Genomic DNA, 71362 nt, shown 5'->3' on the forward strand with positions numbered 1-71362 from the left:
GTTATTACAGCATATCCTGCTTGATACCTCCCTTCTGCATTCTTAGCATAGGACCCATTGACGAAGTATCAAATCTGGGCTTTCTGATGAATTGTCCTATAAGTCATGTGAAGGGTCAGTAACCATGACACCACATGTACACATTTATGGGGTTCTGTACCATCGTCAGGCCGGGGCAGCAGGGTTGAGTGAGTCAAAGCACATAAGACGGAGGTTAGAAGGTAGAAGGTGAAGCCTCTCACAAGATGCTCATCTTCTTGCTGGAAGTGTTGAGTCTAATCAGGGGGTAACAGATTCTGAGCAGCATGAGGTACTTGTAGTATTAAGTCATCTCCAAATACCAGTTCAGCTGAGGCTTAGTCACTGTGGCTCCCACTTTCCAACAGTCTGGACATGCTCCGCCTGCCAGGTCTGACTGTAAGCTGTGCTCAGTAGGTCTGTGTTTTCCTCCATGCTCTTGGGTTAGAACTCCTAAAGCCTGGTTATCACTCCCGTGGACAGATAAGGTGAAAGGCTTAGTATAATTTGGGAGCCCTGGGCTAGAGTTTGTTGGCAGGGTTAATTTTAGTTGGCTAAAGGCTTATTTCATGTTTCTCTTCCTAGGAGAAGGGCTTGAGAATCGAGTTTGTTGTAAGCTCATACAGAGGAGATGCAATCAGAAAAATGTGGAACCTAAGATCTACAATATCCTGCAAGTCCAAGAAATTGTCATTAGTTGTATTTCTGGGAAAGTTTGGCGTGGTCTTTACTCTTTCAGGTGAGAGGGAAATACCTTCTGCATTCAAATCATGTCCTAGATAGCGGACCTTCTTTTTTGTGAATTGGAGTTTTTCCTTAGAAGCCTATGTGCTTTACAAACTAATTGCTATAATAAAGTGAACCTGTTTCTGAGTCTTCCCTTGTAAGGGAACACAGCAGTAAGGCATCTACATACTGATGAGTGTAGCATTCTTAGGGATGTAAGGTCTTGATGTAAAACCTATGAAAAATAGGATGGGGCTTCAGCGAACCCTATGGCATTATAGTCCAGGTATATTGTTGATTTTTCCAAATGAAGATAAGTAATATTGCTTCTCACTGTCAACTGGGATACTAAAGAAAGCAGAGCAAAGATCTACCACTGTGAACCACTTTGACTTTGTAGTTACATTAGATAACAAGGTGTTGAGATTTGGAACACAGGGAACGTTAGTATCACAGTTTTATTGATTGCACGCAGATCCTGAACACATCTCCAACCTTGTCCATTTGGTCTTTTAATGGATAAGATCGGAGCATTACAGGGACTAGTGCATGGGGTTCTGAGTCTTTGCTTAATTAAGTCTTCTACAGTTAGTGAGAGCCCTTCAATAGATTCTGGTCTTAGTAGATATTGAGACAATTTAGGCAGGGGTTCAGAATGATCTATTAGGATTTTTATGGGTTCAACACTCTTTTTTTCTTTTTTTTAATTTACATCCAAGTTAGCATATAGTGCAACAATGATTTCAGGGGTAGATACCTTAATGCTTCTTACCCATTTAGCCCATCTCCCCTCCAGTAACCCTCTGTTTGTTCTCCATATTTAAGACTCTCTTATGTTTTATCCCCCTCCCTGTTTTTATATTATTTTTGCTTCTGTTCCCTTATGTTCATTTGTTTTGTATCTTAAAGTCCTTATATGAGTGAAGTCATAGGGTATTTGTCTTTCTCTGACTAATTTCGCTTAGCATAGTACCTTCTAGTTCCATCCACATAGTTGCAAATGGCAAGATTTCATTCTTTTTGATTGCCGAGTAATACTCCATTGTATACACATACCACATCTTGTTTATCCATTCATCCATCGATGGACATTTGGGCCCTTTCCATACTTTGGCTATTGTTGATAGTGCTGCTATTCACATTGGGGTGCATGTGTCCCTTCAAAACAGCATACCTATATCCCTTGGATAAATACCTAGTAGTGCAATTACTGAGTCGTAGGGTAGTTCTATTTTTAGTTTTTTGAGGAACCTCCATACTGTTTTCCAGAGTGGCTGCACCAGTTTGCATTCCCACCAGCAATGCAGAAGAGATCCTTTCTCCACATTCTCGCCAACATCTGTTGTTGCCTGAGTTGTTAATGTTAGACATTCTGACAGGTGTGAGGTGATATCTCATTGTGGTTTTGATTTGTATTTCCCTGATGATGAGTATCGTTGAGCATCTTTTCATGTGTCGGTTTGCCATCTGGATGTCTTCTTTGGAGAAGTGTCTGTTCATGTCTTTTGCCCATTTCTTCACTGGATTATTTCTTTTTTGGGTGTTGAGTTTGAGAAGTTCTTTATAGATCTTGGATACTAGCCCTTTATCTGATAGGTCGTTTGCAAATATCTTCTCCCATTCCGTTGGTTGTCTCTTAGTTTTGCTGATTGTTTCCTTTGCTGTGCAGAAGCTTTTAATTTTGATGAGGTCCCAGTAGTTCATTTTTGCTTTTGTTTCCCTTGCCTCCAGGGATGTGTTGAGTTAGAAGTTGCTATGGCCAAGGTCAAAGAGGTTTTTGCCTGCTTTCTCCTCGAGGATTTTGATAGCTTCCTGTCTTACATTTAGGTCTTTTATCCATTTTGAGTTTGTTTTTGTGTATGGTGTAAGAAAATGGTCCAGGTTAATTTTTCTGCATGTGGCTGTCCAGTTTTCCCAGCACCGTTTGCTGAAGAGACTGTCTTTATTCCATTGGATATTCTTTCCTGCTTTGTCAAAGATTAGTTGCCCATACATTTGTGGGTCCATTTCTGGATTCTCTATTCTGTTCCATTGATTTGAGTGTCTGTTTTTGTGCCAGTACCCTACTGTCTTGATGATTACAGCTTTGTAGTACAGCTTGAAATCAGGTTGTGATGCCTCCTGCTTTGGTTTTCTTTTTCAAGATTGCTTTAGCTATTCGGGGTCTTTTCTGGTTCCATACAAATTTTAGGATTATTTGTTCTAGCTCTGTGAAGAATGCTGGTGTTATTTGGGTAGGTATTGCATGGGTTCAGCACTCTTAATTCTGCCTGTGTTGGCTGAGGAAGAAGCTCCTAGGCAGGCAGGCACTTCTGAGAGATCGGGGCTTTCACACTTTCAAGTCTCAATTTCATCAAGTCCTGCTTGCAGAGAGCAGAGCAACTCAGGTCGTTTCTCCTTCTGAATTAAATTTTATATGAGCCCTCAATTTAGAAAACTTATCTCCTCCTAACAGGTTTGCTGGGGCAGTGCCATGGAGAAGGAATGTATTGTTTCCTGGAAATGGCCCTAATATCATTTGGACTGGTCTAGATATAGGTACCCTTTGAATTTGGTTGGAAACTCCCTCTATGGAAATATTTTCTTTATTCTGAGGGATTTGCTGTTTTATGAAAGTGTGATTTATTGTTGGTGAAGTTTACTGTAGACCCACCAATACTGTACAGGATTCTCCACTGATTTTTTTTAATGTTTATCTATTCCTTTTGAGAGAGAGTGCACATGTGAGAGCTGAGGAGGAGCAGAGAGAGAGAGGGAGATAGAGAATCCCAAGCAGTCTCTTCACTGTCAGCAGAACTCAATGTGGGGCTCGATCTCACGAACTGTGAGATCATGACTTGAGCCGAAATCAAGAGTTGGACACTTAACCAACAGAGCCACCCTAGGAACCCCTTCAAAATTGTTATCTTCATTTCCCCTTGCTAATTTAGAGGTATCATGGGGAGCAATTTACTGGAGAATCCCTTGGAAATCCATCAATGCTGATCATAATTTTGACAATCAAATTTTTAAAGACTTCCCCTGATGGAAAAACAGTGTGAATTAATAGGTGGAAGTCTGCAAAACGATGGGTTCAGCAGAAGGCATTCCTTTTTCCAGTGCCCTGATTGTTTACAGTGAAGGAGGACGTTTGGGGACAGAGTATTCCTGAGTTCTAGGTTCTGGCTTGAAATGCATACATGGAGGTCCTCAGCCCTTGGAGTGGTTGTAACTATACGGCCACAAGTTTATTGGCTTTTCAAATATCATGTTGGCCCTATGGTTTTTTCAAAATGTTCAGCTAGGGATCTGGGGCATCTGGGTGGCTCAGTTGGTGGAGCATCCCAGCTTCAGCTCCGGTCGTGATCTCATAGTTTATGGATTTGTGCTCTGCCTCGGGCTCTGTGCTGACAGCTCGGAGCCTGGAGCCTGCTTTGGATTCTGTGTCTTCCTCTCTCTCTGCCTCTTCCCTGCCCATGCTCTCTCTGTCTGTCTCTCTCCTCCCCCACTCCTGCTCACTTTCTCTCTCTCAATCTCTCAAAAATAAATAAACATTAAAAAAATATTTTTAGATGTTCAGCTAGGACTGTTAGTTCAGCAAGAAGGGCCACTGCCCAACCCAGTTTGTGCCTCTTTATTAGGCCACTTTTAGGCCGGAGCCCCGTAATAAATAAGGAATTCAGGGCATTTTCTGTGCCTGCATTTAATGAAGAAGGAACAGAATGTTTCACAAAAAAAGGTTTCCAATTTTGTCTGTAGTCTGAGACTGGTTTGTCCTTTTTTGTTTGCAAGATTGAGTGATAGAGACCAGTCTTTTGAAGAAGTGCCTTATTAATACTTTCAAGTAGGTCTTGGGCTATTTTTCTAGTGCATTTTGGTCCATCCCTGGCAGAGCAAATGTATGTGGGTCTTTACCTATTGCTCCTAGCAAATTCTCATTTGACTTCACCCACCCATTTCCTAATGCCACACAAATAAATTGGTAGAGCTTCTACAGCCCCAGATCATAAGCTCCAGTCAGAATTCCAAGTTTTTCTCTCTTTCCCCCCCTTATTCCGTAAGACCTTGGTCTGGACCCAGTCCAGCTTAAGCTGGACCTAGTCTGACCCTTGACCTGGTGTGGTTTCTTCTTTTTTAAGTCAGTCAGTCCCAGACCCAGTCCAGAAAAAGAATGCTCAAATAAAGTCAGGGAGCTCTTTAAAAAAAATTTTTTTTAATATTTATTTATTTTTAAGAGAGACAAAGCATGAGCAGGGGAGGGGCTGAGAGAGAGGGAGACACAGAACCCGAGGCATGGCAGTGTTTCACCTTCGGATCGTACTTCTGACACCAGACCTGTTAAAAGGTAAACTGAGGCATGTTAAAATTTTAGAGGCGTGTATTTGAGCAAAAATGGATTCCAACCGGGCAGTGCCAAACCAGCAGTGGTTAGGAGAGCCCTGCCGACAGGAGCTGGGGGGAAACATTTACAGGGGAAAAAGCAGAAGCAATGTGAGGAGATATTGACTGCCTATGGCATAAGGCTAGCTTGCTGTTTGTGAGTGGTTGTCCTTAGGTTCGCTTTTGTAACCTTGAGGCATTTACAGGCTTAAGAGTTTGATTTGCTTATGTAGGTGCCCTGGCATTGAAGCCACCTCAGTCTGCTGGCCTCCTTGTTTCATTAGCCTAATGCATGTTAGTATTTGAAATCCAAGACATGGGACTGACTGAAGAAAAATGAATAGCTCAAAAACAAATCTCCAAAATTACTTTGTGTGATCCATCTATTTAATGAGGAATTGTATTTTCTGGGCCTCATTTTTCCCTCTGTAGGAGATAGAATTACGTAAAGAATATTCACTGACCAGCTAGCCAGGTATCTTTTCTGAAATTTAAGAATTGAGATAGTCAGTCTTTAGGTGGAGAAGGCTGTAAGCTGCCCTTAACTTTTCCTCTCATGTTCCTAATTTACCATCATCGTCAACAAATAGAGAGTATTTGAAAGCGTCCATGACATCTGCTGTACTCTGGCTCCTAAAATTCAGAGGTTGGCCTATACAGTAACCCCATCATTTTCACCAGACTGTACCCCTGGGGAGTCCTCAGCAAGTCCTGGGCTGGCCCCCAAGGTCTCTCCTCTCTGGACGCTGGTGGACCTTCACTGCTAGCTCCTGCCTGCCACCCGCCTCTCACAGGCCAACCTGCGTGCAGGCTGCAACTAGCAGAGCCCCCAGTGGACTTCCCCAGAGGATTATTCCCTTTGGGAGTAGATTACCGAGATGCCTTCCCACCACTTCCACTTGGCTTACTACTTGGCAAATTAAAACTATCAAAAAGGAGTTTCCTTTTCTGATCTGAATGGGGTGACCAGGCACACCCCCAAAAGGTACACGGTTGAGGGGCTTGGATGTGTGAGGATGGGGGTCTCCTTTGGGGCCAACGAGTCTAATGTGCATGGGGGCTCTCACTTTTGATACCTGCAGGAAGTTAGCACATGGCATGCAGAGCCATAGAACTTCAGGGTCAAGGGCCTTAGCGACTACTTGAAGCTTCTCCACCCCCTGGGAGTCTCGAGTCTCCTGCACGCCCTGCTGACCAGTGTCCAGCCTCTTGCTGACTCCCAGGAGAGGCACGCCATTCCTCCAGAGAGCACACCCACACCAAGATCTTTCAGATCATTACGATGTCCTTTCTGTGTTCAAGTTCATTTCGGGCAGCTGAAATATGTAAGCACTTAGCCAAGATTTTCTGAATGAGATTCATTTTAACACATTTTGAAGATTAGTGGCATAAATGGAGACAAGCTTCTCCAGCTAAGGGGAGCAGGCCATGTAGATCCTGATGGGGGGACGGGCAGGTGGGGCTCCTGGAGATTTCAGGGCTCAGATTGATAGAATAACTGACCAGAAGAGAGCTTTCCCATTCCTACTAAAAATGGTTATGTAAGCAAAGGAGGCACTTTGTCAATTTAATTTCTAAGTTCTATAGTTTCGGAACTTAATTTACTAAGTTTTCCAGAGGAGATGACAGTCACTTTTTAAAATTGCTTTAGCGAGTCCCCTCCCTAAAATGTACCTCACGCCATGAACCACCCCTGCTATGGTGGGTGACAGGTTTCTCTCCTCAGGTGCTAGACCTAGTTAAGCAGACACTTAATAACTTGGATGTGAAATACCAAGGATGCAATCTTTTGGGCTGTCAAAGGGTGGGAGTGTTTTTCCATTGCCTTAGGAGGAGCCCGGAGTAAGGTTTATACTTCAGGTTTAGGCTTCAGATATGTATGTGAGATCATTGCTTTATACAAAAGCGCCAGGGGCAAAAGTAAATGATATTATTATGTTAGGGGCATGCTCTAAGGATAGCTGCCCCACCATCCTTGCAGTGATCATGTCCATACTAAATATACGTGAAGGCCGTGGTTAATAAAAGCAAGTACTGCATACCTACCCTCTTGGTTCTCCAAGCTTCCTGGAAACTGCTGTACACTGGGAACAGTTCTGGTGCTCACGTTGCTATTTTATCACCTGGGTTCAACATATGTGGTGTTGGAAGGGATTGTCTGGTACCCGGACAATGATCATTTAAAAAAAGTGTTTTCCCTAAGTATCAGTCTCCTAATCTGTATGTTATATTTGCATGTGCACATAGGCAACCTTTAGCCATTATTATACTGTCTCAAGGGAACCTACTTGTGATATGAAGATACCCTTAAAATGAACCGTAAGGGGACGCCTGGGTGGTTCAGTCAGTTGAGCATCCAACCCCTGGTTTCAGCTCAGGTCATGATTTCACGGTTCATAGGCTCGAGCCCCATGTTGGGCTCTGTGCTGACAGTGTAGAGCCTGCTTGGGATTCTCTACCTCTCCCTGTTTCTGCCCCTCCCCAACCAGTGTGTGCACATGCTCTTTCACTCTCTCTCCATCTCTTTAAATAAACTTTAAAAAATGAACTATAAGGGAGCCTTCCTAGAAACCCACATGTATTGGAAGGAAAAAAGAAACTTAAAGAAACTTAAAGCAATACCAGCAATATTATGGTGGGGCGCCTGGGTGGCTCGGTTGGTTAAGTGTCCAACTTTACCTTAGGTCATAATCTCATGGCCCGTGAGTTCGAACCCCGTGTCTGGCTCTGTGCTGACGGCTCGGAGCCTGGAGCCTGCTTCGGATTCTGTGTCTCCCTCTCTCTCTAGCCCTCCCCCGTCCATGCCCTGTCTCTGTCTCAAAAATAAATAAACATTAAAAAAAAATATTATGGTAAGGTTAATGTCATTTTGAACATAAATTAGTATCTTTCAGGCATATATCGGTGATCTGAAAACACCAACGTGGATTATTGAGCATAAACTTTTAATGCTTAAAGATTCAAGGGAAAGTGCACAGAAGTGTGGGTAGCACACTGGACAGGGATTGGAACTGGTTCTGTGTTCAGATCCTGGCTCTATACCAACCAGCCATGTGACCTTGGGCAAAGTGACCACTTAAGGAAGCCGAGGCCCCAGTTGGTCCCTAACACTTGTGCATTAACGTTCTCCAGGGCTTTTTCCAGATTCTGCTCCCTCAGCCTGTGAACTAGTAAATACCACACCTGGCCAAAGTTCCCAGCAGGAATAAAGAAGAGGTGTGTGTTATCCAGCTGGGATAGTAAATACATTTTGTGTTAAGTCACTCTGGGTTTGTGTGTGTTTACATAGGTTCACCTTGTGAGCGCTGTAGCTTAATCACATTTTGTAGATATGGAGCCTACTCCATGTCTGACGACCCTTGAGAAAACCCAGAACTGGTCTGAGTCCTCTGTCCTCATGGGCCCGGGTCCCCGGAGCTTGCCAAGCTACGGACCAGTTCCTGAAGCACAGGGACAGTCATCTTTGAAGAGACTAGGTTTTCTCTCATCTCTGGAAACAGCCCAGTTTGCCATTTTATCATTTCATTGCATGGGACTTTCTAATGGTATAGCTTTTTTGAATGCAAGTTTAAAATGTATGCTCATGTTTCACCAAATTGTTTGCAAGATTTTATTTTCTCAGGATCTACCCAAACAGTTCTTCTGAGTATAAATGCACACAAGAAACTCCTCATGTTCTTTAACATGCATTTTGAGGGGTAACACTCATTAATCATGTGACGTCGTTAAGTGTCTACTGGAAGGTTTCTTTGGAGAAATCACTCCCCACAGGAAAAGCCTTTAAGAGCACCCTACGGGCACCACAAGACCCTGGAGGCTACAGCCTACATAAATGTCTGCAGGCGCCCCAGGTCTCTCCCCGTTTGTTTCTGCATTCTGCAATTGCTGGGGGTCCGGAGCTGGCCTTGGTACGCTTTTGGCATAAGCTTTGTCACTGCCTCTTCAGGAGAAGCGGAGAGACCCCCGGAGAACAGGGAGGTGCCCGAGACCCTGAAGCCATAGGCCAGGCTGGGGTGCAGAGCTCAACCCATCATGGAACCTGACACCCAGGTGCCACTGCCCAGATGAGCCTCCCGGAAGCCAACTAAGCTGCCCACTTTGTGATCTTCAGAGACAACCAGACTGCTCACAATATCATTTGGACTTCCTTTCAAAATAATGTTCACCTACTCTTTGATGATCTAGCCTGAAATAAAAGGGAAAACATTTGTCCTAACACATCCCTAAGTGTCCCTATCCAAACTAGGAGTCAGGAAACGTGGTGTTTGGTTCCAAGTTCACGATTAAATAGCTGTGTAACCTTGAAGTCACTCCCCCCCCGTTGATCCTTGGTGAAATGTGTAACGTGGACCCTGTTCAACCGCCCTCCCAGGGCTATTGTGAAGGTGGCACAGGACATTATGTGAAAGCATCCAGAGCTGTGAAATGCCAGGTGACTTTTTTTTTTTTTTTACAATTAAATATTCAAGAGTGACAGGATCACATCACAGCCAAATGGAATGGTTCAGCTATTGGAGAAAACTAGAAATATTTAGTCAGATTACACCATAGCTTAGACAGGCTTTGCCTGACTTATTAAATCATTTACGATCAGTTCTACAATTATTCTGCACCCGACACTTGAGGCAATCTCAGGAAATACCTCCCCTCGCTTTCCTTAGTAATAACCACATTAAAGTATACAAAAAACTTTAATCCTCATGCTTTATTCTATGGAGACAAGGTATAAATAGACTTTTTTTTTTAGTGTTTTATTTACTTATTTTGAGAGAGAGAGAGCAGGGGAGGGGCAGAGAGAGAGGGAGACAGAGAATCTCAAGCCCCCAGGGGGCTCAATCTCTCGAACCACAAGATCATGACCTGAGCCAAAATCAAGAGTTGGACACTTAACCGACTGAGCCACCCAGGTGCCCCTACAAAGAACAGACCCTTAAAAGCATAAGCAAAGGACAAAATCAGTGGCCTAAAAGTTTGGATGATTTCCAGAAGCACCAGGCCCTCTGAACCAACACCCTGGGCTCCTAAGTAGATGGTGGGAAGTGCAGGGACCTGTGCTTGCGGGCGCCACTGACGAGCTGGGTGATCCCAAGCCACTCGTGGAACCTCTCTGGGCCTCTCTGTGAAACAAGTTAAATGGTGCTGCTCCCAGGGTCGGGAAAAGTGTATGAAATTGTGTGCACACGCGGTTGCATCAAACAGACGGACCAGAGCGCAGATCGACTTGCAGGAGCCAGAACAGAGAAGCCGACGGCAAAGTCTTCTCGCTCAGCCGCTTTGACCTCTCTGTGCCGCAGCCAACTCAGGCTTCCCTTCCTGCTGGCGGGTCCCCAGAGTGGAGTGCTGCTCAGTCACCTCATAAAGGCCTCCTGTAAAGGACACAGGAAGGCAAAAGCCTGGATATCTGGGTAGTTCTGTACGGCGTCCGCCGAGGCTCACCTCGAACACTGAGTCACACGGCTTCCCGGCGTTAGCCTGGACCTGGCCCCTCCGGTGTCGCTCCGTCATCACACATCAGCCGCCCCATGACTGATCCAAAACAAGCAGCAGAAGAGAGAAGGATGACAGTAAGTGAAAGCTGAGGACCCAGTGTAGGAAAGGAGGGGGGTTCTTGCAATGATCCCAACGGCAGCTTCAAATCCAGGTGCGACATGGAAGCAGCTGAGGGACAGGACCGTCATCATCATGCTGGGCTGGACAAGCGAAAGAGCCCGAGCCTGGAGTTGGGGGGGGGGGGGGGGGGGGGGTAGGCGGGACATGATTCTGGCCTTGGGGAGTGCTATGACTCAGAACACGCAAGTTCATACAGAGGGAGCACCCCGGCTTCCTCGTGTGCCATGCTCCCCCGGGCTCTTGGAGGTCAGAGGTGCCTGTCCGCGACTATTCGTGTATCTCGTCCTAACATCTACCTCCGGCTTTGCTTCATCTAGGGCAAGAGTGAAGAACATTCTCAGCAATTAGACTGTCGACATTCCGGAAAATGTCGACATTACTCCGAAGCGGCACGCTGCTACTGTGAAGGGCCCCTGAGGAACCTGCAGAGGGACTTCGATCACATCAGTGTAGAACTCCATCTCCTTGGGAAGAGGCTCCAGGCTGGCAAGTGGTGTGGAGACAGAAAGGAACTGGCCTCAGTTTGCACTATCTGTAGTCATGTACAGAACATGACCAAGAGTGTTACCCTGGGCTTCCGGTAAAACAGAAGGTCTGTGTTTGCTCACTTCCCCATCAACACTGCTATTCGGGAGAATGGTTCCCTTGTTGAAACCTGAGATTTCTTGGGTAAAAAATATATCTGTGGGGTTTGGATGAGGCCCGGCATCGCTTGTTCAGTATCTCAGGCCCAGCAAGAGGAGTCAGTTCTTGAAATGACATTGAACTTGTATCGAATTCAACTGCTCTGATTCAGCAAGCCACAACAGTCAGAAATAAAGTATCAGAACATTTGGGGATGGTATCTATGTTTCCAAAAAAGAAACAGTTCAGCAGATGGCTGATAAGATTTAAGTTGTCCAGCTGCAGAAGCAGCAAGATGCTGGACCATTCCTCAGGCTTATTTGTGGTATTTTAAAGATGCAACAAAAGCTGTGTCTTGATCTGGAGAAAAAGCAAACATAGGTTTCCATAACCTTGGAGCCCCTGCCCTCCAGTGCCTGGCACCGAGGGGGTCCACAGGAGAGGGCTGGCAACAGGGGCTGGCACAGGGCTCCACTGTCACCCATGAGCATCAGTGCGGGCTTCCCGGAGGAAGTGATGTTGAATCTGAGTTTGAGGAGGTGAGTGGAGGTTAGGTCAAGAATCAGGGTGGGGCATTCCAGGTGGAGAGGGTGCCATGAAGGAAAGTTCTGAGTGCTGGCTGGCTGGGCAGGGGCATGGTGTCACCCAGGAGAGGGACAGGAAGGTGATGTTAAAGACACTGGGACCAGGGGCACCTGGGTGGCTCTGTCAGTTGAGCGTCCGACTTCGGCTCAGGTCATGATCTCACAGTCTGTGACTTCCAGTCCCGCATCGGGCTCTGTGCTGACAGCTCAGAGCCTGGAGCCTGCTTTGGATTCTGTGTCTCCCTCTCTCTCTTCCCCTCCCCCGTTCTTGCTTGCTCTCTCTCTCTCTCTTTCTCTCAAAAATAAACATTTAAAAAATTAAAAAAATAAATAAGAAAGAAAGAAAAAAGAAAGACACTGGGGCCAGTTCAGAGGGCCTTGGGCACAAGGCAAAGCAGTGAGCACTTCGTGCTGGAAACACTCAGTACCTTTGTCACTGAGACATATTGGCATGTCTACCAGAGAGCTGCTTGTAATTTTGGGGTGAGGAAAGGGACCTCTCAGGCAGGTGGTAGGTATGCTATGATTCCATGAGGCAATTTCACCGTTCATCAGTCATGCCACAGGGTTATCTTCCATTTTGTAGGATGATCTGACACATATGTGCATAAAGTAATTGGGGACTTTGACAGCGTCTCCTGTTCAACCTAACAGTCTCCCAGGAGGGGTAGGGGAGGCATAGGAATGACCTGGTCCAACCTCCTGCACAGGTGAGTGACCTGGCCTCTCTTCTGCAGGTCCCACCAGGCACTAGCCTTACGGTACACTGTCGGTTTGCCTGACGTGTTCCATGGTATCAGTTCAGTCCCCCATCAGCTTTGGCTCAGGGCCAATGCTGTGCACTCTCCTATCCACTGCTTGGGTCCGGATCGTCTGACTCAGCGCAGGCATGTCCTCTGTCCCCTTCCCATCCCTTGGGACGACCTCGCTTCTCAACCCCCCCGCCCCGCCCCCCAGCTGGCCAAGTGCCGTGCACATCTGGCACCTGGACCAGATTCATCAAAACCATCCCAGTAAGGGTCAGGGTGATGAAACGCTCCTTCATCCTTGTTTTGGGTTTCAGCCTCCAGTTGCTGCTGACCAGAAGTGTTTCCACGTTGTGAATTCTTTGGTTCTCCACATCTCAAGTGGAACATCAGCAGGGTGCCCCCAAGGCGGTTCTCTGCGCCCCTGGGCCTGGGGGCCTGTAGGGCTTGGCCGCGCGGCTCTGGGTGGATATGCGCCCCCTGCTGTCCGCGGTGGCGAACTGCGCGGTGCCCGTGCTCTCAGATGTTGGCGGCCTGCAAAAACCATTTCCCTTCGGAGTTGACCCTGAACTGTAGAGTGTGATTCGAGATGTCCGCCCCTGGAGGGCAGGGATGCTTAGCCGCTGTGCTCTCCCGTATCCACGACTGTGTGGACACAGGATTTAGGAATCATGAGAGAGTAAATGCCATCATTCTATGTAATATGACATAGCGTGTGTATAACCAAAAAAAAAAAAAGTCAGCATATTTTTGAGATACATTTGGTCATGGCCAAAGTAAAGATATGATGTAAAATTTAAGTCCAATAAGAAAACAAGATATAATTGAACTAGCTCATCCAGAGTTTAATCAAGATTTTGACAAGAGGTTGTTTTGTTTTTCAAGGCTACAATAATAACTTTAGAAAAGCCGTTTAATGATTTTTAGGTAGATTTAAGATGGAATTGAAGCTATGCTTCTGGACATTGACATGCACAGTCTTGTGATGGCAAAGAGTGTTGCCAATTAAGTATTTCAAGGACAGGGACCGTGACTTTTATTTTTTCGACATCTTCCCAGAATAGAAAAAAATCTTGATTCAACTCAATTCAACATGCTAATAATCATTTATTTAACATATCCCAACAACACTACTTACTAGCTGTGTAAGACCTTAGGCTTCTTATACTCTCCGTGCCTCAGTTTCATTATCTGTAAAATAGGTAATAATATTACCTGCTCGCAGAGTGGGGAGTAAATGAGATATATCCATTCCTGGCCAGACTGAGGGCTCATGTGAAATGTTTGTTATTATTTTTACACTTACTACAGTTAGGTTCTGAGCTGAGTGCTGGGGTTACTCATAATAAGACATGATTCCTGTCCTCGAGAAGTTTACAATTTAAAGTACAGATGGACACAAACAGGCATATAAGATTATAAATGATCGATGTTGTAAAAAGCATAACAAGGTGCTGGGGGACAACAGAGAGGAGAAGTATATTATGTCGGAGGGGAAGGACATCAAAAGGTTTTACAGGATGGGTTACATCTGAGATAGATCTTGAAGGATGAGTTAGGATTTAGATGGACGTAGAGAAACAGCTTCCGTGGGGGGGGGGGGGGGGGGGTCAGGGAATCACAGGAACAACAATGCTGAGTCATCATGACAGTGTGTAGTAAATTCAGCATCAGCCAATGGCCAGTATGACCCAAGGGTGGGATATAGGAGTGGGGGCAGCAGGCAGGGAGGCTAAAGAAATGATCATAATCAGTGGCAAGCATCTGGTAAAGACTTACCCAATGCCAGGCACCCCAGACTGGAAGAAAATCACAGGCCGTATGAGCCATGCTGCAGACTGTGTGATTTGTCTAATAGACAATGAGGCACCATTAAAGCTATCTGAGCGGGTCCCTATCTGCAGAAGGGTGGAGCACACAGCAGACTCTGGGTAAACACCTGTAGGATTAAATTGAACTGGATGGTGGTAGAGTATAAATAGTGGCAAGTCCCACACAGGTATAAAAGGTGTAAACTTAGTAATGACATAGTTCAAATATACTTGATACCCAGAAGGCATGAGTAGGTACAACATTCAAGATACATGGCTTGTTTTAGAATCGATGAAAACTATAAAGGCAAGTAGGGAAGCAGTTTCTATCAAAAGTCTCTGCTCTACAAAGCTTGAACATAACAAGTACAGAGTATCTGAATGTAGTATCTTCTTCCTGAGCCAGTTGGGAGGAGATTAACTCTCGGGCTATGACAGGAAGCAGCCGTTCTGGGGCCATGGCTGGAGCGGATGTGTATTCCCCATCATGGTTGTAAGGAAGTGGGGAAATGGTGTTTCCAGCGGAAGCCAAATCCCTAGCTTCCCGGCCTGTGTGTATACCTGGAGCCTGTTTTGCACCCTCAGGTGGATTTGTAAGGTCTTGTTGGGGGACACGAGAAGCTGTACTTGTGTTGGGCCTGCGTGCAAGGCATGCAAAACGACATACGTTGGCCACCATCTTGTTTTGCCCAGAGCATTATAGAATATACAAGCTTGCAAATTCACAGATGTGTGTATGAACAGTGCTTCCCCAGGGATATTACCAGTTCGCCTACGGACAGCTATGGCTAGAGAATATGCAGAGCCTAGAATGCGGGAAGGCTGATGGGTACAGGGCAAGACAGAGGATAGCAAGCAGCTGAGAAAGCCAGTCATGTGGGCAACACCCTCTCTGGGTCCCACAGGGCCTGGGAGAGGGGAGGGTCTACTGCCACCTGGTAATAGGCACACACCTCCTCCTCTGCAAGCTTCCTGCTACACCTCAGGGAAGATGGAGGGTCGAGAGAGGAGCCAAATGAGGCTAGGAGTTGTTGGGTAAGAAAGAGCCACCACTCCTGGCAGTCCGGAAGGTCTTTTTCCTGGGCACATACGAAAGATGACCTTTGCTGCCTTTTGGCTTGGATTAACCTCCAACTGGATTTCTGCACTGCCTCCAAAGACAAATTTTGGGCTTTGCGAAAAGCATGAGCTTTTGCTCCCACGGGGTCACTGTCAGGATTCAATGCTTGGTATGGGTGTCATAGGCTGTTACTGCACTGGCCTCTGATGAATTTCTGGTCAGCAGCAAGGTCAGTGCAGAAAAGGAAGGGGAAAGTTACAGTAAGACAGTCTGTGCTACCCTGGTTTTTTATTTAAAAAAAAAAACAAAAACCTGACGCCACATGTTTACACCCATGTTCACAGCAGCATCATTCACAATAGCCAGCAGGTAGAAGCCATCCACTGGTGGATGAATAGATACACGAAATGTGATATATTCCCACAACGGAATATATCCAGCCTTAGAAAGGAAGGAGATTCTGCCAGCTGCTACAGCACGAACGAACCTTGAGGTCATTACCTGGAGTGAAATAAACCAGTCAGAAAAAGACAAATACTGGTATGCTTCCACTTATCTGAGGTCTCTAGAGTAGTCAACTTCATAGGGACGGAAAATAGAATGGTGACTGCCAGGGGCTGGGGGAGTGGTAACCGAGGGCTACTATCTAATGGATGCGGAGATTCAGTTTTGCGAGATGACAAAATTCTAGAGATCTGTTGCGCAACAGTGTGAATACACTTCCGCTCCTGAACTGCGCTCTGGGAAAATGGTGACGATGGCAAATTTTACGGTATGTGCTTTTTTTTTTTTTTTAACCACAATTAAAAATGCTTTAAAATTATTTTTAAAAATATGATGTCTCTTGTGCTGACTCCTGTTCCCCTTTTTATGCAGCTTTATTTTATGTGTTTACATTATTTGTATCGAGGTATCATTTACATACAATAAATTATACCGTTCTTATGTGTTCAGTTTGATAAGTTTTGATTACTCCAAACAAGATATGAATATTTCCATCACCCACAAAGTTCCTTGCGCCCCTTCCTGTCAGCACCCCCTCCAGGCAACCATTTGCCGACACCTGTCAGTAGATACATATTTTGTATTGAGGTTGTAATTACATACTCTGAAATGCACAGTGCGTAAGTGTGCTGTTTGTGCTCTGACAAATGTCTATACCCATGTAACAAACACCCTAATCCAGATCCAGGTTTATGCAGAACTCTAGAAAGTTCCCACTGCTCCGTTCCAGTCTGTGCCTCCCCTCTCCCCCGGCCGTTCTCATTTCTCTCCCCACAGATCACTTCATCTGTTGTTGGACTTCACACAAATGGAATCCTGCAATACGTGCTCTTTTTTGTCTGGCTCCTCTCACTCAGCATAATTGTTTTTAAGAGTCACCGCTGTGGCTGTGTAGATACTTGGTTTCTTTTTATTGAAGAGTAGTATTCTATTGTATACATGTACCAAGATGTGTTTATCCAATTCTGTTAATAGACATTAGAGCTGTTTCCAGTTTGGGGTTATTATGAATAAGGGTGCTATAAACATTCCTGTATAAATCTTTATGTGAACAAATATTTTATTTCTCTAGGGTAAAATACCTAAGCATAGTGAAATCACTGTGTAATAGGATACAGTTACGTTTAACTATTAAAAAAAAAAACAAAAAACAACTGCTAAAGAGAATTCCAGGGTGATACCATTTTGCACCCTGACCAGGCTTTTTTTTTTTTTTTAGATTTATTTATTCATTTTGAGAGGAAGAGAGAGTGAGTAGGGGAGGAGCAGAGAGACAGAGAGAGAGAGAGAGGATCCCAAGCAGGCTCCGCTCTGACAGCACAGAGCCTGACTTGGGGCTCGGACCCACAGACCGTGAAATCATGACCTGAGCTGAAACCAAGAGCCAGAGGCTTAACCGGCTGAGCCACCCAGGCGCCCCCACAAGTTTTTTTTTAATGTTTCTTTTTGACAGAGAGACAGAGTGTGAGCAGGGGAGGGGCAGAAAGAGGGAGACACAGAATCTGAAGCAGGCTCCAGGCTCTGAGCTGTCAGCACAGAGCCCAACGTGGGGCTTGAAATCATGAACTGGAGATCTTGACCTGAGCTGAAGTAATTTGCCTGACTGAGTCACCCAGGCGCCTCTACCAGTCTTTATTTTTTAATTGAAGTATGATTTACAGCCAGTAAAACTCATCCTTTTTAATGTACATCTCTGCAAAATTTCACAATGCATACATTTGTGTAACTACCACCACAACCAAGTTTCAACCCAGCCCATCACCGTCTGCAAATTCACCGGTGTCCCCTTTGTAGTCACTCTCCCCTCAACCCCAGCTCCTGGTTCATTACCACTGAACTATTGCTATATCTCTGCCTTTTCCAAAATGTCATATAAATGAATTACACAGTTCATACACAGTCTTTTGAATCTGGCTTCTTTCACTTAGCAAAATGCATTTCACGATCATCCATGTTGTTGCACACAGCAGGAATTCATTCCTTTTTACCGCCAAGCAGTAGTCTGTTGTATGAATAAACCAGCGTGTTTACCCATTCCCAGTTGAGGCACATTTCGGGGGTTACTTACAGCTTGGGGCCATTATGAGTAAAGCCGCTCTAAAGATTCATGCACAGGTCTCTATGTGAATATAGGTTTCTGTTTCACTTGGGCAAATAATTAGAAATGGGATTGCTGGGCTGTATGGTTGAATGTTTAACTTTATGAGAAACTGCCGTGCTGTTGTCTACTTTACATTCCCACCAGCAAAACATGAGAGTTCCAGTGGCTCTGCATCTTTGTCGGCACTTGGCATTGTCAGGTTTGTTGGGTTTGTCTTGTTTTGTAAGTTTTGTTTTTTGTTTTTTTCTTTAAGTAGACTTCATGCCAGTGTGGAGCCCAACACAGGGCTTGAACTCACAACCCCGAGATCATGACCTGAGCTGAGATCAAGAGGCAGACCCTTAACTGGCTGAGCCACCCAGGCACCCCTGTTTTGTTTTGTTTTTTTTTAAGTAAACTCCACACCATACATGGGCTTGAACTCACTATCCCAAATTGAAGAGTCGATGCTCTATATTGACTGAGCCGGCCAGATGCTTCCTGTCAGATTTGTTTTTAATTTGTAAATTGCACACATCTTAATAAGTGGCATCTCATCATAGTTCTAATTTGTATTTCTCTGATGATCGTCTCTTAGTGTGAATTATCTTCTTTAGTGAAGTCTCTCTCCAAATCTGTTCCCCATTTTCTACTGGGTTGTTTGTTTTCTTATCATTGAGTTTGAGAGTTATTTATTCTGGATATAAGACCTTTATCACAATATGTGATTTGCAAATATTTTCTCCAAATGCACGGCTTGACTTTTCATTTTCCTAACAATCCCTTTTGAAGACGAAATGTTCTTAACTTTGATACAGTTCAGTTTATCATTTTTTTTTCTTTTATGGCTTATGACTTTGATGTGGTAGCTAAGAAATCTCTGCCTAACCCAAACTCAGAATACTTTTCTCCTATTTTATATTCTAGAAATGTTATAGTTTTAGGTTGTGCATTTAGGTTGTACATTTATGACCCATTTTGAGTTAATTTTGTATATAGTTCAAGGTGTGGATCAAAGTTGTTTTTTCATATGGATATCCAACGTTCCAGAATCATTTGTTGAAAGACTACAGACTTAACTTTACACTTTGTTGGAAATCAGTTGACCACATATGCCTGGAACTCAGCATTCAGAAACTCAGGTTTCTGAACTCCATTCTGTTCCATTTGATCGGTATGTCTCTTCTTTCACCAATACCATACTGTCTTGATGACTAGCTTTATAGAAAGTCTTGAAGTCAGGTAGAGTGACTCTTTCAATTTTGTTCTTCTTTTTCAAAATTTTTTGGGCTCCTTTGACTTTCCATCTGAAGTTTAGAATCATCTTGTTGATTTCTAAAAGAAAAAAATTCCTGCTAGCATTTTGATTGGGATCACATTGAATCCCTACCTCTCAGTTGGGGAGAATTGGCATCTTACCAATACTGGACAATATTGAACCCACAAACAAGTTGTCTGTCCCTATTTATCTATATCTTCCTTGATTTCTTTAATCTGTGTTTTGTGGTTTGCAGAATATGGGTCTTGAATGTATTTTGTTAGATTTCTACTCAAGTATTTTTTGTTGTTTCTGCTATTTTTTATCATGGTAAAATATATATAATGTAAATTTTTACCCATTTTAATCATTTCTTAAGTTTATTTTTTTAAGAGGGAGAAAAAGAGATGGGAATGCAAACTGGTGCAACCACTATGGAAAACAGTATGGAGGTTCCTCCAAAAACTAAAAATAGAACTACCCTCTGACCCAGCAATTGCACTACTAGGCATTTATCCATGGGATACAGGTGTGCTGTTTCGAAGGGACACAAGCACCCCCATGTTTATAACAGCACTCTCAATAGCCACGATATGCAAAGAGCCCAATGTCCATTGGTGGATGAACGGATAAAGAAGATGTGGTATATATATACGATGGGGTACTACTTGGCAATCAAAAAGAATGAAATCTTGCCATTTCCAACTACGCGGATGGAACCGGAGGGTATGATGCTAAGTGAAATTAGAGAAAGACAAAAATCATATGACTTCACTCATATGAGGACTTTAAGAGACAAAACAGATGAACATAAGGGAAGGGAAATAAAAATAATATAAAAACAGGGAGGAGGACAAAACATAAGAGACTCAAATATGGAGAACAAACTGAGGGTTACTGGAGGAGTTGTGGGAAGGATGGGCTAAATGGGGAAGGGGCACTAAGGAATCTGCTCCTGAAATCCTTGTTGCACTATATGCTAACTAATTTGGATGTAAATTTAAATAAATAAATAAATAGATAAATAAATAGATAAATAAATAAATAAACAAATAAATAATTTTTTTAAAAAGGGAGAGAGAGAGAGAGCGGGAGGAGCACAGAGAGAATCCCAAGTGGGCTCCAAACTGTCAGTGCACAGCCTGATGCAGGGCTTGAACTCATGAACCATGAGATCATGAACTGAGCTGAAATCAAGAGTCAGACGCTTAACCGGCTAAGTCACCCAAGCTCCACTACATTTTAACTATTTTTAAATATGCACTTCAGAGGCATTAATACATTCCCACCACTTGTGCATTCATCACCACGAAGCATTTTCAGAACTTTGTCATCATCCCAAACTAAAACTCCGTATCCATTAAATGTTAACTTCTCACACTTAATCATGATGAACACTGACTAATGTATAGAATTGTTGAATCACTAAATTGTACACCTGAAATTAATACAACACTGCATGTTAACTATATTGGGATTGAAATTTTAAAATTAATTAAAGAGTAAAATAAAAACTGGGGCACCTGGGTGGCTCAGTTAAGCGTCCAAAGTCAGCTTAGGTCATGATCTCATGGTTTGTGAGTTTGAGCCCCGCATCGGACTCTGTGCTGAGAGCTCAGAGCCTGGAGCCTGCTTTGGATTCTGTCTCCTTCTCTCTCTGCCCCTCCCCACATGTGCTCTGTTTCTCTGTCTCTCAAAAATAAATAAATGTAAAAAAAGTTAAAAAAAAAAAAAAAAGGAAAATAAAAAATAAAAATCCCCCCCCCGCCCCCGCCAAAATAACTTCTCATTCCTTCCCTTTCCCTAACCCCTGGTTATATCTATTGTACTTTCTGTCACTATGAATTTGACTACTCTCTGCACCTCATATAAGTCAAATCACATAGTATTTGTCCTTCTGTGACTGGCTTATTTCACTTAGCATAATGTTCTCAAGGTTCATCCATGTTGTGACATGTGTTAGAATTCTTTCCTTTTGAAGGCTGAATAATATCCATTGTATGGCTTTACCACATTTTGCTTCTCCAATCATCTCTTGATGGACACTTGGGTGGCTTCTGTCTTTTGACTATTGTGAATAATTCTGCTATCAACATGAATGTACAAATATCTGAGTCCCTGCTTTGAATTCTTCTGTGCTTATATTCCATGTTGCTGGAATCATATGGTAATTCTGTTTTTCATTTTTTGAGGAACCACCAAAATGTTTTTCACAGCACTTGTACCATTTTACATTTCCACCAACAAAGCACAAAGGTTCCAATTTCTCCACATACTCACAACACTTGTTTTCTGGTTGTTGTTGTTGTTGTTGTTGTTGTTGTTGTTTTTAAATTGCCAGCCTATTGGGTGTACAGTCTTATCTCACGGTGGTTTTCATTTGCATTTTCCTAATGTCTAATTATATTGAACATGTTTGTATATCATTTGTATATCTTCTTTGGAAAAATGTCTCTTTATGTTCTTTGCTTGTTTTTTAAATTGAGTTATTCTTATTGTTGAGTTGTTAAAATTATATATTCTGGATATTAGACCCCTAACAGATATATGATTTACAAATGTTTTCTCCTATTCTGTAGGTTCTCTTTTCACTTTCCTATTAGTGCCCTTTGATGCCTGAAAGTTTTAAATTTTCATGAAGTCCAGTGTAGTTGTTTTGTTTTGTAGACACCCTTAATCAGCTTGAGGAAATTCCCTTCTATGTTTATTTTGCTAAGAGTTTGTGTCATAAATGGCTATTGAATTTTGTCAAATGCTCTCTCTGTATCTGCTGAGATAATGGTTTTCCGTTATGGTATGGTGAGGTATGGTTTTCCTAATTTATTCTGTTGATGTGAACTTTTTTGATGTTCAGATGTTGAAACTGACTTGGCCAGTAATGACCCGTACTGAGCACAATTCTAGCCATTTGTAGATCTTTTGTGAAGTGACTGTTCAAGTCTCTTGTCCATTTTTTATTTGGATTGTTCATCTTTTTATTGTTAATTGATAGGAGTTCTCTAAACATTCTGGCTAAAAGTCCTTTGTCAGATATATTTTTCTAAATATTTCTCCCAGTTTGTAGCTTGAATTTTCAACTTAAGTTTATTGTTTGAGGGACACCTGGGTGGCTCAGTTGGTTAACTGGCCAGCTCCTGGTTTTGGCTCAGGCAATGACCTCACAGTTTGTGTGTTTGAGGCCCGTGTCGGGCTCCCTGCTAACAGCTCAGGGTCTGCTTGGGATTCTCGCTCCCTCTCTCTCTGTCCCTCCCCTCACTCGTGCTCACTCTCTTGCTCTCTCTGTCTCTCAAAAATAAACTTTAAAAAAATGAAAATAAAATAAAAAATATTATTGTTTGATAAGCAGAACATTTTAAAATTTAATGAAATTCAATATATCAAATTTTTGTTTTGTAGTTAGTGCTTTTTGTGTCATGTCCAAGAAATATTTGTCTACCCTAAAGTTGCAAAGATTGTTTTCTATTGTTTTCTTCTAGAAGCTTTATGGTTCTGGCTCTTTGAATTAATATTTGTAGGTGGAGTGAAATATGGGCCAAGCCTTATTTTTTTCTATATAAATATCTAGCTGTTCCAGCTCCACTTTTTAAAAAAAAGATCTTCCTTTTGCCCTTGGCAAAATTTGATTTGGCCCCTCAGTCAGTGTTAGTTTTCTTTTAGGATTTCTCCATAATTAGGTCTGTATGTTTACAGAAGCAACTGAAGAGCATTTGGAGCTAAATTTTAAAAAACAACACTGATTACTATTCTGAATTGGTAATACATGTGTGTGGTCTAAGTTAAAAGGTACAAAATTCTAGAGGTACAAAAGATTATAGAATAGAAATTAAATTCCCTCTCATTCTCTGTCTCTCTTACCCCCAGTGCTGCCCATTAGTGCAAATGCTGTTAGCAGTTTTCTGAGCAACTTAAAAAGACAGGCTTCACGTAAGTCAACATTGAGATTCTGACTGAGGCCTGTGAGTGTGTGTGCGTGAGTGTGTGCACATGTGTGTGTCACAGGTACAAAGTATGATTTGGGTATTACAAATCGTTTCCAGCTCATTGTAAGGGATTCACCTGTGACATCATAAGCAGCACTTAAGAACTTTTTAAAGACCCTATTTTATTCTCTTCTTCCCACTTATGTAGATAAAGACAAACAAGGTATGGCGGAGTTTTAAGCTCACAAATATGAGGTGGCAAGCTTTTTTCTTTTCTTTTTTCTCTTCTACTTCTGGCAATATTTATTGACCAACTCATCAGATCCACATACCAAATAGCTATCAGAAATTGCAATTTAATAGAAAAAAAAGTGGAGGGGCTCAGGAAGACTATAATAATTAGAGTACATCCATTAAAAAAATAATTGCATGTTGTGTATCAGTTGTGAATGCAATCTGTACACAACAAATAAGCCCAGTGGATTTATGGGTTTTTTTTTTCTGTCCTTTAAGCAATTATCATCCACTGGCATGATCTGTGAAATTCCACCATCACAAGTGGGCTTCGTTATAAAGTGGAAAGGCAGGAACTGCCCATCTCTAGGCCAATCCTAGGTGTTATGGAATAATGAAGTAGAGAAGATTCAGAAGATTCTGCTTTAACACAATTCCTATTATTATTAATATTATTATTGTCGTTGTTGTTGTTGCAGTAGCTAACAACAAGCACATTCTTGTAGTGTCAATAGCTGAGGCCCAATTATATAGTCATACACAATATAGTGATGTGACAACTCCATACCCAGTACTCACCACAGTGAGTGTGGTCACCATGTGTCACCACACAACGTGGTTACAGTATTATGGCCTCTATTCCCTATGCTCTACTTTTCAGCTCTGTGATTTATTTGTTTTATAGCTGGAGGTTCCTACATCTTAATCTCCCTCACCTATTCCACCCACCTCCCCACCCCCACCCCCTCCCCCTCTGGCAAACACCAGTTTGTTCTCTGTGTGTAAGAAGAGTCTGTTTGGTATTTTGTTGGTTGGTCGGTTGGTCGGTTGGTCACAATTTCGTTTTTATGAAAGCGCCCCCCTTTCTGAGTGCTTGGTCTTTGAATCCAGATACCTTGTTTAATGAATGCGCTAATTCGTAAAGTGAAAGAGCTTGAAACCCATGCTTTATTTATCGCCCAAGGATAAATCCTCAAGTGTCAAGACTGTGTCCTGCTCACACAACGTCTTGTTGTTCTGGCCCCCGAGCTGCGGCCGGGCTTGGCCCACCCCACCTACAAAGGGAGAGTCTCTCCCAAGAACATTACCAACCCACAAGTGGGCTGAAGCCCTGGGCCCCTACAGCCTGGGTGCTCTCCTCCCAGCAGGGCCTCCCCGAGTCCCAGGACGCACCCGCGGAAGCTGACGCGCGTCGCCTCCTCCCAGGCCAGAGCCCTGGACTCCGTCCGTCCCCTGAGACACTGAACCATGCCAAGGAGGAGGCGAGGGCAGCTTTCCGATCGGGACACTTCACCAGACCGGCTCGAAGGAGGATCATTCCCCCAGAGTGGGGGTGGCGCCAGGGCAGCCAAGGCACGGCCCCAGGCTGGCGCCTGCAGAGGGCGAGGCCCGCCACACGGGGAGAACGGGCCACTGCCCGGGAGGATGCTGTTCTGAGAGACCCGTGGTGCTGCACCCTTGCCTGGGTCCTCCCTGGTGGGCCCGGTGGGTCTGTGTGAGCCGCGGGGAGCTCATAGACCAGTGGAGACGATGAAACACCCTCCACGAGACTGGCGTTTGCCAGAATACATTCCCTAAAGCAGAATGAACAGATAAGGGTGATGATCATTTTTCTCATGTTTGTGATACATGTTCTCGAATTACTTTCCAGAAGGATGGAACAATGTACACACCCACCAGGAGGAAGAGTATAAATTCCTATTCTCCTGCACTCTCACCAGGGCTGGTTTTTAAAAAATCTTTGCTAAAGGACAGGAGGCAGAAGGTGGCAACTGCTTCTTTTTTAAATTTATACTCCTTTGAACATTAGTGAGCTTGAACATTTTCTTAAGCATATTCCTCACAAGCCACTCGCTTTTCCATTTCTGAAAGCCTTTCATACATGCTTTAAAAAGGGGTGTTTTGGGGACCCCTGGGTGGCTCAGTCGGTTGAGCGTCAGACTTTGGCTCAGCTCATGATCTCGCGGTTCCGGGGTTGGAGCCCCACATCCAGCTCTGTGCTGTCAGCCTGGGGCCTGCTTCGGATCCTCTGTCCCCCTCTCTCTGCGCCTCCTCTGCTGGTGCTCTCTCAAAAACAAGTAAACATTAATAAAGAGTACACTTTTAAATACCTTTTGAAGGAAAGTGACAGCTATTAAATTATTATTGTAATGATGACAGTTTAACAGAAATGGGAAGAAGGGCTGTCCAGGGAGGCTTTGCAACCAGCTTATTGATCAGCGCAGGAAGGACGGGGGAAAGGGCCCCCAGAGATGCCAAGAAACCTGCATACATGTTAGGAATACGAAAGTAGTATCTACTTGAATCTTTTTTTTTTTTTGAGAGAGACAGGGAGACAATGAGCAGGGGAGAGGCAGAGAGACAGAGAATCCCAAGCAGGCTTCACACCCAGCGCAAAAAAGCCCCACTTGAGGGGACAATCTCACAACCGACGGTGAGATCATGACCTGAGCCGAAATCAACGGTTGGCCACTCAACTGACTGAGCCACCCAGGCATCCCTCTACTTGAATTTTTAAATGTACCTACCCTGGGGCATCTGGCTGGCTCAGTCAGGAGAGCATGTGACTCTTGATGTCAGGGTCATGAGGTCAAGCTCCATGTTGGGTGTAGAGCCTACTTTAAAAAAAAAAAAAAAAAAAAAAGTGTGCATACCCTAAAAGCCAGCATTCTCATTTCTTGGTGGTATACCCCAGAAAAAAAAAAAAAAAACAAAAAACCCATGCCCACAGGATGCATTTATGAGAGTGTTTACTTAGCACAGCACTGTTTCTACCCATGAACAAATGAAAACAGCTCAATATTCAGCAAGAAGGGAAATGTTGAGAAAAAGACATGGAAGGATTCATGTGGGACAGAGGAACTAGGCAGGAACAGGATCAGAGCTGGTGACAATGGTCTGAGATTTTTCCCTATCGGTAATGGTTTAATAAAATGTTTTCATGAAAATGTCTCCTAATGACAAGGTATTTGCGTATGACTTATAGACTTAAGATTTCGTTAAAACCTTTATAGAGACCAGGACACTTTGTAGAAAAAGTCTGGTGCTGGGGCACCTGAGTGGCTCAGTCGATTGAACGTCCAACTCTATTTAGGCTCAGGTCATGATCCCAGGGTCATGGGATCAAGCCCTGCTTAAGATTCTCTGTCCCTCTGCCCCTCTCCCCCGCTCCCCCACCAATAAAATTAAAAAAAAAAAAAAAGAGTCTAGTGCTGGTTTCTATAGACACATTGTTGTTGATATTGGCACAACTTGTTGCGAAAAGCAGAGTTCTGCTCTGCCCTCCTGCCCAGTTGGGAGAGGCAAGGACTGTTCACCCTGGAATTAGCCAAAGCACAGGCTTTTTTGGGCACTTTCTTCAGAGAGAAAAATTTGAATCAAAATCAGCAGAAAAGAACATCACCTTTGTTCCTATATTTGAAAGGAAAAGAAACATCCACACCCAGTAATGAGAACAACCAACATGAGTGTCATGATGGCAGGCAGCGGGGGCCGGTGACCCCAGGTTGTTCACAGCCTGCTCACCGAGGGCCAGCCTGGGGCTGCAGGGCTAAGCCATTTGTCCCAGCTGAGCAGGCCTCATAGCCTGTGGCACATGGAACCCCACAAAGCAGGTTGATTACGTGAGACTTTCTGGAGAAAGGTCTATAGCTTTCATCAGCTATTTAAGGGATCTTGAACCCCAAAAGGTTGAGAATCACTGCCTTGGGATGACATGATGTCACAGGCAGGCAGTAACTCAACACTGAGGTTTTCCTGCTACACAAGAAATCATGAAAACCTTAATGCCCATTCCAGAATGTAAAGCACTTTTAATCTAGCTGCAGAAACAGTTGTCCAGACTGAGGGCTCCTCACTCAGACCCAGGGCTCTGCCTTCAGACCTGGCATGCAGGGCAGATGAATCCCCAGCCAGCCAGTTCTGAGTCACCATAGCTAAGCCTCAGGTGGGCTGGGCGGCTTGTCCAGGGTCTCACTCCCAGCAAGTGGCAGACTTGGGGCACACCCCACAGTGTTCCCGAGAACTGAAGAAGGACCAAGCTCTGGCTTTCTGGACACCCCTTCCATACCAGGGGGCTCAGCAGCCCCTGGGACTTTCAAGTGTGAATTGGCTGACGCCCCATCCATAGCCCTGCCCTCCTCACTAAAAATGTAACTGTCTGATCTTTCCTAATTGTGATTCCTGGTCTCGTTAAAATGTGCAAAAAAGACTGCTTAGTTGCCCACAAGCAATGCTCCCTGGTTTTGTGAAAATTCACCTTGAATCTTTGTTAGCCGGCTCATGAATAAGGCAGAGTTCTCTGTGTTTGTGACTTGGCTTCAAAGGCACTAGAACCCGACACCTGCACTGGTGGAAATACAGATGCCCTGGGCAGACCTCATGTACAAGCCCCAAATCACTTTCCTGCCTGTTCCTGAGAGAGGACATCTTTCCATCCGAACTGTGTTCCTGAGATTTACAAAGTCTTCCCTCTGTTCAAATGTGTCCCCTCCCCACACATCCCTCTGTCCCTCTGCTCTGCCCTCCATCCTTCTAAACGACCCACTTTATGTAGAGTGCCCATGTCTTTAGATTTGCTATTTATGTCCCTTGGATGGTCTTCGCTTTTTTCTAGACAACTCCATACTGTTAAGACTCTGCTCCCCTCTCTACAATCCTCCTTGCTTTCCTTGAGGGAAAAAATGGATGCTCTCCTCCCTCCTCCTATGGCACCCTGTGTTGTAATTGTCTGTAGACACGTCCGTGCCCTCAGGGTGAGCTCCTAAAGGGAAGGTAGCTTCTTACTCATTTCGAAAGCCCAGTTCCAATGGCAGAAACTGGAATACACAATGCAATTCTACTTGGTTGTAATAAAAAATGAGCAAACTGCTAATTTACGCAACAACGTGGATGAATTTCACTGACACGATCCAGAGCAAATAAAGCCAAGTATAAAAGAGAAGATCCTGTAGGATTCAATCTATCTCAAATTCAAAAGCAGGCAAAACTAATCTGTGGTGATAGAAGCCAAAATAATGTTATTGCTGGGGCGGGGCAAGGAGGGGGTTACTGCCACGAAAGAGCAAGAGGAGCCTACTGGCGTGTTGCAAATATTCTTGATCTTGATCTGAGCGTCTTATAAACATACAAATTCTATGAGTTGTAAAACAAAGAACTGTGCACTTTACCATATGCATATTATTATGCAATACAATTGTTTTTAATTTTAGAAAAAGGCCACCAGTGCTTTCCATTAATGAAACCAATTAGAAGCCAAAGGGCAAGGTGCTGCTAGTGCAATCCCAAGGGCCAGCATCCTGGAGCCCAAGGCTGGGCAAAGAAAAGCAGAGAATGGGTTGGGGGTGGGGGCGGGGAATAACACGTGTGATGCTCAGTAAATGTTTGCTGAGTGGGATAGCAATCATTTACACCTTAGCATGAATAAATATATGGTGTGTGTGTGTGTGTGTGTGTGTGTGTGTGTGTGTTTCCAACGTGAGTTTACTGGGAAGCAATATGGAAATAAGAGAACACTGGGCACTTTGGCTATGAGAAATAGTGGAGCAAACTGAACGAAATTCTTTGCCTTCCTGAAAGTTCTTCAGAAGATGCCCTGCTTATGTGGTCAATAGTCTTAGAGTTAGCCCTTTCCCAGGGCTCAATTTCCTTATCAATGCCATTATAAGACCTTAACACTTTTTAGTGATTGACAGCTGACAATGTATTTCAAAAGTTTATCTCATTTAATCCACATTGCAACCCACTGAGAGTTGGTAAGGAATACAGATGGTCAGGGATTATTAGAAATAAAGAAAGTGAAGCTCATAACAAGAAAAGAAATGCCGAGAAAACTTGCCCACAATCACAGAATCTGAAGGTTGCAAGGCCAGGGTTCTGACCCAGTGTTCATTGTTTTATCCACGTTGTTATTAAAAAAAAAACAACACAGAAATCGGGTTAGATGCCTGCCCAAGTTTCCCTGAGCTTTAAGCATCTATGTTCTCCATAATATAGTCCTGATAAATGAGAAGCAGCTTCTGTATCAGGTATTGACCCTTGGCTGGGAGCTGAACTCCAACTGTCCATCACCTGCATCGCAGTGGCCTTGGTCACCCACACTGATAGAGCACTCTGGCCCGGGCACTGGGCTGGGCCAGGCTTTCCCTTACAGGACTCAATTCTCTCCCAGCCTGAGGAGAGAGAGAGCCCTGCACCTTTTTACCAATGAGGATCTACAGCCTGAGAGATGTTAGGTGACCTGCCCGCAGTCACGTTGGAATGAGGTAAGGCCGGGCTAGGAAGCTGTGCTCCAGAACAGGCTCTCGGCCAGGACTCTGAGAGGAAGGGGGATGCCCCACCTTGGAGAAGAAGTGAGACCAGGCTGCAAGGACCCCCATAGGCAGCTGCAGGGAACCAGGGAGGTCAGACTCTGGAAGTCGCCCTGAGGAGAACTGCACACAGACTCTATAGGGACTCTCGACAAACAGTGGTTGAAGTCAGCACAAAACATGGGATTTCTGATCTTAGTTGCACTGGAACATAGTAGTTGCTCAATAAAGATGCGTTAAATGGTGTTGAATGAGAAAGGAGCTTAGTTGTGTCAGAGCTGGTGGCTGGAAATGTGCTGGAAAGGCACCAGCCGGCACCTGCAACCTGTCACTCACTTTCTTCTCTGTTGGCTCCTGAGCTTGGCTGCCACATGCTTATGAGCACAACATGCCTCTGCCCTCCTCTCCCTCTCTACACACCCCCACACTCATATGGCTCAGGTTCCCACTTGGGAGCAATGGTAGCCGGCCGGCCTTGGCTGCCAGCCGGGACCTCTCCCTGAGTTCCATCTGAATGTGGGCCACAGGCCGTGGGTCCACCCCACATCTCTGCCCAGTATGGTCCGCGGGCCTGTGAGCTGTAGCATAATCTCAATCTCCACCACAACCTTGCTCCCCCTCCTGTGTTTCTCCTCCCAGTAAGGGCATCACTGCCTCTCCAGTCATCCAATCTAAAAATATCGGAGTCTCTCCAGCTGCTTTCCTTTTTGTTCATCATCAGGTCCTGTGAAATGTTCCCTGGCAGCCCCTGCCCCCACCCCCAGAGCCAATGTCAGTGGTCTCACCCCTGACATATGTCACATGGATCACTGACATGTCCCCTGGCCCCAGTCTGGCTCCTGAGCCACCCCAGAGTGGTCTTCTCAAATCTATGTCTGAACAGGTCACGCAGTCACCTCTGCTGGTTCCCCACTCAGGGCGACGGCCACTGTGCGTTCGGAGCTGTGCAAATTCACTCCGGCATGGCTGCCCTGAGCGTTCTCTTCTAGAACCCCCCACCCACCCACCCACCCAGAAGCCCAGACATGCCAAGTAAGGCAGAATAGTCACAATAGCCCCCCGTGCCCCACTTGCTCTGTCACCCTTCAAGCCTCAGCTCCAGTGTTCCTTTCTGGACACCCTTCAGGAAGAATTCATCCGTTTATTCCCTTTGCAATTTGCATTCACAAATTACTACTAACATAGTTCCTCATCCATTCATCAAATATTAACAAGTCCACACTAAGTGCCTTTGGATCCAGATGCCTCTCTAGACCGTAGAAATATGATTGGTTATTGGTGTGTCAAGATCTGTGACCTTGACCTTCACTGTTCCAGAACAGGTCTAATACACTTGTATCTTGGGCACGGCAAAGTGCCTTAAATATAAGGTGTCATTCAACTGGGATGGTCAGGAGCTTGACTATAGACTGAGTATTAGGTGCTCTTAAGAGATCATTTTTATTTTGTTAGGAGTGCTAATGTCACTGTGGTATGTGTGAGAAGGTCCTTGCTTCTTCAGAGACACAAGCTGAAGAATGTTATGTGAAGGGGTTCAATAATAATACATATAAATAACAAGCAAACGTATCAAAACGTTACCAGTGGCTGCATCCAGGCGATGGGGTGCTCATGTAGTGTTCTGTCTATATGTCTTTATATTCGAAAGTTTTCAAAATAAAATGCTTTCTAAAAGGTGAATTGAGGGGCGCCTGGGTGGCTCAGTCAGTTAAGCATCTGAGTCTTGGTTTCGGCTCAGGTCATTATCTCACAGTTTGTGAGACCAAGCCCCATGTTGGGCTCTGCGCTGACAGTGTGGAGCCTGCTTGGGATTCTCTCTCCCTCTCTCTCTGCCCCTCCCCAGCTCTCTCTTTCTGTCTCTCAAAGTAAATAAATTTTTCTTTAAAAAAAGGTGAATTGAGTTGACTTGCCTGGACCCCCTTTCTCATCTGTCAGACCAGGGGTGTGTTTTAGCCCACGTGGGCCACTATAACAACATACCACAGAATGGATGGCTTATAAACAACAGAAATGTATTGCTCACAGTTCTGGACGCTGCAAGTCTGAGCTCAGGGTGCCCGCCTGGCTGCGTTCTGGCAAAAGCTCTCCTCCTGGTTCCTGCTGTGTCCTCCCCCTGTATAAGGACCTAGGGATCTCTCTGGAGCCTCTTTCAGAAGGCACAAATCCCATTCCTGAGGGCTTCACCCTCATAGCTGAAGTACCCCCCCCCCCAAGTCCCACCTTCTAATACTATCACATTGGGTATTAGGACTTCAATATATGAATTTGGGGGCGGGACAAAAACATTCAGGCCACAGCAGAGTATCCGTGGAAGGAGCCACTAATGATCGGTCTTTTTTTTTTTTTTAATTTTTTTTTCTTAACGTTTTTATTTATTTTTGAGACAGAGAGAAACAGAGCATGAACGGGGGAAGGTCAGAGAGACAGGGAGATGCAGAATCTGAAACAGGCTCCAGGTTCTGAGCACAGAGCCTGACGCGGGGCTCGAACTCCAGGACCGCGAGATGGTGACCTGAGCCGAAGTCGGACGCTTAACCGACTGAGCCACCCAGGCGCCCCTAATGATCAGTCTTAAGACCCTGTCCAGCCCCAGTGGCACTGAGCCGAAAACACAGCTCTGTGGCCTGGGCCTGGAGAGTTCCCAGAAGGCCCTGTGGAGTCCAGGACTCTGGAAGGAAATTGTTTTTGGCTTCAACACACCTTCAGGCAAGTCAAATGAGTGTTGGTATGTTGATCCCCATGCCCCTAAAGGGGAAGAAATGTGTGTTTGTTTCTGTGAGCTAAATTGAAGGATGCAGACAGAAGGAGCCATGTGTTAGGCAATGTGTTAAAACCAAGGTGAGTCAGGTGATGGGAGGCACAGGTCAGGCTACCACTCACAACAGGGCAGTCAGCAGTTACTAACAATTTCTGGAACCAGTCACTTGACCATGTGCAGGACAGTATGTACTAGGAACTCTATATCCCAGAAAGTTTCTGCCTTTGAAGGGGCTGGAATTGAGGGACTGTTTCACTCCTTAACCTGCTCGTGAGACTTCTTTGATTTTGCAGGTAGAGCTCCGTGGAATTCCTGACACGCCCCCCTGCCCTCTTCTGAGGTCCCAAACAAGCCGACTTGCATCTTCTGGTACGATTATCTGCGCAAGCAGGAGGCCGACAAAATCTCCCTCAGCCCTGGCTTGGTTTTTCTGTTGCCTCCCTTACTCTGAGAAAGTCTCTTCCCTATAGCTAAAAGATTGTTAACCAAGTCCAACGGTCCGTTTACTCCTGCATTCTAAACACCCTTCTTACTGCCCCCAAATGCCCATCAGAACAGCCGCGGAGCACCTAACAGGAAGGGAGCCAACTCCCCGGCCCCACTTCCCGAGAATCTAAAGGGCGCTGTGTCCAGGTGTCTGCGGCCACTTCCTCGCCTTGCCAGCCGGCTTGCTGAGCTTGGAGCGGGACGTCGGTCGGGGGCTGCAGCCCGGGCGCCCAACCCAGTGCGGCCCTGGGAGTAACTCATCCTTCACCTCATTCCACCGCCACCCCCGCCCCTCCGCCCGTGGCCCCCATGGGTTTGAAAGCAACACATCTGCCTTTTCACAGCCACAGCCACGCCGCCCAGGCTGCCTCACATCTCAGAATGTGCAAGGCGAACAGGCTAACAACGACCGTTAGGGGACGCGCGGAGCAGCTGGTGGGTCTCGAGAGTCGTGGGGACCGTCCTCTGCAGCGGTCTGCGAGAACCGCTTCCCCTCCAGGGGCCCGGAACTGGCACGGACCCGGGCGCTCTCCCAGGAGGCGCAGCCACGACCTTCTGCAGAGGTGAGCCCCTAGCCAAGGTCCTCGCCCGGCGCGGGGCGGGCCGGCCGGGGCGGGGCTGGTGGCGGCGCTTTAAGAGGAGGGCGCGGGCGGCGGAGGCCGAGCCTGGGAGGGGGACCTTAGCGATGGAGACCGCCCGGGACTACGCCGGAGCCCTCATCAGGCGAGTGCAGCGCCAGCCAGGCTCTGGGCCACGCCTGCGCCCCGCGGCCCTGCGCCACCCATCCCCCTGAGCCCCCGCCCCCCTGCGCTCTGAAAGGTCTGCATCCCCCTGTGCCTGGCACCCCAGTGAGTCCCTCATTTCCCTGCGTCTCTCGTCCCCCGTGCGCCCGGTACCCCCCAGCACCTCTTGCGCCTAGCAACCCGAGCGCCCCGAGGCCCCAGTCCCAGCCCACACGCCCAGCGGCTGCGCGGGGGTGCAGAGTCCGAGCAGGCCGCGCTTCTCCTCCCCCTCCTCCAGCTGGCCGCAAGTGCCAGGTGTGGCGCTCCCGAGGTGCGCGGGCATCGACGGAACAGGTGACAGTGGTGAGTGCGGGAGTGGCTGAATTTCTTGATGCTGCTGCAGCCGCCGGGGCAACCGAGGGCCCGGTCCTGGGAAACCCGGGCAACGCCTCCACGGTGCTCCCGCGCCGGGCTTCAGGGGGACCTCGGGGTCGCGACCGGAGCTGGGGCGCTGCTGGTGGGGACGCTCGGCGGCTTTGGGATGGGCCAGGCTTACCCCTAAGGGCGATCGCGGGCTGCGGGCTCTGGGCTCCAAGGGGAGGGTGGGCTGAGCAGAGAGCGCCCCTCGGGCTCTGAACGCTCCCAGACCCCTGCTTGATGAGCCCACCCAGGCTTGTAACGGGATGTATGGGGGGAAGCGCTACCCCTCCTCGCCGCATCTGAGAGCGCCGACGCTGCCCAGGGAGGGACCAGGTGCCTTCCGAGGCTTCTTAGTCTTCGCTCCCTTCCCGGGTCTCACCACCCGCTGGGGGGTTGATGGCACCGCAACACTTCCCCGCCCCCCCCCCCTCAGCTGTCATTCATCCTCATATCTTGACGTACCCAAACTCGTCCTTGCTGATAAAATCCTACAAATATTGCATGGAAGTAATTCTCAAGTATAGACTTATGGAAGGGATAGTGCTTCTCTAAAGATCTTCAAAGTACTTCAAAAAGGATAGAGAAGCCCTTTGAGTTCTTTAAAATGCAGGTTTCGGAGGTGATTCCCATCTGTACCAAAGAGCAGAGGGACAGGGTGGGTTGAAGGGGCAAGGTGGGGAGGGAGAATCACTTTACAAACTAGTGCGATCTATGGAGCTGAACTTGCCGTGCGCAACCCTCAAGGCTAGAAAAAGAGCTTCCAGGGGCGCCTGGGTGGCTCAGTGGATAAGCGTCAGACTTTGGCTCAGGTCATGATCTCGCAGTCTGTGAGTTTGAGCCCCGTGTGGGGGCTCTGTACTGACAGAGCCTGGAGCCTGTTTCAGATTCTGTCTCCCTCTCTCTCTGACCCACCCCCGTTCATGCTCTGTCTCTCTCTGTCTCAAAAATAAATAAACGTTAAAAAGAAAGAAAGAAAGAAAGAAAGAAAGAAAGAAAGAAAGAAAGAAAGAAAGAAAGCTTCCAAAATGTAAAGGCGGTCTGTCTGAATGAACAACACTGGGCTTTCACTTTAAAAAACAAAAACAATGAAGTCAAGTAGTAAGGAACCAGGGAAGGTGGGAAACAGACTTGTTTCCTGCATCTTCCCTAACTCATGTCAGCATGAAGGTGAGCCCTGGGTTTCCTTGTTGTTCTCCGCAACCCCCCCTGCCCCCCACAATCCCACTCCCAGGGGGTAACAATTATTAGCAGTTTAGAATCAATCCTCCGCACTTCTCCCCCTCAAATATGCAAATATACCCATTCAGCCACTTCTGTGAACCCTGAGGAGGTGGCAGGCTGATTTAAGGACTGCTAAGAAGGCACCCTTGATTCCTGGCTGGTATTGCCTGGAGGAGAAGGAGGAGGCAGAGCCTTCAGAATTAAGGCTGACCCTGCCCTTCCACCTGATCCCTATAACAGGTTACCAAAATCCAAAGTGCATCTGTGTAAGGTTTCCACTGGGTCAAGTGTGTATGAAAGTGACTTGCTTGTGAAATGTGGGCAGGTCAAAACGTAAGGAAATGTCTACTCAAAGACACACTCCTTCTGAGCTTGGCAAACTCTAAACGTGAGTGACTATTTGTCAGGGACGCACAGTGCAGTTCTTTCAAGAATCTACCTGCTTCCAAACGAAACTGGAAGAAAAAGGATCCATATTACTTGTTGAAAGGAAAACCCTGTCCTTCCCTGCCCTTCTTTAGAACTGCGTCAAGGCTGAAGACCCATGTGAGCCACAGACAGGGTAAAGGCCATGTTTGTAAGTTACAGTCTTGCTGGACTTCTGCCTCCTCCGTGTTCCTTAATTTAAACTAGCCGGACTTAACTCTTTTATTAGTGGAGGATTGCATTTTGCCAAAGAAAAAACTTCATCCACATATACATCATGTTTTAAGGTCAGCAATCCTAAAGTCTTAAACTAGTCATTAGTTTGTTAATCATCTGTGATCCCTCGAGGCCTTAGTCAGGGCGAAAGCTGCCTGAGGTCCCTCAGCAGAGCTCCAGACGTCAAGGATGTCCATACCAGTGTGTGTTGTCATAGGCAAAGCCACTCAGCCATTGTGTCTGTCCGTGCTAACGTTCATGCCGACCTTGAAGTTGTTACAGAGCTGATATGTATTATACTGTGTGCAAAATTGCTGTTTTTGTTGCCATTTGGTACATCTTTCCTTTCCTTGAACCAGGAACTCTAGGTTTTGTATAGCTGGCATTTCAGTACACATTTTACCACTGTCTTTTTGTTATAAGCGAGGAACTGCATTTTCTACAAGTAAATCTCCCAGGTTACTGATGCTTACTCCTTCCTGGGTCTAAACTGTTATTTTAATAACATTTCCAAGTGTTCAAAGACTTCATGGTCATATACTGAAAATACTCTTACTACATCAAGCATTTCTCTAGGCTGGTCAAGGCACAGATGTGAGCCAGCCGCAGTCGCTGTGGGGCAGACATCCCAATGTGTGTAGCCCGTCACGTGGCTCCCGCACTGCTGGGGAAGGAGGAGTCATCACTGAGGCTGAAGCTTCTCCAGCTTCTGCCAGTGGGTTAGACCCTGCACCCTCCTGACCAATCACTGAGACCCAGCCAGGCCGGATGGGTCCCGTCTGTTTTCCGTCCCGTCTGTTTCTCTGCATTGTTGCATTTGACATCACCACTTCCCTTCTTAAGGTGTTCCTTGTCCCTAGGCTTTGGTAGTAGTGGGCGGTTGGCTTGTCGTACCTGCTTGTGCGCGTTCTCTCACGTGGGTTCCTCCTTTCTACCTAACAAGGAAATGAGGGGCCCTTCTCTCTGAATGTTCCCCGGGGGCAGTACCTTACAGGGCCTCATGGAGCCACCTCATCGCTGCTGACCCCAAATTATTTCTCTCTGGGGGAGGCTTTGTTCCCAGGCCTGCCCTTTTCCTTCTTATTCCACTTCTGGAATAAACATCGGTCCATACAGTGGCATAAAAACATGCTTGTTTATGACTCATGGAGGCTAGCTTCCTTTCACTGGAGTGAAGTTCACCTCTGCTGTCAGTCTGTGGCCTGTTGCTTTATTTGCTACACTTTGCTAAGTCGAGACTTCTCAGTTCACTTGGGGAAAAATACAAAGGCTTCTGTTTCCCTCACTTCTGGGAGATATGCCTCTTCACAGTTTTTAAGAATATTCTGTGAAGCCTGACTACTCTTTTTGTCTCGGTTTCCCCGAAACAATCTGTTTCCTTGAACAACCTGTTTCCTGGTTTTTCTTTTCCTTTTAGTGAGCTATTTCCTTCCTGCTTATATGGTTGTCTGCACTTTCCCAGGATGGGAGGGTGACCAGTGTGTGCTGTCTAAGGCTTCTCCGAGCTCCTGTCTCAACTTGGATATATTAAAATATTGAGGGGAGAAGAACAAGACATTTTAGATCTTGCACTAATAGCCAGTGACATAAAATATCCTATTAAGAGGACCAGGAGTGGGTTGGATCAATACCTTGCTTTCTTCATTTAGCTAGCTAGTTGCTTTGCTGCTCCTTTAGCTGGAGCAAAGTAAATATTCCTGGGGGCGCCTGGGTGGCTCAGTCGTTAAGCGTCTGACCTCGGCTCAGCTCATGAGCTCGCGGTTTGTGAGTTCAAGCCCCGCATCAGGCTCTATGCTGCCAGCTCAGACCCTGGAGCCTGCTTCAGATTCTGTGTCTCCTCTCTCTCTGTCCCTCCCCCCGTCATGCTCTGTCTCTCAAAAATAAATAAATACTAAAAAAAAAATAAATACTCCTATAATAGTTGTTAAATAGGTTTCATGTACATAAAATTTCATTTAACTCCTTTTTATATTATCTATAATATAGCCTGGATCTTGTATAATTTGACACGTCAGATCACTCATCCTCTTCCTAGAATGGCAGGATTTAATTTTCTTGTCTTCAAGGATTTTTTTTTAGGTGTGCTCCGTAAGCCTTTTCTCCAACAATGACCCAGTGCCCGGTTAAGGAAACATAATGGGTAAGAAGAACAATATGGTGCGTATCTTTTTTTATTGAGGATGGCTGTCCTGAGGGCAGCGTGGGGAGAGGACCAGAAATGACTGCCAACACTTATCTAGTCCAGAAGTTAAAAGACAATAAGGACTTTGTATAATCAACTGTAGTACGTAACTGGAACAGTGGTGCTTACTGAGGCGTGATCGTTCGCATCCAATGAGGAGGTACAGGACCACAACTAACTAGGTCAAAGCTGTTCATGCCCACAAGGTGTGTCATTGGCCTCTAGCACCTGGACCTAAGATTCCAGCACATGAACTTTGTTCACCCATTTCTCAGATTTTTGTCCTAGCCTGTCTTTTACTCAGTGAATTGATCGCGTGCCAATGGCAGGCTAGGTGCTGTGGGGAAGTAAAAAATGTACAGACAGACCCTGACCTCAGTGAGTACAGATTCTAGAAGGGCTCGAGGACAACGGCAAGGAGTTCTTGCTTTGCAGGGGGAAGAGAGGCTCATGCTGGTGAGGGTCCGGGGTTCCTCTGCATCATAGGAGGCTTTTCACCTTGTAGAGCAGGCACCGTGGCACAAAAGTGGGAGCTGGGTTCAAACCCCTGTTCTAGCACTGGCTAACTCTGACCTTATCCATTTCTTAACTTCCTGAGCCTCACTTTTATTCATCTGACGTGCCTGTCTTGTCAAGGTATTAGGTAATGCACTAATGCGCACAGGTCTGGCATAGAATAGAACTAGTCTCTCTCTCCTCCTCATACGGACTTCACCGTCGAGTTTAAGTTTCAGGTGCCATGATTAGGTTGCCAACAAAGCCAGTTCTCAGTGTGAAGCATCTTAGGTAAAATCCTCATTGCCCCATCTACCAGATCACCAGAGACAGGACTGTGAGCAGGGGGCTCTGTAGCACCAGCTCAGCAGAATGTGGGCATCTTGTCTGTCAGGTTGTGTAACCGAGGAACCTGGTGTAACTCCTTGTAATCAGGGCAAAAGTTCAGAGGCTGTGTGCCAGCCCCACCGCTGTGTCAGCTCAAGGCTTGGATTCATCTGGTGGCTCTCTGATCAATATAATGGGGAGCCTGCATCAGAGGCCAGTAACCTGCCACAGTCCCCTTGCCATTGCCTCACTAGGAACAAATAACGCAGTGACTCTGGCGGCCTAGATGGGAAAGGAGCTGTCGGTGTTCACCGAGACCACTGTGGTCCTTTCAACCAGAGCAGCCCCAGACTGATGATTAAGTGATGTTTATTGCTTGAGGTTAGAAGTCCAGAGATAATTATGTCCTACTTCATTTCCTTGTTAACTGAGTGACCTTGAGAAACCACTCCGAGCCTCGGTTTTCCCATCTGGGAAATGGGGTAATACTTTCCTTGTAAAGTTGTGATGGTAATTAGTTAGTATGTATAAAAAGTTAGCATAAGCTGGCCATAGCAAGTGCTTGGATGCAAGCAGTTAGGAAGCACTAATATGATGCTAGCTGAATACACTTCAGACCAAACCTGTGCTAACTAACAATCTGGGTCTGATTCCTAGAATGCCCCCTTTTTTTTTTTTTTTTTTTTTTTTGCCAAGGATAATATGTAGATACTCACTGAAACTGGCTGGTCATGCTATGAGCATGAACTTAACCTGATGGTTTTTGAGAGCCGGTTCATTACTACACTATCAGTTTCTCATATAGAAAATTACTTGCTAGATCATTGAATTTTCACTTATGTCCATTTGTAGAACTTCAAGTTAGAACACATACTATTGAAAACCTATTTGCCTAGCACTAATCTAGGCATTATGGGAGATACAACAGAGAAGCTTTTTCCCTGAAGGAAATTCCAATCTAGTTGGGAAAATAAAGCTTAGATAAATAAATGGCAATATGTATGTGTGGATGTGTGTGACTGTATGTGTGTAGGTATGTGTGTTTGGATATGTATAAAATAAAGTGCTAAATCCTAGGTGATAGTATAAAAGCCCCTACAATTTTAGCCTTCATGGGGTTAATCTAGACGGTCCATTTTATGTGTCAGAAATCAGTGATGTCCTCACTTTGTATCTTCTGTAAGATTGTCCTAAAAATAAGACCCTTCGTTTCATTCTTCTGAATGTCACTCTACAAGTATTTGTCCAGATCGTCAACAACGACTTGAGTGCCTGCAGTAGGTAGGATACTGTTTAGGTGTGGGGCCAGTGCAGCTGTAGGCTCTCATCCCTCGGGGCCTGGGGGAGATTAAGTGAGGTCATGTGTCACTTCTCACAGCACCTGACATGAAGCAAGAGCCACGTGAACTATTGATAACTTATGTTGATATTCTTTCCAATAATTTCTTTGCGGGTATATCCCTAAATTTAAAAAGCCCACCGTCCTGGGTGAAAACTACGCATTTCTAGACTATTCTCCAAAGAGACTGAACCAGCTCCTAGTGCCACCAGCAAGGCACATCTGTTGCCCCTTATTGGAGTTTTTTTTTTTTTTAATTTTTTTTTCAACGTTTTTTATTTATTTTTGGGACAGAGAGAGACAGAGCATGAACGGGGGAGGGGCAGAGAGAGAGGGAGACACAGAATCGGAAACAGGCTCCAGGCTCCGAGCCATCAGCCCAGAGCCCGACGCGGGGCTCGAACTCACGGACCGCGAGATCGTGACCTGGCTGAAGTCGGACGCTTAACCGACTGCGCCACCCAGGCGCCCCTGGAGTTATTTTTAAATCACTTCTTGCATGTGTGTTTGAAAGCATGCACTGGTGTGTCAAAGGTGGTTTTGCATTTCTTTAATTGTCATCAAAAGCCTCATATGCTCCATGGGGCGCCTGGGTGGCTCAGTCAGTTACGAGTCCGACTTCGGCTCAGGTCATGATCTCACAGTTTGTGGGTTCGAGCCCCATGTCAGGCTCTGTGCTGACAGCTTGCTCAGAGCTTGGAGGCTGCTCCAGATTCTGTCTCCCTTTCTCTCTGTCCCTCCCCCACTCACACTCTGTCTTTTTCAAAAATAAATAAACATTTAAAAAAATAATTAAAAAAATGAAATCTTAAAAAAGTGTTAAATAACTACTAAAGCAGTAAGCTTCTCATTTATCACCCATTTTATATATATACATAAATGTATAATAAATATTTACATACATACATATTATATACATGTATATTATATGTATATTATATGTATTTGTATATGTATTATATGTATAGAATATGTATATATTATATGTATACATATATAATATACATATGTATATAATATACATATATATACATGTACATATACATATATGTATATATAATATGTATGTATGTATAATTTGACAACCAAAGGTTGGAGGTTTTTTCCCTCAGAAAATTGTCTTGATTTGGTTTTGTTCATTATTTTCCCTCTCTGTGTCAGTTTGTTTTATTTTTTAATAATTTTTTTATGTTTATTTTTGACAGAGACAGAGCGCAAATGAGGGAGGGGCAGAGAGGGAGACACAGAATTGGAAGTAGGCTCCAGGCTCTGAGCTGTCAGCACAGAGCCTGACGCAGGGCTCTAACTCATGAACTGTGAGATCATGACCTGAGCCGAAGTTGGATGCTCAACCAACTGAGCCACCCAAGAGCCCCTGTGTTAGTTTTTTTAATAGTGAAACTTTAAATTAATTCTTTGTTAAATGTGGAATTTACTCCAAAGTGTCATGTGACATATGGCCCAAAGTTCCTTTCCTTCTCATTATTCCAACAACAATTATTATAGTGTTCTGTTGTTCCTCATCTTTTCTAAGTTAATTTCTAAATGTTAGTTTATTGCTCTAGTGACTACTATATGGATTTTCGATTCCTGGCTTAGTTTTACAATATGTAACTTTTGTGTGTGTACCTAATTCTTTAACTACTTGGCTAATTCATAACCTCTTAAGACTTTTCAGCAATAGGGGTGCCTGAGTGGCTCAGTCGGTTAAACGTCCGACTTCAGCTCAGGTCATGATCTCACAGTTTGTGAGTTTGAGCCCGAGTCAGGCTCTGTGCTGACAGCTCAGAGCCTGGAGCCTGATTCAGATTCTGTGTCTCCCTCTCTCTCTGCCCCTCCCCTGCTTGTGCTCTGTCGCTCTCTCTCAAAAATAAACGTTAGGCAAAAAAAAAAGACTTTTCAGCTATAAAACTCATGTTTGCAAAATCGAATTCTTATTTCTTTTTTGAGTTTGATGCTCTTACCACTTCTTTCTCACATATTTACTACAAGGACTTTGAATGTTCTAGTAAAATGGGCATAATGATGGCTGTGGTTTTTAATTGTTTGTGTTATTTGTTTCTTGGATATCAGGATTTTCAATGATCCCCAATTTTCTTTCTTTCAGATGCAAATATGAAAACTGTTTTAATTTGTATACTTCAAACCCCTCTTTGAAGATTCCTTTTTTGAAGATAATGTCAAAGATATTTTTTACTTTTCTCCTCCATTTCCAGGCCCCTGACATTTATGGGATCACAGACCAAGAAAGTCCTGCTAACCCCCCTCATGCACTCAGCTCGCCCTTTCCGGGTCTCCAACCATGACAGAAGCAGCCGGCGAGGGGTGATGGCCAACAGTCTGAAGGAGCTTCTTAGCAAGGTGCCAGGAACCCTGGGGCTTTCCCATCCCTCACAGGAGGGCCCCTGACCGCATGCAGGGCTATGGGCTTAGATACTAAGCCAGGGCAGAGACAGAAATGCCACTGTCATGGCCTTGGAGAGTCTGAGGGGAGAAGAAAAGAATGAAAGGGAACATTATTACATCTCTGTACCATAAAAGATTTAGCTACAGACACAAAAGCCTTAAAAACAGTCATCAATTGATAATACAGCCTTTCTTCTTTGACAAGGGAGAATACAGGGAAGCAGCAGCCTTTGGAAATCTGTTTTTGGTTATAAAGCCCGGAGAAAAATAGTCCTTAATCTAAAACAGTGTCCTAGATCACCAAATAAGGAAGAATCACAGACTCTCTGGAGTCTGTGGAGTCAGGTTATGGAAGCATAACCCAGACAGAGACACCTGTGGAAAAAAGAAATGAACATCCAACATGCAGACCCTGAAGCAAGAGAGGGTCAGATATGTGATGTGAGCCTAAGGCTCTTTAAATATCATTCTGTTGCATTCTTCATTTTATTTGGCAAAATAAGTGAGTAATTATAGAAACTCTAAATTTGATTCGGTGTCTTCATTTATCTCATGTCCTTGAAATCTCTGAAGAAGATTGGTCCATTAAAAATCTTTTCTTTTTCCAAGCCAAGACTGAGTCCGAGATGCCAATGAAGGTAGATCTTTATCATTAAAGTTTTAGCAAAATCAGATCACTTCTGAATCTATAACTTAGTCAATGGCTTTGAGTGGTCAAAATGGAATCTCTTTCTTTATTCCATGTCTCTGATGTGTTGTCAATCTAGACCCTGGATGCCTTAGTTATCACCAGCGGACTGGTCACTTTGGTGCTGGAGGAAGACGGAACCGTGGTGGATACGGAAGAGTTCTTTCAGACCTTAGGAGACAACACACATTTCATGATCTTGGAGAAAGGGCAGAGGTGGACACCGGTAAGCAAAAACACTTGTCCAAACAGCTACCGGGCAGACTTTTTTACCCACAAAAGTGCATTCCCTACTTTGGTGTTGACTTGTCCTCTTTCTGAATATGAACTTCATATTCACCTAATAATTGGATCTGCTACCCTCAACAGGATTCTTAAATGTGTTTCTAGGGAACTTAGCATCTTAGTGAACCTGGGCTATAGGATTTAAAGCAAGCAGTTCTGGGAAACAGGTTTAGGCCAGTAAGTAGCTATGGGTCCTTTTAAAGCACACAGATTGACCTGGTGACCATTCACTGTCTCTGTCCTCAGGAAGCCAGCAAGCTAACACAGCCAGTGAAATTAGGTACGTGTGTGTGTGTGAATGTACAGTGATTTAGAAAGGTAAACAGAGGGATGCCTGGCTGGCTCAGTCAGTAGAGCATGCAGCTCAGGTCATGATCTCTTGGTTCGTGGGATTGAGCCCCACATTGGGCTCTGCGCTGCCAGTGTGGACCCTGCTTTGGGGTTCTCTCTCTCCCTCCCTGCTTGCACTCTCTCTCAAAAATAAATAAATAGACATTAAAAATAAATAAAATAAAATAAAATAAAATAGAAAACAAACCAAAAAAGAGGAAAGGTAAAGAGATGGAATAAAGACTTCTATGTCCGGGAAAACTACAGATTATATACATATCTTGGAAAACCTTCCCACTATAAAACACCTAAAAAAGTAAAGCAAAATTTTAATACGTATTTTATATGCCTAACTGACCTCCCAGAAAGGAAAATCTTCAGAGGCCAAAACTTTTATGGGAGCCAGAGTCTAGAGAAGTGATGTCTTACCCCTGAGCACCTCACTCATGGCCATCCACTGACTTCAGTGACTTTGGGCTGCAGTTTTGACAGGTGCTGGCAGGACAGGAGACAAAGTCTTGGGCTGACACAAGGTAAGGGGCCAGATTTTAGATGCCCACATAAAGCAGAAGAATCTTAAAGGTCTCTCCCAAGAATCTGTGGCCACCAGCTGCCCTCATGAGGTTTTAGGGACTGCTGATTCCAAAAATACCCAAGAGAGCTTTTAGTTTCCAGAGCCCCAGGAAGGGAGGCATCAGTGGAAGGAGTTTATTCATTGAGTTTTTGCTCACCTGGTCCCTCCCTCCAGCCCCAGTGACCCAGGGTTGACCGTGCCCCCACATAACCAGCAGGAGAAATAGGTTCAGAATGAATCAAATCACAAAACGTAAGGACTTAAAGCACTATAAGTGAGAGTAAGCAGAAATAATAAAGTCAGGCCTCCAAAGACCTCAGATGTTGGAATCATTGGATACAGAGTATAAAATAAGTGTATTTAAAATGTTCAAAGAGTAATCAAAACTAAGAAGGGATGAGAGGTAATCAAAAGGACAAGGTAGACTTGAAAGAACCAAATAGAATTTCTGGAAGCGAAAAACACAACAATTAAACAGAGACAGGCATCACTGAAGATAATAAGAAAAAACCTGGAAGATCTGTCTCAAGAAGGTTCCCATCATGTAGCACAAGAAGGTAGAGGTAGAAAACACAAAGGAAGCTGGAGACATGACTGAGAAGGTCTAATATATGTTTGACATCCTTAGGGTGTAATGTTTTTGTTGTTGCTGTTGTTTTAAACAAGGCTGTACATAAACCATTTTTTAGCTGTTGTTGTTTTTTTCTTTTTAGTAGGCTCTGCACCCAACATGGGGCTTGAAATCAAGACCCTGAGATCCAGGGTCACATGCTGACTGAGCCAGCCAGGCACCCCTGCATAAACCATTTTTTAAATGACAATTACAACTCCATTAAGAATTTTGTTCATCAAACGATACAATAAAGTATGTAAAATAATAAGCCACAAGTGAGCAGAAGGTGTTTTCAACATAACCCAACAAAAGATTAGTATTTGATAAATTTGGGGAACTCACAGAAATCAATTATGGAAACAATGGACACTCTAATGGAAAATGGGCAAAAAAACATGAACTGGTATCTGAAGAATGGACAGTAAAACATAGTAAAAAATTTTCAACCTCACTGGTGATTAGGAAAACGTAAGTTAAAACCACAATAAGATACTCTTTTACACAATTAAATTTGGTATTATTAGGGTTTTCCATTTTTTCCATTTTTTAAGATATGGAGCAATGAACTCTCTTACACTCTCACCAGCAGCTGTTTAAAACAGTTTACCTTTATCCCATAGAATTGAAGCACCACCTATGACCTGACAAGCCCTCTCCTAGATGTACAGTCAGCACACAGACACCCAGCCATGTGCTTCTACATAAATACATGTAAATAAATACACAGGTGACTATCCATTGAATGGAATATGCTTCGGCTGTGAAAATGCATGAAGTACAGCTACAGGGATCTATATGAATAAATCTCATCAACTCTGTTGAGTGAAAACATCACAGGATAACCCATTAAGCAAGTAATCTTCAAACTTTTTGACCTCAGGACCCCTTTACACTCCTAAAAATTAATGAGGACCCCAAATAGCTTTTGTTTATGTGGATTTCAGTGGAGTCTATAGATATCCATCAATCAGAGGTTCTCAGCTGGGAGCGATCTTACCCCTTGTCTGAAGACATTTTTGGTTGCCACAACTGGGATGAAAGGGGTACTGGTGGCATCTAGTGGGTGGAGATCAGGATACTATGAACTATTCTACAAGGCACAGGACGGCCCCTGTGACAAAGAGTTATCTGGCCCCAAATGCCAAAGTGCCAAAGTTAAGAAACTATAAGCTATAGGGGTGCCTGGGTGGCTCAGTTGGTTAAGTCTGACTTTGGCTCAGGTCATGATCTCATGGTTCGTGAGTTTGAGCCCCACATCGGGCTCTGTGCTGACAACTCAGAGCCTGGAGCCTGCTTCAGATTCTGTGTGTCCCTCTTTCTCTGTCCCTCCCCCACTCACACTGTTTCCCTCTCTCTCTCTCTCCCTCTCTCTCTCTCTCAAAACTAAATAAACATTTAAAAAAAATTTTTAAGAAACTATAAGCTATATAGATATTACTTATATTTGAAATTAAAGCTGAGAAAATTGTAAATACGTATTTTAAATTAAAATTAATTTTAATTTTAAAATTAAATTTAATTAAATGTAATGTTGAAAATTAAATTACTAAAAATAATAACCCAGTACTGATTAACTTAGATTATATATTTTTATAAAAAAATAACTATTTTCCAAAACAAAAATATTTAATAAGTGACATGTTTTTACATTTTTGCAAATCTTTTTAATGCCTAACCAAATAGTAGAAGATGGCTACATTTTCATATCTGCTTCTATATTCAATCTGTTGTAATACATTGTTTTGGGAAGAAAATGGGACCTCCCACAGATATGTAGTTAGAAAAGGGAGAGCATTTTAATAGTCTTTTCAGATCATTGAGGATATTCTTCTTTGATATGACACCAAAATCCATTAAGTGGTCTTTTCCTAAAGGCTGCTGCAGTGTGGAATCTGAGGGCATACCAGTGAAGTTTCCTGTTTCATTGGAATCATTGGTTTATCTTGTGCTTTGGCTGGATCGTTTTCCCAGGGATGATTTTATAACCTCATGCATCGGTTCTTTAGAAAATGTTGATTTCATTGAGTGACGCAGGTTTCTCAGCTGGGTAGTAGAAAATTCCTCCGCTCATGAGAGAAGGAGAACAAAAAAGGCAAATTTCACCTTAGTGTTTATTATGAAAATAGTTTTGATCTCTCAACCCCCTGAAAGGGTCTCTGGACCTCAGGTGTCTCCAACGTACATTTTGGGAATCTCCACATTTAACCAATTATAGATAATCCGAAAATGTACAAAATTAGCAATATGATGTTTGAGACTCATGTGTATTAAAAATAAAAGTAAGGGAGTGATTCACAACTTAGATGGTCTCCTCTTGAAGGGAGGTGGAAGAATATAACTGGGGAGAGGCATATGGGTGATAACAGGTTGCCAACATTTTATCTGGAGTGGTGAGTATACCCATCATCTACCCATGATACATACAGATCAGTATGTGTACTAATATCCGTATCAAATATTTCATCATTTTTCCAACTGGAAAAAAGACTATAGACCAATTATAAAAAACATAAAATTTAAAACATAGTATCTCTGAAGCAGGTGAGGAGATCATGCCAGTAGATTAGAAGAGCATGCGGTGAATTAGACAAATCATTTATTTATTTATTTATTTATTTAATTTAATTTTTGTTTTTTTTTTTTTTTGAGAGAGAGCAAGCAAGAGTGGGGGAAGGGCAGAAGGAAAGAGATTGAATCTTAAGTAAGATCTGTGTTCAGTGAGGAGCCTGATGCAGGGCTCAATCTCATGACCGTGAGATCATGACCTGACCTGAAATCGAGAGTCAAGTTGCTCAACCAACCGAGCCACCCAGGCTCCATTAGACAAATCTTTTAAAAGGCAATCTTGAGCTGGACAACTTTTTGTTTGAGAAATATGTTTTGGGCAGTATAATAGCCCCCCAAAGAGGTCCACATCCTAATCCCTGGAGTCCAGGGAGGAGTTACTTAGCAAATGGACCTAGCAGGTATGATTAAGTTAGGGATCTTGAGCCAGGGAGACGGTCCCAGATAACCCAGGGACCGGTATCATCCTGGGGTCTTCACAGAGGGAGAGGAGGGTCAGAGTGAAGGCCAGAAGCAGAGAAAGAGGAGGGGAGATGTGAGAAGCTGAGGAATGAGGGCTCCTCCAGAAGCTGGAGAAGGTGAGGGGGCCATGTGTTCCCGGCAGCCTCCGGAAGGAACCATACTTGGTGGCTCGTTGTGAACTGCCAACCTCCAGAATGTAAGGGTCTAAGTCTCTGTTATTTCAAACCACTAAGTTTGAGGCCAATTTTGTTTGACTCGGATGAGAACATCCAGCCAAGAACTAGTCACCAGAGGACCCCCTGCATCTTCAGTCTGAGTGCCTCTGAGGCCTGTGAGGAAGCAGCACCCTGGAGCCCTTTCAGGGTGAGTCAGGGGGGCAATCATTTCTTCTTCTTGAGCCAGCGAGTTAGAGAAATCCAGGTCACCAGCAGATTAGCTTTGTGAGGGCTGGGTTTTGATTTAAGACCAGACTTAAGGAAGACATTTAGGGGGAATAAGATAAAAGCTTCCATATGTCAGAAAGGAGTACAAGGTGGTGAGAAAGAACAGTGGGAGGATTACAGGTAAAATTCCCCCTTTTTATTCTGTAATCTTAATTTTTACTTTTATTATTATTTTTTATTAGAGAGAGAGCCAGTGCATGAGCAGGGGAGGGGCAAAGGGAGAGAGAGAATCTTAAGCAGGTTCCACACTCAATGCAGAGCCTGATGCAGGGGCTCGATCCCACAGCCCTGGGATCATGACCTGAGCTGAAATCAAGAGTTGGATGCCCAACCGACTGAGCCACCCAGGCGCCCCTGTAATCTTAATATTTAAAAATGATGTTTCCTAACTGCTGGACAGCACCCCCTAAAGGGGCAGCAGAAACTCTTGTGTGTTAAACAGTGGGTTTTACCGTCAATATCTCCTGTCTGTGTGGGAGGAGAGAAGGGTGGCTCCACCAAGAAGCATTTGGACACTTTTAGGGGAATTTATGTTTTAACTTCACATATAGTTGATTATTGGCATTGATGAATTTAACATTTATAGCCTCAACTGCCCCCAACCCCAAAGGTTCCGGAGACGTAGTAACTGTACTGATTGTGTAAATTTGAATACTACAAGATCTGTGTGTGAAGCAAGCCTGTAGGGAGAGTCGCCCCTGGGCTGGCATTTGTACCTTGGCATGGCTTCTTTCTCTTCTTGCTCTCTGCAAAGCTTTCTATGGGGAGGACGCTACCGTGCTCTTTATAAACCTGGGGATTGACAGAGGTCTCTGGCTTTCTCCCCTGACCTAAAGGCTCTACTGATGTTTCAGGAGGACCTAGAGGGGCGATTGTAACCCATGTCCCCAGGAGGTCTGTTTCCATCCAGGGTGGTGACTAGAAAACACAGGAAGCCCTGGGAAGTTCTCACCCTGCCCCTTTCTTCAGCCACTTGATTCTGAAACTTTCTTCCCGGCAGCCTCTTGTAAAGTGGAAATAGTGCTCCCTGCTCCTCTTTAAGCCAACGGTGCTACAGTCCTGAGACTGTCCGTGTCCACCAAACACAACCATCTCCTGAACCCCTACAGTCCAGCCCCGGAGCCACACCGCACTCATCCCACGTCACTGAACTGAAAGTAGCTTAGGGAAGGATACTTTCTAATGGGTTTGGACATGATAGCCGTATGAACACATTGATGGGCTGAAACCATGCCTTAGGTAATTAGCAGCTCAGTCACCAGCAGATTTTAAACCAAGAGTCAAAACTAGCAAAAACCCAGAATTACACAATTTGCACGTCATAGCCGGAGATGCTCCTTAAGTCTCTTCCTCCCTCCGTGGTTCTAGGGTGGTAACCACGTCCCAGCCCGCCAGCAGCCAAAGAAATCAGGAATAGCAAGAGTCACCTTCGACTTGTACAAGCTGAATCCCAAGGATGTCATTGGCTGCCTCAACGTGAAGGCCACCATGTATGAGATGTATTCGGTGTCCTACGACATCCGGTGTACGGGAGTCAAAGCCCTGCTGAGGTAACAGACATGGGGGTCAACTGGGTTCTGGAAACTGCGCCTGGGCCATCCCCAGCCTGCTGCTTTGCACTGCCAAGCCCAGGCCCCCGGGGGCCCTGACCTGCCTGGTAGCTGCTGGCGTTCACTAATTCACGATGTCATACGGTACTTTTCCTCTTACACCCAGACTTATGTCAGAAAACAGAGAGTCTTGAGCCAAGGTGTATATACATTTTTTTCTTCAGGGACCATTAGATACTAAGTGGAATCAAAAACTAGATAATAAATATGGAAAGGAACCAAATTTCTTTTAAAAACTAGGGCTGTGCACTTTAAAATCTTTTTTCTAAGCAATAGCAGCTAAAACGGAGCCATGGCGATTCTGACCCGGTTTGCACAGAGTAGCCACGAACCCCGAAGGAATGCTCTTTGGTATCTTCTGTATTACTGCTAACTTGAACCTAGCAGCAAGGTGGCATGGGCCTGTGCCTTTTCCACATACCCACATGCCCTGGCAAGGGCACTGTCGCCCCACAGGCTGAGGCCAGTCTGCCAGATCCGGGAGCCTGTGCAAGACAGATCCCCGATCCATACCCGCACCTTTCTGAACAAATTCTGTATGTTCACCAGGAATACTCTGTGGTTGCAACCAGGCTGGACACCTGCCCTTTGCCTCTGAGCAGCCAGCTGTGTGACCTTCAACAGGTTGCTTAATGTCTCTGAGACTTTGTTTCATCATCTTTTAAAAGAGAAGGTTGCTCCTAAGTGCTTTGATTGCATAGGCTCTAAACACACCTACTTCTGTCCTCTAGTAAATTCGTATTGATCCTCTAAATAACCACTTCCTGTGGAGGGATGGATGGAGGGGGGAGAGACAGAAGGTCTAAAAAGGTTGCAGCGGCTGACAGCAGCTTTGGAAGGAAATGCTTTGGAAATGAGATTGGCCTCCTCTGATGGGGCCCCAGGCCCTGGCACAGAGGGAGCTCAGGCAGTGGCTTCTCAATGGCTTCCATTTCCCTCTCAGAACCATTAATGGCCAACTCATAGACAATTGTCACTGGGCCCGTGTTGAAATCTCAACACCTGACCCCCCGGGGGAGCTTCCTCTTTTGGCTGAGATGGGAGAAAATAGCTTGATTGATTGGTTTTCTAAAATGAGACAGGAGAGTTCTAACAACTTGGAAAAGTATAATGAAGAAAGTAAACCTCACCTAAAATCCCACCTCAACAAAATCCTTAAGAGGCAAATTCGGCCTTCTTGTCACTAATTCTTACCATCTGACATCTGATGGCACCACAAGCAGCCACAGAAGTCACCAAAGTCCCCACATCAAAGGCCTCACACCAGGGTCCTGTTGTGGGATCCCAGGGCCAGGGGGCTCTCCCGACCAGCACAACTGACCCCCAGGCCTTGTGACATGATAGGTCTTTAAAACTGGAATGAAATCCTTTAACTCTGGACTCGGTAGAGAGTAAGAATTTGAGTCAAAGCCACTTTTTTAGTCTGAAATAACAGGAATGCCAGCCTCAGCCCTGAGGCGTAGAGGCCACAACAGGGCCGAGATGGGATGTCCCGGCCACCCTAAGTAAACTGGGTCACAGGATCAGTCTCCTTCAGCTTCTCCTTTCACACCTGACTTGCCTGATTTTAGTAACAAGCCCCAACACCCACGGTGGCCAGAGTAAGCAAGCTGCCAGAGGACAGGACTCACTGTGTGCTCTCCAGAGCACCGTCAGCCTACTCAGGGCTTCCTAGTTCCTGAACAACAGGCCACGTTTGGAAGCGGCTAGAAGGAAGGTGGTCTTCGGCCTCGTGCATCAGCATGTGCACTGTAGCAGGCCCTGGCGGGCTGGGGGGTGGCTCCTTCAGTGAGCGGTGCCTGCTCTGAGCGGATGTTTGGGGGGAGGTGAAGGATTCCCGCACTGTCTGCCCCTCGCTGGCCCAGAGCTCCAAGCCTGACCTGTGCCCCGTCCCCTTTGTTGCAGGAGCCTGCTGCGGGTCCTGTCCCACGCCGCCCAGGTGACCGGACAGTTGCTCATCTACATCGGCACGTACATGCTCCAAGTGCTGGGTGACATGGACGAGCAGAGCCCTCCCCGGTCACACTCCAGACGTGGGTTCACAAGTGGATAAGGATGCACGCTGCAGGGGACCCAGCCGGCTCTCGACCCAAATATTCGCTCTCAGATGATGAATTTTGAAGATGCTTCTGTTCTAAACCACGGGCACTTGCACAACGCCTGTCACTTGTACTGGGGGGTGGCACGCAGGGGAAGGAGGAGGGGTGGAGGCACACGAAATGGGGGCTGCAGGAGGGGACGCCCTGAGGGGAGGAGATTCGTAGGGGCCTCCGTGGGGACAGGAAGGACCAAAGGGCAGGCTAGTGTGGTGGCCCGGAGCCGCACAAACCTGTGTTAGGCCTCTCAGCTCCTCACCTCCTGCAATAAACCGATCGATCGCAAGAGCTACTTTTAATACAGGTAATTCTTCCTTGTGTCTCTTCCACGTTCCCAACAAACAGCACTCCTGCATATAAGCAGAAGTCAGCCAGAATGCCCTAACAGATCATGTTTAAGTCCCTGTTAGTAGTCGATGCCAGTAAGCTAAGGAGCTGTCAGATGTTACTCCGGGGGGGGTGGGGGTGTTCTACTGTGGGTCTTGAATGAGCCCAGAGGGACCCAGAAGCTTCAGAACCTAAAGTTCTGGAGGGCTTCAGCCAGTGCTTATAGCCTTTTAAAGAAACAAAAATGAAAAAACAAAACAGCCCCCACAAAACTGCTTAAAAACCGCACTAGTGGACCACGTCTTCAGTTCCTAATGTCACCCAGGTTGTCAGTTGGGACCCATGGTTGTGAGTGGCAGGATGCTGACCCAGGCCACCGGGTGGCTTTAGCTGCAGGCGCTGGGGAGTGCAGGCCCCCAAGTAAGGTAGCCAGGGATCCGTCTTTCCATCTCTCTTTTTTTTTTTTAATTTTAATTTTTGAGAGAGAAAGACACAGAGCAGTGAGTGGGGGAGGGGCAGAGAGAGAGAGAGAGAGAGAGAGAATCCAAAGCAGGCTTCAGGCTCTGAGCTGTCAGCACAGAGCCCAATGTGGGGCTGGAACCCATGAACTGTGAGATCATGACCTGAGGCCGGTCGGGACACTTAACCGACTGAGCGACCTCAGGCTCCCCTGTCTTTCCATCTCTTGGTCCTGCTTTCCTCTGGGTTGGTATCATCTCCAGGCCAGCCCTCATACGAAAGTGAGATGCCAGCCCCACAGCAGGAAGTCCTGGGGTTGCATCCTGGGGAGAGGGTGTGCCACACAGGGCCACGGACCTGGTCCTGCAGACAGGGAAGGATCAGCCCCAGCCACACACATGGGGTGAGGACAGTGTGCCCCCCCCAAAGGAAATGGGGGAGCTTCCACTAGAATAAGGGGCAGCACGATTTGTCTCCTAAGACTCCGGGAGACAAATGTACTCCTACTCAGATTTGTGAATTTCCTTTTAGGAAATGTTAGCGCGGAGGCCTCTCTCCTCTCCTGGCTGACCGTTCAGGCACAGTGAAAAGTCACTGCAACGGAGAGGGCCCCACACCATCCGTGGGGCTCCTGCCCACTGCCCAGGCCTTCTGGGGGGCGGGGAGGGGGGCTCGGCCTTCCCTCCCTTCACACGCAGGCCACAGCCCCTGCTGCAGTCCCAGAGGTCAGCTTTGCTCCGTCCTGGGCGCTCACCGGTCCAAGCTGCCTGCTGAGAGAGGCTTTCCCTGGCCCGATGAGGCAAGAGTAAAAGAGCCACACAGCATTCCTCAAAACACAGCCTCTGCCTCTAGCATTGTGACAATATAGCCATTTTAGCCCCCCTTCCCCCTGCCGTTTCTGTCGCCTTCTAGAATAGGATGCTGCTGCTGTAGAGAGAGTTCCACAGAGAAGGCTCAGAGGCAGTGCCTGTGCAGTCCTTAGAAGCCTCCTCAGTAGAGCGTTTCCTATATAAGGAGGTCTCTGCCGAAAGCCCTGCCCTCCGCGGGTTGGGGCTGGGGCTGCACAGATGCTCCAGGAGGAAGGAGAGGGCCCCACAAACTGCTCACATCTCGCTGGCTCGTCCAGCCCAGTCTTTCTAGCACCTTCAGAGGAGGAGCGAGGAGGAGCGGAGCGCGGGGCCTCTCCCTGACTGAGGGCTTGCGTCACTTCCCAAGGATTCTGCAGTCCTGGAAAGCCACCGCCTGGCTTCCAAAAAAGGAATTTTCACTGAAGTGCCTGACCCTGTTGACTCAGCTGGCGCCCTCACTCGGGCGGCGTGCCCTTGTCCTCACCGGCTCCACAGGAAACTCTGGCCTGTTTTGCAGGGAGGGGAATTAAGCAAAAGGACGACTCGGAAGTGCCATCCCACCATCAAAAGGGGGATTCACTCAGAAGGACTACTTAGGGTTTGGGGGTTCTCTTCCTCTTACCCTGTGTGGTGCTTTCCGGGGATGGCCCGGGATGGGCTCTCGGGGAAGGCTCCCGGGGCCTCTAGGCTCCAATGCACAAGGCCTGTGAAGAGAGGCAAAAGCTGATTTTGCAGACATCAAAGGCTTCTGGGGCCCTTCGTGAGGCTTTTGATGGGAGAGAACCAGCAGAATAAAAACCTGCTTCCTGTCTGGGCAGGGTCCCAACAGGTGCAGCTCCCTCTGGTCTCTGGTTTGAATTAAGCAACACGCACTCCAAACTGACACTTTCCCGTTCTAATCTTAGTGTTTGCACAGCCCACATTTCGTCCGCTAGCTGGGAGAAAGGTGTGGTCCCCATGGACAGCAGGAACGGCTATGCTGCTGGTCAGAGACACTGCTGCTGGGTTTGGGATGTCACCAAAAGCTAAGTCAAGAGCTGAATCTGCTCCAGTGGCCTGTGTCCCTTTCAAGGGCTCAGGGTCTTTCCATGTACCCTTAATTTACTGACCTAGAAGCACAGTTCATAAAACAGGAAATCATCCCTATGAGCTCAGAGTTCATGACCTCCCATGTCTGTGTGTACCCCAATGTGTATTCGTGTGCCCCCCGTCTCAGTCACACACAGCTCCACGTCCCCACACATCCTGGCATCTCCACTGGGTAACCAGATGAGCAGGGGACAGAGGGCTTGGCATGGACTGAGAGCATTAGCATGAAATATTCCCAAAGCCATTACCTCACTGCCAGAGATGGACCCCAGTTAGAATCATCCTGCTGTGAACAGACTTCCCTAAGACTCTTTATCTGTAAAATGAGGATTAAAACGAGGTGGGCCAGGGGCACTTGGGTGGCTCCATCAGTCGAGTGTCTGACTTCGGCTCAGGTCATGATCTCACAGCTCGTGAGTTTGAGCCTCACATCGGGCTCTGTGCCGACAGCTCAGAGGCTGGAGCCTGTTTTGGATTCTGTGTCTCCCTCTCTCTCTGCCCCTTCCCTGCTCATGGTCTGTCTCTCTCCTTCAAAAATAAATAAACATTAAAAAAAATACAAAAAAATGTTTTAAAAATTTTTAAATGAGGTGGGCCAGGAAGTCCATACTCCCAGACAGGTCTTTCTTGGCACAGGTTTAAAAAAATGTTAACAGGGGTGCCTGGGTGGTTCAGTCAGTTGGGGGTCCGGCTTTGGCTGTCATGATCTCACGGTTCGTGGGTTCGGGCCCCGCATCAGGCTCCGTGCTGGTGGTGTGGAGTCTGCTTGGGATTCTCTCTCCCCCCCCCCCCCCCCCCCCCCGCTGATTGTTCATCACTTCTGTTCTCTCTCTCTCTCTCAAATAAATAAATAAACCTAAAAAAATAATTAAAAAAAAATGTTAACAGAGCGCCTCTCGTCAGCCTGGCACTTTCTGATTCACCATGTTTCTACTCTTCTGCCCAGCCCTGGAGAAGGTGTCTGTCGCCTGCTGGCCCCTGGACCCCAAGTCAGCGACCCTGCTATAGGCTTTGTCAGACAAGGATCTTAAAACCGGAATCCACTTCCTCCAAGGAAAGTTCTCTTCCTCCTCACCCAGCATGACAACTATATGCATTTCTTCCTACGCAGGAAAGGTGTGCACAACTACTCTCCAGAGCTGCCCCCCTCACAGAGAGAGCCACAGCCTGGCCCTACGCCTTGCCCACCTGGGGACACGGGGTTGCTCTCCTTCAGAGCCCAGACCTAGGAGAATGTGGCCTTTCTCCAGGAAGCCACGCCTGGAGTGCTCGTGGCCCACAGACAGTGACCTGCCCCCAAGTCTGAGAGGTGCTGTTCTCACTCAGCGGAGTCTCCTGTCTCAGGCTCCCAACTCCTCTGTGATAAATAAATCGTATGTGAAGAAAACTGAGGGGAACATCCCTCTCCTTCCTCTGTGAGGACTCCAGTTCCCTGTTACAACTATCTCAGTACCTACGAGGGAGCTGGAACCACCCTCACATGAACAATTGCAAACACCTGGCTTGTCCTGGGGGTCCTCCCCGAGAAAAGCACAGCTCCAAGGTGGCTCCTTCCCCGATCTCAGAGAGGGGTCAAGGTCGAAATGTGCCACTGATAGCCACCCAGCGGCACAACCGTCCCCAAACTCTTTGAGCAGGTTTAAATCCCAGGCCACAGATGAGTGGACAAGGAGGGGACATTTTTCCCCTCAACTTTGTGGGGTGGCAAACTGGGGAGACAAACCATATACACCATTCAAATGCATGTGGATTTTTATTTATTTTTTATTTTTTTAATGTTTATTTATTTTTGAGAGAGGGAGGGAAGGCCCGAGAGAGAGACAGGGAGAGATTCCAAGCAGGCTCCCCACTGTTAGCACAGAGCCTGACTCGGGACCCATGAACCATGACATCATGACCTGAGCCAAAATCAAAAGTCAGACGCTTAACTGACTGAGCCACCCAGGTGCTCCAGAAGTGTGGATTTTTATATCTGATTGTCAATTCGCCGCTTCTTACATCAAGCCTCTATTCCACTGAGTGGTCCGCCCCCCCCACACACACACCTCACGCCCAAGGAGTGCCAGATGCTCTCGGGGGTAATATGTCAAGGCACCATACTGGGTTGTGTCCCACCCAGGCCTCCCCCCAAGGTGCCCACTGGCTGCGGTCTTTGGAGCTCAGCCTGTGAAGGTCATACTGAATCTCCCCGGCCTCTCCTGCTCAGAAACAGGTCCTCCCTGGCCCAGCCAGACATGAGGGCCCCCCACCCATACAACTGTGGTGTTGAGGCTCCTGGTCTGTGCCAGGCAAGGACAGCTGCAAGGTGTGCTGGCTTCCCGGCTCCACCAGGAGGGGGAGTACAGGTCCATGCACGTCTCAGCTCCCCAGGTCTTCTGACTCCAGGATCTAGGATCCAGGATCCAGGATCTGACCCTTCCTAAAAGCACTCCATCTTTTCTAAGTGAACCCAGCCTCTTCTTCTAGTACTTCCTTAGCAGAGCAAAGACCAGACTACAGACTGGGCACTCCCTCCCGAGGGAGGTTGGGGGGGGGGGGTGGTTGTACATGCAGAAAAACTATCCTTGAAATCACTACCTTGGTCACAAATGCTGTGCCCCACACTTTCCTTGTCTACCTGGACATGATCCACAGGAAATCAACGAGGGGACAACCGTCGTGGGAAGGCATTCAAGCCTGCCAACAGCTGCCTCACTGATGTAGAGTTAGTCTTCAAACAACATGAAACCTAAAAGGATGTTGCTTCCACTCGTTCCTGTACTTAAGTCACCTAAGGGTGATTTACCACTCCAAATGGCACTTCGCTTTAGAAGAGATTGCCTCTCTCCCCAAGGGATGAATCGTGCCCAGATGAGAGCACTTGGCTTAGGAGGACAGCTCCTGAGGGCCAAGCAGTGGCCTCAACATGAGTCACAGATGACACGGTGTCATGCGTGTGTGCAGAGACCCTCCCACCGCACGCAGGACGCTCGTGCTCTGTCCTCACCCTTGGTATGAACACTCTGAGGGCTCACGTCTCTCACAAAGGCAGCTCATTCTAGTTGTGGAGGGTTTTGTTAGTTTTTTGTTTTCGTTTTTAGCCAAATATCTGGGTCCCTAAAACTTCCGCCCACAGGTTCTACTTCTGCCCTCTGGAGTTATAAAGAATAAATCTTCCCTGCTTCCCCAGGCGGTGTCTTTGATCTCCGTGGACCCAGCCTGCACCCGCGGCCTGGGCCGGCTCTCCGGCCCCCCAGCACGGACCCCCCAGCCAGAAGGGAGCGCTCCTGGCGGCGGCCCAGGCTCCTTCCATCAACTCGGACTTCTCTGCCAGGGTGGCTGGGGCCAGCTGGTAACAGTACAAGCTTTCGAAAGGCACAGGACGAAGGCAGATGGGGTTGGTGACTTGGGGGTCCTGGCTCAGAGTGTACTGCTCCGGAGGGGTCTGGGGCAAGCGCCAGAGCAGAGCAGCGTGGGCGAGGAGAGAGCATGCGGGGGAGAGGGCGTCTGCCGGCAGCCGGAGGAGCTTCTAGGGGCGGAGGGGGGAGGGGGAGGTGTCTCAGCCGCCAGTGCAGGAAGGATCTCTCTGGAATCCCTCCCCAGGCGACTTCTAAACCTCCGGGACAGCGAGAAGATCCCCTGCCAGGCTCCCCCGGGTCCTGGGACCCTGGAAACCTCAGCGCGGTCTTTGGAGTGTGTGTGCTTATGCAGGTGTGAATGCATGCTGTGTGCACGTTTGCGCGTGTGTGCTCACGAGTGCTGTGTGGGCATGTGCATACTGTGTACATGTGCACATGCTGTTAACACGTATGTGTGTGCCTGTCGTGTGCGTCTGTGCCCCTGTGTTGTTAGTGGAGAGACTTGAAACTGCTGAAGAGTTCATGTAGGAGGTAGGAGGGGAGGGAAAGCCCAAAGGTCTATTCTTTTCGTTATAAACTTATTTAAATATGAACAAACACAAAATCAGATAGGAACCCTTTATTCTGATTGCTTCTGTACAAATATTTTTTTCAAACTTACATAACAAACATAAACGAAACTGGGGGAAAACACTAAATTCAACTCAACAGCATTAATTTAATGTAGATGAAGTTAAACTGCATCTTGGAATGGACCTCTGACTTGCTGTATGAGGACTTTGCGTTGCTCAGATCACTGCAAAGCTTGCCTTCCTACAATATTGTCCCACCGTCTACCAGCACCTAAAACAGCATCTTCACATAGAAAGTGCCCAAGGGGAGCCTGGTGGCTCAGCTGGTTGAGCATTGGACTCTTGATTTTGTCTCAGATCATGATCTCAGCCCCCTCCCCCACCTCCCTCCACCATCAGGCTCTGTGCTGGCAGCATGGAGCCTGCTTGGGATGCTCTCTCTCTCAAAATAAATAAATGACTTTAAAAAAGAAAAAGACAACAGAGGTGCCTGAGTGACTCTGTCAGTTAAGCCTCCAACTCTTCTTTTTTAAGCTGCCAGCGCAGAAGCCAATGCCTCTGTGGGGCTGGAACCGTGAGATCATGACCTGAGCCAAAGTCAGACACTTTAATTGTCTGAGCCACCCAGGTGCCCCTGAGCCTCCAACTCTTGATCTTGGCTCAGGTCATGATCTCACGGTTTGTGATTTCAAGCCCCATATAGGGCTCTGTGCTGACAGCATGGAGCCTGCTTGGGATTCTCTCTCCCTCTCTCTCTGCCCCTCCCCTGCTCTAAATTAATAAATAAATAAATAACTTAAAAATAGACCTCAAAGTTCTAAGGGTCATCTGTCTTGTATGGTTAAAGTAACTAACATATTTAAAAATTAATTTTTAGGTGTGACAATGGTTACATTCCCCAAAAAAAACTCACTACCTTTTAGAGCTACAAACTGTAATATTTACAGACGAAGTAAATGATATCTGGGAAGTGCTTCAAGATACACGGGAGTTGGGGCACCTGGGTGGCTCAGTCGGTTAAGTGTCCGACTTCAGCTCAGGTCGTGATCTCACAGTTCGTGAGTCGCATTGGGCTCTGTGTTGACAGCTTGGAGCCTGGAGCCTGCTTCAGATTCTGTGTCTCCCTCTCTCCCTACCCCTCCCCTGCCCACACTCTGTCTCTGTCTCTCTCAAATATAAATAAACATGAGCACTGGGTGCTGTATGGAAACCAATTTGACAATAAATTTCATATTAAAAAAAATAAATATAAATCGCTTCTCGGCCTTTTGGCTAAGATCAAGTGTAGTATCTGTTCTTATCAGTTTAAAAAAAATAAATATAAATAAATAAATAAATGTTAAAAAAATTTTTTTTAAAGTGATTGGAAATTATCGAAAATATTTGAAAAATTATACTACAAATTATATCACATGATTGGCAGTGTTATAATATACAGTTTTGTTTAGCTATGAATAAAAAGAAACCATTTTGTATTTTGATGGATTGATTAAAGTATTACGGTACTAGCTCTTGGCATTTTTTAATATTGTCCTGTGTTTGCCAGACATAGATGTTTTCCTCAAGACTCATACAATATATAGGTGCTAGTTCCAATTCTACTATTTTGCTAGCTGTGGTGACTTTGGGGCAGTTGATAGTGCCACAATTTACTTCGTCATCTGTAAAATGGGTATAATGCTATTTTGCCTTCCCCAGAGCACGGTTATAAGAATTGAATAAGATAATAAATGCTAAAACGGGGCAAAAATATAACCCAAACAGTAAAGTTCTATTAAATAATGGCAGGAATCGACGTAGTTCCTGGCTGTTGGGAAAAATGACAAAAATAAGAACAAAAATATCTAAGGCAGGTCGCAAGTGAGAAAAATAATTATAAAAACAAACACTCGGATTAACTCAATTGATCAGACCTGAGACACAATTTCCTCCCTGCTGCTCTCAGAGAAGACTGCTCCCATGAGCTCCTGGGGAGATGGTTCTTTTCCTCTGTCCTGGTGCATAAGGTCTTGCTGGGCATGGGAGCCCCAGGATGGCAGACTTGGCATGCTGGCCTGGCCCCGACCCCTCTCCCAGTCGTCAAGATGAGAACATGATCAAGTAGCCACTGCCCCTTTGGCAGGACTGACCCTGCCCTACAGCCTGGAGCCACCTGCGGATGACCTACAGCCCCGAGCACAGCTGCCCAGCCAGGGGCGGCCACAGGAGCAAGAAAAGAAAAAGAAATGCCCGTGGCTCAAGCCACTGTGTTTTGGGGCTTCAGCAGCAGTAAATGCAACCCCCAGATGCCAGAGTCCAGCGCTTGTCTTGGTTGTCTGGACCCTGCGTTTCGGTGGCGGGAGCATTCTTCCTGTTCTTCAGGTGAGACAAATACGCCCTTCTTTGAGGAACAGCTGGTACCCAACTCTACAGTGTTTGCATGGAGCGGCCAAAGGTAAACTGTCCATGTGTCACATGGCCCAGGTCGGTCCAAGAAGCATCTGTGGTCCCTGCCACCTAAAAAATCCGAGAGACCAAACCAAATGGAAACAAGAGGAAGAGCGCAGGGGCAGCTGGGTCACGGCCCTCTCTGCTCCTGTGGCTGTGCCGTGATTATGTCCCCCCTTTTGTTCTGAGTAGTCATGTCAGGCGGGGCTCAAAGCAGGAAAAGCAGTCATTCTAGACAGCCCCAGCAGAAAAGGGTCTCCCACGGGAAATTAGACGCTCATGTCATCGGGATGGCTCGAGTCAGGGCTGCTTGGGCTTTGCTGCCATTGCACCTCAACATGCCCACTGGGTCCAAGGTGGGTCTTCTGGGGTCCTGCAGGGTGGCGGAAGAGTGAGAGGGAGAGTTCCACTTCCAAACCAGGCCCCCCGGCATCTCATGGCCATTGGCCATTTGCAACCAGAGACAGGGAGGGCAAAAATTCAGTTCAATTTTCCAACCCCTTCTTCTAGAAGGAGGGTGGTTTGAAGGGCCCACATGAAGTTTTCTGCCCCTGTTGGTTCAGGCATGTTCCAAATGACTTCTTTAAATTTTTTAATGTTTTTATCATTATGAAATATTTCCCTAGTTTGAAGATAGTCGTATTTGGTTTTCGTAATACGATTCAGCCCCTCATCATCATGATTACCCTGCAGATGAGGAAGCCTAGAATCTAGAATTTAGGGGCCTTTCTCACAGTCCCACCAGTGCCAGTTCAGGGCTCCAGGCACCTTGATCCACTTCTTCCTGGATCCCAGGAGCCAGTGGATGCTTGGCATGGGGCATGGCAGGTAGCAGGCACCATAGGTGCTTGGGAAGGCAACATCCTTTACATTGAGGAGAAAGAAAGATGTACCGGAAATTCAATACACTATCTTCAAAATATCTGACCCATTTATTTTCCCACTTATCCCTGAAAAAGGCCAATTAAGCCTTTACTATAAATCTGACAAAACACACCCTTTTCTTTCTTTTCTTTTCTGTCTTTTAAATCAGGAAGAGGTGTATTGTCACCTGTTTGTTTAAGAAATACTTCCATATTGGGGCCGCTGGGTGGCTCGGTCGGTTGAGCAAGTTGAGCATCCGGCTCCTGATCTTGGCTCCGGTCATGATCTCACGGTTTGTGGGTTTCAGCCCCACATCAGGCTCCATGCTGACAGCACGAAGCCTGTTTGGGATTCTCTCTTTCCCTCTCTCTGCCCCTCCCCACTCATGTGTGTGTGCTATCAAAAAATAAATAAACTTACAAAAAAAGAGAAATATTGGGGCGCCTGGGTGGCTCAGTCGGTTGGGCGTCCAACTTCAGCTCAGATCATGATCTCGCGGTCCGTGAGTTCGAGCCCCGCTTTGGGCTCTGGGCTGACAGCTCAGATCCTGGAGCCTGTTTCGGATTCCGTGTCTCCCTCTCTCTCTGACCCTCCCCTGCTCATGCTCTGTCTCTCTCTGTCTCAAAAATAAATGTTTAAAAAAAAATTAACAAAAAAAAAAGAGAAATACTTCCACACGAAGCTAGGTTCGTTATCCTAGGTCTAATTTGCATATGTTTCAAATTTTCTGTAATGGAAAGGGGTTTTTTATTGATTTTCAATGCTGCCTCTGTCCTAGGGCGCTATGAGTGAGGCAAGCCCTTCCTCTAACCACAGATCTGACCACGGCCCTGCCCCTCCACGTTTCTGGAGAGAAGCCCCACCTGTCCCAGGCTTAGCTTTCAGTCAGGGTGGGCCACAGAGACACCCTGGGGTCTTAGTGCAACTGAAGCCCAAGGCTTTCCCACCGCGGAGCGTTCTTGCTGTGCCCTCTCCTCTGATGGCCCGAGGCCAGCCAGTAGCCAAATCACCCGCACATCACACTGTGCCGTCTGCCCAGCCCTGCCGCCTGGACCCTGGCAATGGCAGGGTGGAGCTGGCCTTAGCTTGTTCTAGAAACAGAAAGGGAACCAAGAGCACCCACATCACCCCAGGCTGTGACATGAAAAAGGCATTCTTTTTCCCTTGGTATCCTCGCACCACATTTCCAGCGTCCCTACAACAACAGTCAGGGGCAGGGCTGGGCATCCTCAGCTGTCTGGGCGTCACCCACCTGCTGTGGCATTCCTCAGGCCTGTTGCTGCCTGCCAGGCCTGGCCTAGAAGGCAGATGGCTACATAAAAATAGTCGGGGAGCCCTTGAGGTGCCACTTCTCCAGCTGCTCTGTTGAGTGGAAGCCAGAGGAGACAGGGGACAAGGCATGGCCTCCATCAGGACTTCGGAGCAGAGGCCGGCTGCTCAGTGCATCCATGTGGTGGGTCAGTGCAGGCTCTGGTCCAGGGAGGATGCACAGGAAGGGCAGGGCCAGAGAGAAAATCTCACCCCACAAGGCAAGCCTCGTGACCCCCCGCTATCCCTGGAATAAGCACTGGACAAAATAATCCTTTCTGTTTCATCAGTTTCCAATCAATTCTACTGCAGCTGAAACAGTTCTGGTGCATTATGCCAGTGTAAATACAGCCACTGATTCCGGGCCCCATTTCTTCTTTAAGAATAAGATCTAGGGGCACCCAGGTGGCTCGGTTGGTTATGTCACTGACTTCAGCTCAGGCCATGATCTCACAGTTCATGAGTTCGAGCCCTGCATCGGGCTCTGTGCTGACAGCTCAGAGCCTGGAGCCTGCTTCAGATTCTGTGTCTCCCTCTCTCTGCCTCTCCCTCTCTCTCTCTCTCTCTCTCTCTCTCAAAAATAAAATAAAACATTTTTTAAAAAAGCTAGAATCTAGGCAATGGGGAGTCACTAATCAGCAGGCATAAAGTGTCAGTTGAGCAAGATGAGTCAGTTCCAGACATCTGCTGTACAACCTTGTATCTACAGTCAATAAATGATACAGTGTATGCTTTGCGAAGAGGGTAGATCTCACGTGAAGTGTTCTCCCTACAATATAGTAGAACTTAAAAGAAGACAAGAAAAAGCAACAGCTAGAGTCTAAGAAGAAGCCCGAGGCCAGGACAAGTTACTTGGCCTCTCTCAGATTTGGTTTCCTCATCTGTAAGAGAGTGAACAATACCTGCCTGGGGAAGGACAATCCTTTTACATGAAATGCATTGAATAAAGCACGGTGCTCCCTGCCTGGAGCACCGGGGACACAGCGTCAGATGGCTTGATCTCTCCCGATTAAGTGAATGAGCCATATAGCCTACACTTGGCAGTTAGTCACAGATACACTTTGGTAGGGATAGAACAGAACCAGGAGACGAGCTGTCAGGGTGAGTGGAGAGTGACGCTTTCTGAATCACCAGGCCAGGCCAGCTGAGAATCGAGGGACGGGCTGCCACAAAATTCCTGAGAACAGCTGAGGCAGCTGGGAGCTGGTGGGCTCCCATTTGAACTGAGCTGAACTCTCCAAATAGCCTTCTCTTCCCCTAGACAAGGAACAATAAGAACGGCCCATTGCTTTGGTCCGGAAGTTCAGGGTTTGCAGGCATCTTCACGTACCTCACCTTGGGTGCTCCCAGGAAGCCTATCAGGTGGAAGGGCTCACCCCATCCCAGAGCCCTGGAGCAGTGACCACAGGGCTTGTGGGAAGGCAGAAGGCTGGACCCCGCTGTCCCACCTTCCCAGACGCCCACCACCTAGATGGAAACTCAGCTCCTAACCAGAGCGGCAGGGATGACTAGCAACAAAACTCAGGCAAAAACTCACTGATCAGAATCAGCTGTGAACCGTTATGACTCTTTTTAAATGTTTATTTTTGAGACAGAGAGAGTGCACGTGTGTGCGCGTGCATGAGCAGGGGAAGTAAAGTGAGAGAGAGGGACAGAGGATCTGAAGCAGGTTCTGCAGTGATAACACAGAGCCCCATGCAGGGCTGTGAGATCATGACCTGAGCTGAAGTTGGACACTCAACCGATGACCCACCCAGGCACCCCTTGACTCTGGTTTTAAAATGCCATCTCGGGGCACCTGGGTGGCTCTTGATTTTGGCCCAGGTCATGATCTCACAGTTTCTGGGTTCAAGCCCCACATCAGGCTCTGTGCTGACAGTGCAGAGCCTGTTTGGGATTCTCTGTCTCTCTCTCTCCCTCCAACTCTCTCTCTCTCTCTCTCTCTCTCTCTCTCTCTCAAAGTAAATAAACTTCAAAAGAATAAAATGCCATCTGAATTTGTATTTGGTTCTGAGAAAACCCTGGTGGAAACCTCTTTGTTTAGGGGGGGCATTACTAAATTCTTCACGATTTCCTGTCATGACATTCTGAGTCCTCCCTTCAGAATAGGAAAGTCCTCTGCACTGGAAATTTTCTTACACTCTTATTTTCTTCATTTACCATCACTTACTGGCTGCATTTGCATGTTAAGTAGTATGCTGAGTATTGCGGACACCAGATAGGAGGTCTAGTCTCTAATCTTGGGAACTTACAGTCTGGTCCAGGAGGTAAGACTGCTAAATGTGGAACACCTGGACAATCTGGTCATGGGGACATTCAATGAGCACACAATACTGGCCCTGGTGCAGACTGGAAGTTCATGACATGCCTGTGTGGCGATGTCATGTCCAACGGGAATCTGGGACCAGAAGAAAAACACATCATATTATTCCAGCCTGGAGATGGGGACGATGCACATTAAGTTAATCCATCCCACAGGGGTAAATAACAAAAACCTGAACGTTCCCGTGTGTGCTTCTAGAGTTGTGAAAATGCAGTCAAGGTTTAAATATCTTTGCTGGCACCATGTCATTATGTAACAGCTGAGTTAGTGAGAGGAAGGGCTGGGGAAGAAAAGATGAACAGGTCCAAACAATCCGGACCCATCCTGGCGCAGGGAGAGGCAAGCTGACACATGCCAGGAGGAGGTGAGGGAAATGGCCTGAGGGCCTCTGACAGAGGTGACAAGCAGAAGTCCCAAAGGTGGCTGGAGCACATTGCCGGGGCTTCCAAGCAGAAGACACAGGTGTAAATCAGACCAACAAACAGAGGTGATGCTGAAGGGAACAAGAAACAAGCAGCAGGCACTGCAGGGGGAGAGTCTCAGCTCCTCAGGAGGCTTGGGCTGCAGAGAGAAAGCTCAGAGGCTCAGGCTAGGGGGACTCACAGCAGTGTCCAAATCATGGGGAGACATGGCTGAGCCAAAGGTCAAGGCTCAGGGCGGGGATAAATTCAATCTTTTTCCAGGAATCAACGGACGCAAGTTTAGGCCCATAAGATTTTTATCACAAAAAATGTATCCTGGCATGCATACAAATGCTCATTGGATTCATTACAAACAAGATGCTAGAAACTATGGGTCAACCTCAGGAGGAGAAGCCGGAGGTCTCAGGAGGTCCCCAGGAAATCCCACTCCTTGGGACTTGGAGCTCTTTGCCCCAAAGCTAGGTTGCACCATGATGGTCGTCTTCATTACTGGGGACTCCCAGCCTTTCTGGAAGACCCCTCATCTCATTAGAATGGGCCCTTTGAGTCCTGAGCATCTAGCCGATCATTCTCATGCTTTCTGGTGGGCGGGGGGTGGGTGGTGTCTGATCTGCCTGTACAAATAAGTCTTGTTGCAATTCTCCTTTCAGTGATGTCTCCCCCAGACCTGCCCTCTCACACTTCTGGGCAGACTCATTCATTCACTTCCATCACTTTCTTCCTTCATATTAACATGAAACAAATTGTGCCAAGTCATTGAATAGTAAGAATTATGGCCATCATTATTTGTTCCCAGCACGTCACATCAGTATAATTGTTACTTCTTTGTCTGCTGCAGAGGTTACTAATACTTCATGACGATTACAGTCAGAATCTATAGCACAGTGTCTGGGATGTAGTAAGCATGTGACATTTGTTGAAGAAAAGAGTGAGTAAATCAATGAATCATCAACACTCAAAATAGCATCCTACGACAGAACCAGACAATAGACTGATATGGTTGTGACCTTGGAGCTTTGATACCCCAGGCCCTGCCAGGGAGCAGGTCCAGCAGGGCAGAGGGAGAGCCAAGGGAGAGACAGGCGTGGGTGCTTCCACTGGTAGATACATCAGTGGAAATGCGTGGCCCGTTTTCTCTGTTTCTCCTTCTCCTTTTACCCATGAAAGTCCGTCTGCCAGTCTGTCTCCTCCCGTTTGTCCTCTTCCTGCCCTCTCTTTCCCCTTACTAACACATAGAATTCAACACTTACTGTTATATCACTAGGTAAATATTTGTTTGATTTTAAACAAAAAGTAATTATTTCTCTCTCTCTCTCTCTCTCTCTCTCTCTCACACACACACACACACACACACACACACATCCTTTCAAATCACATAATCACTTAAATCAATTTGTAGGGGCACCTGGGTGGCTGTTAAGTGGTTGTTAAGTGTCCAACTCTTGATTTCGGTTCAGGTCATGATTTCGCAGTACCTGAATTTGAGCCCCACATCAGGCTCTGCACTGACAGTGTGGAACCTGCTTTGGATTCTCTCTCTCCCTTTCTCTCTGCAACCCCCACCCCTTCTCTCTCTCAAAATAAATAAAATACACTTTAAAAAACTATAAAAATGTTTTGAAAAATCAATTTCTATTTTACTCAGTCCAAACTTAATTTTTTATAGCCCTATGACTGCAACAAAACAAGGTTGTCTTCCGCAACTCTAGGGCTGAGAGATTAATCGTTTATAAGGTACCTACTTTAAGCCAAACATGCTGAGTGCCTGTTGTATGGCAGACGTCAAATGAAAAGAACCTTTTCATTCCCAACACACAATGTGCCCAACAATCCTGTAAGACTGGAATTATATCCCCCGTTTCCCCATGTGGCAGAGCTGAAATTAAACCCTCTGACCAATCTCCAAGCTCCATGATGCACTAGTGCAAGTCACTTCACTTTATTTTTTTTTTTAATTTTTTAAATGTTTATTTATTTTTGAGACAGAGAGAGACAGAGCATGAACGGGGGAGGGGCAGAGAGAGAGGGAGACACAGAATCGGAAGCAGGCTCCAGGCTCTGAGCCATCAGCCCAGAGCCTGACTCGGGGCTCGAACTCACGAACCGTGAGATCGTGACCTGAGCCGAAGTCGGACGCTCAACAGACTGAGCCACCCAGGCGCCCCTCACTTCACTTTATTAGCCGGAGAGTTGGGTGCTCTAACATTCCCAAGGAAAGGACACTGCAGAAGTCACATAGAAATGGAAAGAAAACTCTTTGCAAATGAAGTCCCAGGAGGAAGGGGAGAGTAAAGTGACCTGGTGGGGTCTATAGAGTTGTGTCAGGGAAGCTTCCCTCACCCCAGGGCAGACTCCAGACAGACCCTCAATGGCATTCAGGGGGCGGGGCTCCCAGGGATCCCACCTCTCTAAACGGGGCAGGGCCCCACACCTTCATTCACACACACCAGACCTCAAGTCTCTGCCAGGTGCGCCTCTAAAGCATCTCTTCTTTAAGGGAAAAGCACAGGTTTTGTCTCTCTCTCAAAGAATTCCAGGCATCCCTGGACTGGGAGAGGAGGTTTGGGGGCTCGTGAGGGTCTCCCTCCTCCACTAAGAGATTCTCACCCTCAGGTTGCAATGAGCTCTTCTTCCCTGCAGGGAGACTCTCTGGGCCTCTCTTCTGGATAGAGGACTGACAACATGGATCTAAAGCCTTGTAATCATAGCATTTGATCCAGCAATTGCGCTTTTAGGAACAAATCTTCAATTCTAAATTCAAAAATATTGCACGCACAAAGATGTCTGTTGAAGCATTATTGAGAGTAGTGGAAAACAGGAAACGACCCAAATAGCCAAACAGAAGGGAATAATTGGAAGAATAATTAGAATAATAATTAGAATACCCTATAAGATGTTGCGCAGTTAGTAAGGATGGTTTTATGAGGCAACATACAAACATGAAGAAGCTACGTTTACAAAGTTCATTGTTTTAAAGCACAGAGGCAACGTGAACCTAATGAAGTTTAAGAAAACTAGTTGTAGAATAAAACATTGCCAGGAAAGGTTGCTGGAAGGGAGGTGGGCAGGGGATGGGCTAAATGGGTGATGGGCATTAAGGAGGGCACTTGTTGGGATGAGCACTGGGTGCTGTATATAAGTGATGAATCACTGGGTTCTACTCCTGAAACTAATATTACACTATATGTTAACAAAAAAAAAAAAAAAAAAAAAAAAAAAAAAACAAGACTGCCAGGAAATGTGTCAAAATGTCAATTAATTAATTAACTAATTAATGGTGTTTGGGGGGTGGATTTTGTCTTTTGTTCACTTTTCAGTCTTTTCCAAGTTTTGTCAAGTTTGTCTATTACTACCCCACCCCTTTTTAAAATTGTGGTTTAAAGAAAGTGCTTAACATGCAATGTACCACCTTCACCCTTGTTAAGCATACAATTCAGCAGCATTCAGGACATTCACAATGTCATGGGACAACTCTCCAGAATTTCCATCTTGCAAAACTCATCTACTAGTTTTTAATGGAAAAATAACATAAAGATTATTTTTAAAAATATAAATTGCCCAAGACTAGTCCTGAAAATTGCCGTGCTTCAGCTGGTTTTAAAAATCCCTAGATGGGAAATACAAATCAAAACCACACTCAGATATCACCTCACGCCAGTCAGAGTGGCCAAAATGAACAAATCAGGAGACTATAGATGCTGGAGAGGATGTGGAGAAACGGGAACCCTCTTGCACTGTTGGTGGGAATGCAAATTGGTGCAGCCACTCTGGAAAGCAGTGTGGAGGTTCCTCAGAAAATTAAAAATAGACCTACCCTATGACCCAGCAATAGCACTGCTAGGAATTTACCCAAGGGATACAGGAGTAGTGATGCATAGGGGCACTTGTACCCCAATGTTTATAGCAGCACTCTCAACAATAGCCAAATTATGGAAAGAGCCTAAATGTCCATCAACTGATGAATCGGTAAAGAAATTGTGGTTTATATACACAATGGAGTACTACATGGCGATGAGAAAGAACGAAATATGGCCCTATGTAGCAACGTGGATGGAACTGGAGAGTGTGATGCTAAGTGAAATAAGCCATACAGAGAAAGACAGATACCGTATGGTTTCACTCTTATGTGCATCCTGAGAAACTTAACAGAAACCCGTGGGGGAGGGGAAGGAAAAAAAAAAAAGAGGTTAGAGTGGGAGAGAGCCAAAGCATAGGAGACTGTTAAAAACTGAGAACAAACTGAGGGTTGATGGGGGGTGGGAGGGAGGGGAGGGTGGGTGATGGGTATTGAGGAGGGCACCTTTTGGGATGAGCACTGGGTGCTGTATGGAAACCAATTTGACAACAAATTTCATATATTGAAAAAAAAATTAAAAAAATAAAAATAAAAATCCCTAGATGGGGGCGCCTAGGTGGCTCAGTCAGTTAATCATCTGACTTCAGCTCAGGTCATGATCTCACCACTCCCTCATGAGTTGGAGCCCTGCATAGGGCTCAGTGCTGATAGCTGGGAGCCTGAAGCCTGCTTCAGATTCTGTGTCTCCCTCTCTCTCTGCCCCTCCCCCACTCACACTTTGTTTCTCTCTCTCTCTCTAAAAAATAAATTTAAAAAATTTTTAAAAAATCCCTGATGAAGGCAACTTTCGTTACTTCCCCTTGCCTCCAGCCTAAGTCACCTGGCTGGGATATTCCAGAACCCCTTCTCCTGGGCAGCTCCCCATGAGGGCCTCTGCCTCCTCCCAGCACTTCTCTTCCCTCCTCCACAGTGCTGGGCTGATTGCTGTGGCCTCAGCCCCTAACCCCACACACCCTGCAGTGTGTGTGTGTATGCAAGATAAGGGGCCAGGGTGAGGGAGAGTGAGCGGGGAGGTCCCATGAG

At 46.2% G+C, this 71362-nt stretch overlaps 1 protein-coding gene and 2 pseudogenes across 3 annotated transcripts; all 3 read left to right on the forward strand.

The window, feature by feature from the left end:
- Positions 1-10858: 10858 nt before the first annotated feature.
- On the forward strand, positions 10859-16985 carry LOC125914848 (60S ribosomal protein L9-like; annotated as a pseudogene).
- Positions 16986-33705: 16720 nt separating this feature from the next.
- CIDEA (cell death inducing DFFA like effector a) lies at positions 33706-52805 on the forward strand. 3 transcript variants are annotated; one of them, XM_049620460.1, is made up of 5 exons: positions 33706-33809; positions 42651-42795; positions 43608-43754; positions 50169-50350; positions 52316-52805. In XM_049620460.1, the coding sequence occupies exons 1-5, from the start codon at positions 33772-33774 to the stop codon at positions 52461-52463; spliced, it is 660 nt and encodes a 219-aa protein (XP_049476417.1). In that variant the 5' UTR covers positions 33706-33771; the 3' UTR covers positions 52464-52805. The 3 variants fall into 3 exon arrangements, with proteins under 3 accessions (XP_049476417.1, XP_049476419.1, XP_049476418.1); XM_049620462.1 differs by lacking the exon at positions 33706-33809 and adding an exon at positions 33995-34171; XM_049620461.1 differs by lacking the exon at positions 33706-33809 and adding an exon at positions 38165-38231.
- A 7586-nt stretch (positions 52806-60391) lies between these two features.
- LOC125914966 (uncharacterized) lies at positions 60392-60503 on the forward strand (annotated as a pseudogene).
- Positions 60504-71362: the final 10859 nt, after the last annotated feature.

The sequence above is a fragment of the Panthera uncia genome, assembly GCF_023721935.1.
Source record: "Panthera uncia isolate 11264 chromosome D3 unlocalized genomic scaffold, Puncia_PCG_1.0 HiC_scaffold_8, whole genome shotgun sequence".
NCBI classification, from domain to species: domain Eukaryota; kingdom Metazoa; phylum Chordata; class Mammalia; order Carnivora; family Felidae; genus Panthera; species Panthera uncia.

Excerpts from the sequence above, each read along its gene's own strand:
- CIDEA (XM_049620460.1), top strand. The coding sequence starts at position 33,772 with ATGGAGACCGCCCGGGACTACGCCGGAGCCCTCATCAG. Across the intron at positions 33,810-42,650 it reads TACGCCGGAGCCCTCATCAG|GCCCCTGACATTTATGGGAT; the intron begins GCGAGTGCAGCG and ends CTCCATTTCCAG. Across the intron at positions 50,351-52,315 it reads GGAGTCAAAGCCCTGCTGAG|GAGCCTGCTGCGGGTCCTGT; the intron begins GTAACAGACATG and ends CCTTTGTTGCAG.